We start from the raw sequence: 71,859 nt of genomic DNA, 5'->3' as shown, positions 1-71,859 counted from the left end.
GATAAATTAAGATAGGTCTTGTCGCTTAGACACCTCAGTTCCAATGCTTCCAATGCTAATCCAGCACAATAAGAGCAGGATAGCCAGTTAGCTCATGAGCTCACAGCAACTATCAGTAGCTTACATAACATTAATGGTAGCGGTCAGTGGCTAAAGCAGTTACACTGATGATTCCTATAACATTACCTATTTTGCTGCAATTGGTTCAACTTCTGTTTCTGGACAAAGGTAAGGGATAAACCCAGATAACACAAGCTACCGGACCTACAGCGGGTCCCCGATGGATGAGTTGGCGGACCTCCGGCGGGTCCCCAATGGATGCTCCACCACCATTCCACCGGTAGTTTATTGTCTATATCCTAGGCCCGTTGGCCCTAGGCTTATGGATTTCTATTGCTAAATTAATTTACTCTGAAAAATTTTTTGGTAACCCTTCCTTTCATAGTCCCCCAATTACTATACATTTACCTGGTAAATACATGCAAAGTATAGCCTAATATATAATAGGTAATTACCGAGACACCTGAACTGTAGGTATAATTTCAAAACAGGAGTATTTCAAATGTTCAATTGCTGCACATAAATTCAATAACTGACATAGCACCACCAGGTAACCACATTTTTACATAGCTTATAACATCCAGTGACAAACCAGGTACACAGTCTATCTAAGCCTGTTGCTGCCCCCCCGTGGCCGAAAACGGTAAATGCAGTCTATCTGCCTCTTGTGGTAGCAACAGAACCGCAGGTCAACAACACGACAGAGGAAGCCAGGGCGACGGAGGAAGCCAGGGAGGGAGGGAGTGACAACCGGACATTTGCTGTCATTGGTGTGCTGGTTTACAGCCAGGCACAAAAAGCAGAGAGCTCTGGTAAAGAAATCAAAGACAACAGTTCCGCCTCAGTCTCTGCCCTTAGCTGCCCTCAAGCGTCACACACAGTTACCAGAGGCTCAGACTATTCTACAGAGAATAGATAAATGTATTGTAATGCCATCTTGTGTGTCTGAGGGATCTGGCTTGATCCACATTCAACTTTGCTTTATCCTTGACCTGTGAACACCTATTGATCGATTGTCACCAGTCATCTGATCTTTGAGCTTGAGTAACACACCACTCTGTGCGTGTGCGTGTGCGTGCCTGTGTGTGTGTGTGTGTGTGTGTGTGTGTGGTGGGGGGGTAATCATTCGTTCCCTCATTGTTGTTTCTCTCCCTGTCATCAGTCTTGCAGTGGAAAGGTTCCAAGCTCGGTAAGACTGGAATCAATAGGGCTCTTCTGCGCTGCCTCTGAGTCAACGCACACAACACGCAATTACTTTCAACCAGCTATAATGATCCCGGCTTTTAAAATGTGTGTGTGTGTGTGTGTGTGTGTGTGTGTGTGTGTGTGTGTGTGTGTGTGTGTTACACAACACCAGGCTCATACCTTATTGTTGGGAGAAGTAGGCATATAGAAATCATATTGAATGTACAGTAGTAAGAATATTACAGTAATTGCAGGTGTGTTTTGATATTGGAAAAGCTTGATAAGGAGTTTTCATTGTCTGACACAGGTTCCTCTGAATGGGCTTAATAGACAGTACGCAATAAAACAGTATAGATACTAATCTGCTATTAAGTTATAGATCAACAGGTTAGTGACTTGTGCTTAGCTTTCTAGGAGAGAGAGCAAGCGGAGGAAGGAGGGAGATCTTGTCTGAAAACAAAATGTGTGTGTGAGTGTGTGTCACTTTCTCTCTACACCTTCTACCTTCTCTAACTCTTCCAGGCTATTTCTCTTACTTGATATCTCCCCCACCCCCAACACACAGGCACGCACGTACAAACACACACACACACACAGGTTTTGGGAAGGGCAGAAGGGAATAGAATCTGCTCTAAAAGTGGGTAGCAAACGCCAGAGTCTCAGACTATTGAATATTAGAATAAGACCTACATTGCCCAAGGCCTCATAAATTATTCATTCACGCACACACACACACACACACACACACACACACACACACACATACTGTACACAATTCCCCTAAAAACAAATCTGTATCTAACAGAAGCAGACTATGCATACAGTTCTTTGACAGTTTATTTGTCACATGCCGCGGTGTGGATTTGATTTTTGAGTGACACATCGACCAGCAGGAGGAATCGTTGATTGGTCTTGTGTTATTGCAACACCTTGTTCTTTATACCTCCATGCATACTGCTATATGGATACACACAGCTGTGAGAGTGTGGGACTAGGTGTGTGTGTGTGTTATTGTTGTGCACCTGTGAGAGTTTGGGACTAGGTGTATGTGTGTGTATGTTATTGTTGTGCACCTGTGAGAGTGTGGGACTACAGGTGTGTGTGTGTGCGCGTGTTAGTGTGTGTGTGTGTGTGGGTCGGTGTGTTATTGTTGTGCACCTGTAAGAGTATGGGACTAGGTGTTTGTGTTATTTTTGTGCACCTGTGAGAGTGTGGGACTAGGTGTGTGTGCGTGTGTGTGTGCGCGTGTGTGTTATTGTTGTGCACCTGTGAGAGTGTGGGACTAGGTGTGTGTGTGTGTGTGCGTGTGTTATTGTTGTGCACCTGTGAGAGTATGGGACTACAGGTGTGTGTTATCGTTGTGCCCTTGCAGTTTGACATGCAGCAGCTGTCCCTGGATCAGCTGAAGCAGGTTCTGTTCCACGCCTTCCAGGACCATCTGACGATGAAGGACATTGAGAGCATCATCATCATGGAGGAGGAGAGCCTCAAGGAAAACTCGAGGAACTGCCCAGAGTACGAAGGAGGTTAGAGCGGGAGTCAGAGGGGGAGTCAAAGATGTGTGGAGAGCCCTAAGCAGCAATGATCAGGGTCCTACAAGTATTTTAACCATCAGGAGGTCTTGGCTTGGTGGGGCTGCATTATCAGCTCTTGTTTTTTGCTGTCTGGAACCATCAGGAGTCGACTTCTATTGTTGATGGCTCTATTGAACACGGAGATCAAAGCCTCTCCTGGATGAATGTTGAACGACATGTTGAAGTGTCCTTGGGCAAAATACTGAACTCCAAATTGCTCCTAATGAGCAGGCTAGCGCCTTGCATGGCAGCTGCCGCCATTGGTGTGTGAATGTGTGTTTGAATAGGTAAATGAGAGGTCTTCATTGTAAAGTGCTTTGTATAAAAAGGCTATATAAGTGCAGACCATTTACCATTCCTGAATGCAGCTGATTCATTGCACAACTAGATATACACAATAGGGCCTACAACCTAGATAGGGCAGTAATTACTGAGTAAAAACACAATTGGAAAGAGCAGACTTTCTTTCAGTACCAATATTATCTCTCTACACCAGATACAAAGGTTCATACTGTATGAGATGAAAATGCCCCATCTTGCAGTGTCAGACAGTGAAAAATAATTAGTGGATCCGCCCCGTGATTCCAACATTGAATGGCTTGTTCCTTGGCCCATGCTACACCTCTCCACCGGGTTTCATAGAAATTAATCTGTTAGTTTTCTAGTTTTCAAGAACTCTTACGGTCTGAAAAGGTTTCTGAACAGTGGCAAAGATACCAGCACTCACGGGAATGTCCAATTCAGGATAATTTAATACCTGTATATGGCACAGGCAGACAGGCAGGACTACGGACATTTCAGCTGCAAGTCTTTCGTGTACAAAGCTGTTAGTGTCAGAAAGGAAACTACAATTCTCAACTTGTTTTGTCATCTCTTCTCTTTACTTTTCATCTTTTTCTCTTCAGTCCATCCTAAGAAGAAGAACCGGCAGACGTGCGTGAGGAAGAGTCTGATCTGTGCCTTCGCTGTGGCCTTCATCATCAGCGTCATGCTCATCGCAGCCAATCAGATGCTGCGGAATGGCATGGAGTAACCAAAAGCACTGTGAGCCTGTATGGTTGGCGGAACGGCTATAACCTTGCATCCTGTCTCAGTAGACATCCAGGGTAACTTGACAAGCTACAGACCAGCCGCCAAAAAACACCTGTGAGAGACAACAATCTGTTTTTTTATTAACTTTAATCTTGTTATTACCAAACAATGCAATAGGATGTAAGTAAAGCACGACCCATACAGAATTATTTTTATGTTGATTGGAATGTTAAAAAGCAAAAATACTGGTATTTTGGTTTAATATCTTAAACTGGATGTGATACAAAGTTACTTTTTTCTAATAATTTAGGGATGAGAGGATTCCCTTAATTTCTGAATCAAGACTGCCCTTGGTCACACTTTACAATAAGTGTCACAAAAAATAACTGTTAACTAATGCTTATTTAGGGTTAGGTTAGGTTACTAATGTTAATTAATACCTTAGTGTTAGGTGAGTTAACCTTAGTTAACATAAATAACATTAGTAAATGGTTAATAGAGACATTAGTTAACTGTTACTTAATGCTTAATAATACATTAACTAATGCTTATTAATGTACCCTTATTGTAAAGTGTTACCCTGCCCTTTATGTTTGATTTTTCCAATTAGTTAGAAACATGCATCAGGTGCTTCGAGCTGTTCTCCATGTTGTGCATGGTGGTTATTTTTGTCCTTTTGTATTTACAATGGCATCACCCTTAAACCCTGCCTAGATGCATCCCCTACCCACTCCCTTCCCCAAACATCAGCACGTTATGTGTGTTCATACTATAGTATAGTTAACAATTATCCCATTGGTTCTAGTTGTCTGTCTGTTTGTCTAGTATGTAATGTATGTGCTGGATTTAAAGGTGCAGTGTGTAGCATTGTGTGGCAGAAATGGAATATAATATTCATAAGTATATTTTAATTAGCGTATAATCCCATGAAAACAAGAAACATTCATTTTGTGTTGCCTTAGAATGAGGTCTTTATATCTACATAGGGAGCAGGTCCTTCCCACGGAGGCCGCCATATTGCACCATGTAATTGTATTCAGTTGGTTGCAGTCAGCAACCTCACCACTAGATGCCGCCAGAAATCACACACTACACCTTTTACTACGGAAATGTACAGACACTGTAAAGTATGTACTATATACGGTTAATCTCGGGACAGTGTTGTCTCCATGTGTGTAAGCTCAGGCGTTCTAAAGGTGTGCAACATGTGGAAGAGCTGGAATTGTAGCAGAAGACACACCAAAGATTCAATGCCAGGACTGGATGTATTATGCTTATTGTCAAGGTCAATAGTTGTTTTCGACAGCAGTTAATGGTCTAGGTTAGAGGTTCAGTGTTAAGAAGACAGGTTATATTCATATCTTTATTCTCCTAACCCTTCCATCTGTTTGTACATTCCGCAGACAAACTAACCTCACAAAACCATTCAGTATTGATAGTATATGGTATTGATATGTACAATGCCACATCAAAGAGTAGTCTGATCACATATTTATCTGACCATGAACACATCATCTACAACATCCCCTCTCATTGGGGGAATGTGTGAAAGGTAGAAAGAGATATCAGGGATATTTGTGAGTAGCTGTCTTTAGTTAGACAAGGTTGCCTTCTAATGGTTGCATTGAGAACTACACCCAAAATGCATTGGACAGACATGGATATTAGATGGTCTGAATGTTGTTTCACCAGAAATAGGTACCCATACTCTATATACCTTCCTGTTGTTAAACCTCATACACCAAGATGAAAGCAGTATGGTGGAAACTCTTCCTTCTAACCTGACTAGCTAACCTGACTAGCTCCAGATGGCTTGGAGTCCTGCCAGATCAAATGTTAGGACAGATATGCATGTATATTCAGTATGCATGTTGTACTTTTCCTTTCTTTTTCTTTTTTTTCAGCAAGACATCAAATTAATTCAACCTTTCTCTGTGGCACTTAAATGGAATGTATGTACTGTCACATTTAACTTTCTGATTCATACTGAAATCGCTCCTTGCCAGTTTATACCCGCTTTTAATCAAATCCGAATGCAAGAGGGGATCATTCCATGAATGCAAATACAAGGTCACATCTTCTGTCTCATATTGTACGTCTACACTGGTGTCTGTAGGATTCACTGTATAAGGTTAAAATCTGCATAAACTGTGTTGGTGTGTTGTAGTCACAGTGGATTTTTATTCACTGACTCATATTCTATGTAATCTACAGTGGTGGATGTATTGATATTTTAGTCTATAATTCAGCTCACGTTAAAAAAAGAAAGCACCCAATTGTTTTTATATCCTCTTTAAATTTACAGTATATTTATATTTGACTGCAAAGGACCACTTTTGTCTATAAGCCACTGAAACCAGCATCTCAGTAACTGTATAGTCAAGATGGTCTTGAAGGACCTCCTTTGATGTTCTGACAAAAAAACCTCCACAAAGTAGGCTTCCGATCTAATCGGCGACGGGCGACTATATCTCGAGAGTGCACCGTTTGATGAAACTTTGATATTGGACATTGTATATTATCGTAAATAACCTTATAACATGGCTTAATGCTTAATTCCAAACATGTCCTTTAATGTTTGTGTCATGTATTTTTAATCTTGTAGTGGGAATGTAAGGAATGATCTTTAAGAGTGTTTTATATCATTGTACCATTTTAAGAACAGGGTAAGTTTCTCCTCTACTTACCTGACTTGTGGTTCTTGTTAAATACACATGGATTGATTGTACAGAGAGAAATATAAACACAAAGTCATATATAATCTTGGCATGCTGCTTATATGAGGAGAGAGACAAGAAAACAGCAATATAATTGATTTAAATGGGTGTTAAAATGCAAATAAAGTATTCAATTGAATTTAATAGTTATGGAAAATAATCAGCCTGTGTTTACAGTATGCAATAAAAACTTGTTTTGATATATACTACAAGTAATTATGTTTTTGTGTGGCCAGAGATAATGAGCATGTTGATAGAATTTTCCTTGCTGTGCCATATTTCAGGTAAGCAGACTCAGGTTTGATTTAGCATTTAAAGGTATTTATTTGCCACATGTAAGCATTTCATCTTTGGGTTTGTTTGTGGGTATTAGCTAGTCCTTGTATTTCATAGAATAGATTAGATGGGTCTTGTTTAGGTAGTTTTTCGACAATAGTGGATGGATTAGAAAAGACAGTTTTATGGCTAGGCCATTAAGTGTCCAAACGTTAACTCTTTTGTCATGCCCAGAGCTAGAGTGTCTGTGGTGAATGTTGTAATGTTGTTCTACATCATCAATCAATATCCTTTATTTAACCAGGTAAAAAAAACAAATTGAGATGACTAGAAATTGTGCTCAGAGAGCACAGACCTCCGCCCCTGAATGTATTTCGTAACCCTGTGCATGCCAAAATTGAATGGTTTCTAAATTGGCCCATGCTACACCCCTCCATGAGTTTCATGAAAAGCAGTCTGGTAGTTTTTGTGTAATCCTAGTCCAAAAAATGGTGAATGGGTGGCTGTAGGCCTATTTGGCTGGCTCCCTGGTGCCCCCCCCACACACCCCGGCCCAAACCCTGTGTCTCTAGCACCCCCACACAGGGAGCTGGCTTCGTTCTAAGTTTTGTTTTCATTTGTGGATCTGGCCGTGATTTGGATCTGCTCCAGAATTGAATGGGTTCTAAGGTGGCCCATGATTCACCAAGTATAGTCATGGTCCAATAAATTAATGGAAGTGAATGGGCAGTCCGGCTGTGCTTGGGCGGCCCATGGACCCAATCCGTGATTTGGATCCACTCTGAAATTTAAGAGGTTGTAAGTTGGCCTATGCTATACCCTTTCACCAAGTTTCGTGAAAATCGGTCCAGTAGTTTTTGTGTAATCCAGCAAAAAAATGAACCAACCGATGAACACACGCCACCGAAAACATACAATAACCCAGGCACGGCACCAGGATTTCAGTTTTGGATGGGCAAGGCAAATTGTGGGTGGGCCTTAAATTCCAAACTAGATCACTGTTTTAACTTAATAAAAACGACTGACTGATATGCTATATTACCTTTGCTGAATCCTCCACTCGCAACGAGTAGGAGACACTAGCATCGGCGCTGCTGCTATTAGCATCCTGCGGTGGCGGAGAAGAGGAGCGAGGAGTTGTGGATACCAGCTCAACCTCTCTTGGTTGCAGCGACGATTCTGAGGCCGCTCGTGTACGTTTAAGGCATGGTTTAAGGTATCTTAACAAAGATTGTTGCGGCATCGCAGCAGTTGATATTTCAGTGCATGAAGTGGCACTTGGAGCTAGCCTAGAATAGCCTAGCCTACTGGTAAAATTCATTCATCCCGCCGGCGCTGAACCCCACGTCACGTACGTGTCTCATGAACTTGCTTGCACAGAAGCATAAACATATTGTAACGCTGTGTCTAATTATGGGTAGTGGGTTTAGTTAGGTTTGTTGTGGGGGGGGTGTCCACTAGGGGGGGGGTGGTGGTTTAGAGGGGGGGGGGAGAGGGTGAGCGCGTGAGACGCGAGGGAGTTTTTGGTTTTGGCTGGAGCCGGGGGAAGCAGAGCGACGGAGGAGCTAGTTTTTGGGGAGCGAGGGGAATGCTTTTTGGAGAACTAAGTTAGTGTAGCTGTGGACATATCTCAACCCCGGTTAGTTGTGAGCCCAGGAGGCAGGGAAATGGTTGGCTATTTTCCTACTATCGTCTATTCGTCTATTTTTTTGTCTGCTAGCACACCGCAACGCCACAATATTGTTGAATATGGTTGATTTTCAGAGAAATGCCTTTTAATATGATCCTGTTAGCTATTTCCTAATTATGATGATTGACCTATATTGAGTATGGCTGTCGGCTTGAGTTTTCGGTAAGAAACGGTGTCCCTCTTCCATAGACTTATGAGATAAAGACATTCCATGGCTGTTACACTCTGTGCTAAACACCATTGTTGTGGTTAGAGATAAAGGCCTGGGCGCCGAGGCGGCGTAGGTTAACGTGACCAAACAAGGCCACAGAAGAGACCAGAGAGACAGTCTTATCGGAGAAGAGAAGAGGGAGGGGGGACACTCAAACCACATAAGAATGTTGCAACGAGACCAATGCTTTGATTTGGGTCCAGACAGCATACCGAGAGGTCAACTGTACATACTATAGACTATATGCCATCGTCTTTTGTATGTTAAACCTTCTGTAATAAACCGCTTTTGCTTGAGGCTCAAATCCCGTGTTGGAGAGATTCATTTGGAATACACCTGAAAAGGAGACACTGGACTGTGTGGTATTGTGCGAGATTTGGGGCCGTCTTTTATTGTCATCAAAACACAACACAGCTTAATAAGGACAATGACAAAAGACAACGAAAGTCATCAATATAAAATCGTGTTTAAAAAGCAATCTTACCACAGAATCGTGTGATTATTGGCTGATTTTTAATCATTCATGACAAAATGAAAATATGTTAAAAAAGGAACGGAAAAGTTTAGGCTGGGTTTGTCGAAAAGTGGGTGGGCCTAGGACCATCAGGCCCACCCATAATGCTGTGCCTGCAATAACCTCTCACCCTGCGCTGTCGCTGGGGCAGAGGTAATAACAACACACACAACCAGCCAGTCACATACTGAGGGAGGTACCAGTACGTACAGGGTTAAGTAGCAACACACACAACCAGACAGTCGCACACTGAGGGAGGTACCAGTACTGTATAACTACCGAGTTAAATAACACACACAACCAGACAGTCACACACTGAGGGAGGTAGGATCATGCATATTTTCATTAACTTTTATTTTTTCATTATTAGTCTTCATCGTATAGGGGAGAGCGGGGTGAGTTGATCCAGTTTTTACTTGAGGCATCTTTAAAGTGAAAGCATGACAGTAATGTCTCCAACTACAAAATGTACATAATATTTCAGGATGTGGTGCATCGCTGGGAATAATCACTTTGGATTTAGAATTAACAAATTTTAAAATATGACTTCCCAAAAAAACAGTGGTCTCTCGGCTCAAACTGCCGATAAAACAGTTTTTTGAACTTAAATGGCCTTACCACTTATTCCTTATAGTTGACTATAAGCGAGGGGTGGCTCAACTTCCTTGCAGGCTCAAATCACCCCGCTCTCTATCGTCATACAAAGACATTCCCAACATAGTATTCATCATATATCTTCATATCATTAAAGGAGCAAAAATGTCAAATACATCTAGCATGACTGCCTGAGAGAGAGGTGTACTTAAAACAAAGATCACAGTGCTGTATCATCTGCCTCCGTTAACATCAGATCTCTCTCTCACAGATCCAGTACATACCGGCGTAAGCACATGGCAAGTCATTCCATCTGTTCACAGGATCTGGATAGTACAAGTAGATCTCAGCACAGTGCTCCTCCCCAATGTCTGGGTCATCACCACCATTATTAGGCTGATTAATGTTCCAGTACCTACAGGGTTAAACAACAACAACAGACGACCAGACAGTCACACACTGAGGGAGGCAGGATCATGACAACACCAGGTGGTTCCTAGCATAACCATGAATATGAAGAATTGTGTCAATGAAAGAACTGGAGTCTCACATATTTATGATTACCAAAAAGGTAACCTTGCTGCGCAATCACACAAGCTCTTTCGCAATAACTGTAACCATGAATGTGTATGTGCAGCCAGATTGTACACGCATGTGCAGCCAGACCAATTTTTTGTCAACTGTGGTGTGGGTGGGGAGTTATTGGTGTGCATATTTTTGTCATGTAAAGCATACATGGTTTCTACAGTTTGTTGTTTTGTCATGAATCTAGAGCCCGAAGAAGGAGTAGTTTTCTCTTACGCTGTGGTCAGTGGTGTTCCGTCTACCCAGGTCCAGATCCCCTCTTCATCCCTGTCAGTCAGACCGATCCATACTCTCTTGTTGAAGGTAAACAGAAAGTTCTGTCATTGGGAAATGTTGTTTACAACACAGAGCATGGTTATAGGCTTTACAGTAGTTTGTTTTAGTCCAGCCCCGCCCCCTCTCCCTTTCTCTGTCTCCCTCTACAGTACCTCGTTCATTCTCACGCTCTCGCACCCCTCTTTCCCTCTGTTGCTCTCAATTCAATTTAGTGTGCTTTATTGGCATGTACAGAATGTTCAATTTAAACAACAATGTTGCCATTGCAGTACACAGCAAAGGGATATTCTCTCTCTCTCTCTCTCTCTCTCTCTCTCTCTCCCTCCCTCCATCTCTCACCTGTTCCTCTCGGCTGCTTACGACCACCAGGTCTGCTTCTCTCCCTCTACAGTCCTGTCTGCTCTCCTCCCAGGTTTTCTGCTCAGTGGAGACGTAGTAACAGCTGGAACCAAACCTCGTCCATCCATCATTACTCTCTATAACACAACCCGACCACCACAACACAGCACAACATGACAAAACAGCACAGCACAACACAAAACAACACAACAAAACACAACACCACACAACACGACAGAACACAACACAACAACACAGGACACAACACAGAGACACAGCTTATTCGATTTGAGTCCAACACTTCTTTCAACCATCGTCACAGCGAGTTTCCTCTGTTGACAACACAAGACAGGTCGCTTACAGAACAGCTTTACATTTTTCATCCCTGTTATGATTGACCTCCTGTACATAATATTCTAAACCAAGAGATAACATACCACAAAATCTCCTCTGAAGGTCATCTCTCTCTTTGGTCAGGTTCTTGTTACTGGACTTTAGCTGGTCTCTCTCTCTGGTCAGGTCCTTGTTATTGGACAGAAGCTGGTCTCTCTCTCTGGTCAGGTCCTTGCTACTGGTCTCTAGCTGGTCTCTCTCTCTGGTCAGGTTGTTGTTACTGGTCTTAAGCTGGTCCCTCTCACGAGTCAAGTTGTTGTAACTGGTCTCTAACTGGTCTCTCTGGTGGTCAGCATTGGCTGAAACAAAAGAGAAGTTGGGTTTACTTTCACAGAGAAAAGGATGTGGTTCTAGTAACGTGAAGATAAAACGGCCCTCTGGTCTATGAATAATGAGATGCAAGTTTGGGTTCTCACAGTCTGATGATACTGTATGATACAGAATTTATTGTTACAGAATGTGTTATCTATTGGAATGGAAATCACTGTGATGAAATTGAGCTTATTAGAAATTCTTTAACATAATAACTTGTTTCTCCTACTAGTTGAGACAATGCTGTGACCAGTTTATTATTCTCTAAATGTAGAATTTCAACTGCAATAAAAATTCTGTAATAAACATTGTTTCAAATGATTCTCATGATAGGATTTTTTTGTTGCATTTTCCATAGTTTGATTTGAACTTGAACCTGAACTGAAACTATGTTGAGCCCAACCCTGGCTGTGACATATCATTCCTTCGGTCTGGGATCCTACTGTAATGATTCGAAATCAGACTCACAGAAGACGAGACGGAGCGAGATGTTCAGAGTGGCTTGTAGGACACACAGCAGCCCAAAGCTCACAACAACCAGCCAGAAGAATCTTAATACTGTGGGACAGAAACACACACAGACACATGTGGACATGCACACAGTACACACAAACAGACAACAAAGTGTTTGAAATGACTTGTTTCTCTTGGCATAAGGATTGGAGGTGGGCCAAATCAGCTTGATCTAGATTACCTGACTTTGGGGTCTTCTCTGGGGTCTTTGTTTGAACATCCTTGGTTGGATCATCAGAGAGGTTTATATCCCCCACCTCCATCTCTTCATGGCCTCTAAACACCGCCATACTACACCTGCACCAAGTCTACTGGTTATCGTAGAACAGATATCAGCTCTTAACGACAGTGTGGCACGCTGACTCCTCCTTCCACATCTTGTTTTCACTAGCTGTCAGCAGTGGGACCCACATAGATATACCATTGCGGTGCGTTGTGAGATATGTAGATAGACCCGATGGAGAGATGGGCACAGATACATCTTGTTGTTATGTCTAGGCTCTTGAGATGACACCTCTCCACACACCCTGGTCCAGCACGCCAGTGTTCATCAGTACTGACGTCTCTCAGTGTCCTTCTTCAGTAGGCTATGTCCACGTATGTTATCTTCCGAGCACCGCGGGTGGCTACATCAAAATGTATCTTGTTACAAAATACAAAATACCACTCAAATGTATCAAAAAATACTGGTGCCAGAAAAAGTATTAAGATGAAATACATGTATTTTTTATTTTCAAAATGCAGGAAAATACATTTGTAACATTAGGCATTATGATTATGTACAAAATGGCAGAACATGTATAAAGAAGACACGGGACAGTGTACTTTAGTGAGAACCGTTTACTCTCTAACTCCGTAAGCCGTAACCCAGCCCTTCATACATCCGTGGGGCCCCGAGCATCAAGGGAACAACAGAGCATTATGGGAACAGTAGTCCTACTACTACATCTCCTCCTTTTAGCTAAAGTCATAGGCCTACTCCTTTTAATTACCCCTATAACATAATCAATGACTAAAATAAACATAAATGTGCTGTTCTCTTTTTTAACATTAGCTGCTCTGTTTCTCAACAATACCCTCACAGTATATAGGCTACATCTAAACTTCAACTTTGCCTTTTCTTTGCACGAACAATATTCTTTCCCTCATTATCTACAAGTCCATTCTCTCAGGTGGCTTTGAAACTCGACCAGACCTAGTAACAGTCCCTGTTGGCCTAAGATGACTCCTGTTCCTCCTCAGAAAACCCCGATCAGTCTCTACAACATACGATCTGGGAGTGTCGGCAGGCCTAACGACTGTCCCGGCAGATCTCTCTGTGGTAATCCAGACTTTCTGTCCAGATGGGAGCTCTGGGAGCGGTCTAGAGCGGTGTCTCCGGTTGTAGTGTTTCGCCTGCCTCCTCCTTCCCTCCTCATCCTTCTCGCGAAAAGCCTGCAGATCCGGCCACTTAGGATCTAACTTGGCTGTAGGTTGTGGTAGGGAGGTCCTCAGGTTCCTCCCCATCAGCAGCTGAGCTGGTGAGAACCCGTGCTCCAGCGGAGTGGCTCTGTATGCCTGCAGCGCTCTGCCGTGATCGTCGTCCTTTTTCCACAAGTCCTTGATGGTCCGAACTGCTCGTTCAGCTTCCCCGTTCGCCTGGGGGTAACGCGGGCTGCTTGTAACGTGTGCGAACTGGTGTTCCTTTGCAAACTGCCTGAACAGTTCTGAAGAAAACTGAGGGCCGTTATCTGATACAACAGTCTCTGCAGTTCCATGCCTCGCAAAGGCCTCCTTGATAGCTCTAACAGTAACCTCAGCCGAAGTGTACCTAAGCTCTGCTACCTCAATATACCTTGAGAAAAAATCTATGATCAAAAGGTAGTGTTTGTTAGACCACTCAAACAAATCCATACCGACCTTCTGCCACGGACGGTCTGGGACTGGGGTGGGCAACAGCGGTTCACAGTTTTGTGTTCTGTGCTTCTGACATAGTTCGCACCTCTCCACAATCTGACCTATCTGAGCGGAGATTCCAGGCCACCATACAGACTCCCTAGCTCTGGCTCTGCATTTTGAAATCCCACTTCTGACACCATGTATAAAGAAGACACGGGACAGTGTACTTTAGTGAGAACCGTTTACTCTCTAACTCCGTAAGCCGTAACCCAGCCCTTCATACATCCGTGGGGCCCCGAGCATCAAGGGAACAACAGAGCATTATGGGAACAGTAGTCCTACTACTACAGAACATTCCGATTTTTATAAGGTACACAAGGCTCTGGTGAGAGTAGCCTACTTTGAACCCTACAGGAAGGAAGTAGAATGATATTGATCGTACTGTGACCCGCTCTTTCTGCTGCTGCCCACAAGCCTGCCAAGCTCCTCACCGACCGCTGTGTAGCACATCAGCAACAGAGAGATGACAACTGAGATGGAATATGGGGTTCAGAACTTATCCGTTTGGCTCTGGTAGAATCTGACCCTCTCCTCTCCAAACAGGACATCTCCTCCAGCGAAGACTCATGAAAAATCTCACAAAATCTGCAGATGGTTGTTTACATCTTTTGAAAACCACTCACCATGTAAAAGATAAAAAACAATCCAAAGTAAACCTATTATCCACTGTGGATCAAAAACAACTAGACCAATCTGATCTATAGGCTACACAATTATTAAGCAATAGCCCATACATTACTTGTATCTTCATTTGCTTTTTGTTTATTTATTTATATAATTCTTATTTCTAACATCTGCCCTTTCCAATTATTGTTTTTAATGTAACGTTTGTACTGTCCACTATTTTGTATGACCCTGTCTTAGGTCATGTTTGCCATAATGGTTTGCGAAAAAATAATTAATAAATAAATAAATAAATAAATAAATAAATAAATAAATAAATAAATAAATAAATAAATAAATAAATAAATAAATAAATAAAAACGCGCTATCTTGTAGTACGGATGTTGGCGTAATTCATGTGCGACTGTCTCATAGCCATGGATGTGCTCATAGCCAATCAAAAGTCAAACGCCCTGCTGAAGAACCTCTTCCTTTGGGACTGCATGATTTATTCTCCAGCGCAGCACGGCGGGCGGGGGACCGGCGGTTGGTCTTTTACAAAATGCCATTTTGGAATTAAGCCCCAAACTCCTCCTACCATTGTGATCCATAGTCCCAAAACGTTCTAACCTCTTGGAGTAGCTAGCTACACAGGAGCAGTCGTTTAGGTCCTCACTCAGCTAGCAGTAGTTAGCCAATAGCCAGTTTGGTACGATCTAAACACAAGGAGGTATTAGCGATCTAACCGCGCGACATCATTCAGCTCCCACAGTTTGTTGTTAGCTAGCTAGCCCTAGTTTGCCATTAGTTGAGAAAGGCTAGCGTTAGCGTAGCTATAGCTATTCTGAAATCAACGATTAGCTGTAATGAGTAACGACGTCGTATATTATATAGCTAGCTAACTAAATTTCGAGAATCTACAAATTACTAGGCATAATACTAATTACCAAGGTAGAAATTAGCCAAGACTCAGTGGAACGTTATAGTTTAAGAGCGTATAGCTAGTGCTAGATTGCAAAAAATTGAGCCACGTAGCTATCTAGTGGTAGCCTGTTAGCCGGTTAGCTATCCTGTGAACAACCAACCATCTGGCGCTGAGTTGCTTGTCTAGCCGACGTGACTTAGGTTTCCAAGCTAGAAGTAATGACACATTTTCGGCCCTGCTGAAAAAGTGCATGTTCTAGCTCCATCCTCGGCGTGAGCTGACGACAAATTAACTAGCTAACGTTAGCTATAAGCTAGCTACACCATCATGACTTCCAGGCGGAGTAACGTTAATTGTAGCGGGGACATGGAACCCTCTCCCTCAGGTAGTAATAGTTCAACCAGTGGTAGTAATCGTAAACAAAGTATAATCAACCCCCCTAACAGGGCTGGTTCTGGTTCTTATTACGAACGCAAAGTAGAAAAGCCTGGGTACGCTAATTCCTTGGCATCACAGGGAAAGAGCGTGACAATGTCTTCGTTAAAAACACGTTTGGCCCCGACCATCCGTTCTGCGTTATCTGTCGCAGTAGACACCCTCTTGGGCGAGGTAGTGCTTGTGTTGAACGAGACGCAACAGGATTTGATAACCAAGGAGCAAGAGAACGAAAGACTCAAAGTGCGTCTCGAGGTCTCGGAGAGGGAAATGAGGACCTTGCAGGAATGTCTGAGCAGTGCGCAAAAACTGATCGATCAGCTTCAAATTCCGTACTCGGGCTCTCAGACTGTCAACCAATCGGTCTTCGCACCCTCGGTGTCCTCCATGGGTTCTATGAACACTAGTATGGACAGGGACCATCAGACCCCCCAGAATGTGAACGGTGCTGACGCCCGGTGTGTAGCTGGGGTCAACCTAGGGCTGGGCGGCCCGTTGGACGAGTCTCTTCACGGATATGACAACAGAGATGACTACAAAATGTGTCAGCTCTCTATCCAACCAGACGGCTCGGTTACCAATCACACAATGGATTCCTTCAATACCAACCCGTCTGTGTGCTCTGACTCTACCAGGCCAGGTAACTGTCTGCTATAAGCCATTGTGTGTCGTATTGTCAAACGAATCATACAGTTGTGCTCCTATTTCTTCCCTTTGATGATCACAGATGATAGACCGCCTCAGGGAGCAGGTGGAGGGCCAAGGTTCGAGGTGAAGCAGGAGCAGGGCCCCGGTCCGGGGCAGAGCCAGCCCTGCCGGAGGGGGACGGGGCCAAGGGGTGACGGCAGAGTGGGTGAGCCGGAGCATCAGACGGCCCAGAGCGTGGGGGAGCTAGGCCACATCCACGTGGTAGAGGAGGAGGCGGCGGCACGCTCCCTCAGCTACCCCCTCCGCCACCCGAGAAGCATGCGGCCGCGCACGGCTTCCGGCACCGACGGACAGAAGGCAGCGGCCGCCAGGCCCTCGGCGGGAGCGGCCAGGGGTGACAACGTGTCCCCGGGGAGGGGCGAGGAATCGGCCGGACCCTCGACCTCAGACCTGGCGGCGGTGGACCCGGACGTGGACCGTCCCCACCACTGCCTGGAGTGCGGGAAGACCTTCCGCCTGATCTCCAGCCTGAAGAAGCACATCCGCATCCACACGGGGGAGAAGCCCTACCCGTGCGGCGTCTGCGGCCGGCGCTTCCGCGAGTCGGGGGCCCTGAAGACCCACCTCCGGATCCACACCGGGGAGAAGCCCTACTCCTGCTCCGAGTGCGGCAACAGCTTCCGCCACCTGGACGGCCTGCGCAAGCACCGGCGCACCCACACCGGCGAGAAGCCCTACGTGTGCGCCATCTGTGGCAAGCGTCTGAGCAGGCTGCAGCACCTCAAGCACCACCAGCTCATCCACACCGGAGAGAGGCCGTGCTCCTGCCCCTTCTGCCACCGCAGCTTCAAGGAGCCGGCAGCGCTGCGCAAGCACGTACGCACCCACCGGGACGAGCCGGGCCAAATGGACGGAGCCATGGGCGCCGGGGACGACATAGACCCAGACGCCATGGACGACATGAACAACCTCCACCCGGCAGCGCCCTCCCCTCAGATGAGGTTTGGCGAGTGGGGAGCTGAGGGGGAAGACGGCTCGGTGGTGGACTGTGTGTGAGGAGGGTCAGAGTAAGGGGAGCTCTGGTCGTACTTGTGCATACTACATTACGGCGGAACAATAAGCATAGAACTGTCTTCCTATTCCATTACCTTGTTAAACATTTTCTTTAGTGCAGACCCAGGCTATGTATATCTACCACAACCAGCGTTAAGAGTGTTGTATTGTAATCAGGGTAGCTTATGTCAGACATTCTTCCATGTCCCAGAGTCCCTCGGGCTCTCTTTGAGCTTTATAATCTTTTAGATGTGAAAGTAGCTTAGACTATATCAAATGTACAACTTCTACCATGTTCTTTTCAGTAATTCCTTGTAGTCTGACTCTCCATCCTTAAAAGTAAAAAAACAAACAAAAAAGAATTGCCGATGTCTATTGAAAACCTCCATCATGGTGCTCATTTTTGTTAATGTTGAGATGGAATGGCGTTATATGCAACCATGTCCAAAGATAATTTTATGGAAATGTATCAGTTCCTTTGCAAACTATTAATGCTAGTGTTTACTGTAAATATATATGTATCACCATATTTTCCTGTATTTGTAAGAAGGGCAAAACATCTATTTCTTTGTTATAGACGGATTATCTAATCAGTGCAGCAGAGCACAGTTCCAGTCTCAGCCTCTTATATCACTGTTATAGTATGTGATTATTATAAATGATATTGATTCTTATACAACTATTGAAAAAGTACATCTACCAATAAAAACTCTTGTAAAATGATGATAATGATATTGAAATTAGTTGAGTTAATCCTAGTATAGTTTGTGAGCTCTCTTGACCCATGGTAACAGGGTACTGCATTGTGTTTGTTTTTGCACGTTGAATTGAAATGTTTAATATTTTACTTCTAAGAATTTGGTATGAAATGTCAAATGATTTGCCTTTTGACATAAACCTGTCTTGTACATTTTTCAGTCATCTGATGCATCCGGTTAACTTGTCTTAATGTTATACTATTAAAGGACCTTTGTTCATACTGTTTTGCAAGCATTATTGGCCTGCTTATTAAAGGTCAGCATTACTAAATCATAATCACAAATACTGTATTGATTTTTACACTAGCACGTAGCTTGGGGAGGTAGAACGGCCGGCCTTGCGATCTCCAGTTCGATCCCAGCTTCCGGCAGTGCCGAAGTGTCCTTGAGCAAGACACTGGACCCCAAAATCACTCGTGCAACATGGTGGCACAGTACCTAGTACTGTCACCTCACAGCAAGGAGGTCTCTTCATGTTGCATGTTCTCCCCTTGTTTGCAAGGGTTTCCTTCCAAAGGACCCAATACGAAAAACGTGCAGAAGAGCAGATGCTCTTCAGTCTGGTCTCTGTCCAGGACCTGGACTGAGCACTTGGGACTTGGTCCCCGGGCGCGCTATGGCTGCCCACTGCCCCTGGAAGAGGACAGCTTGGATGGGAGAAATGCAGGGAACAATTTCCACCAGCGACCACCGAAGACGTGTGTGTGCTGTGTTGTCCTCATGTGTGTTTGTGTGTAACATATAAAGACCCCTCGAGGTCCAGAAATGTACGTAAGCCACGTTTTTAGGTGCCAGGCAGCCCCAGCTGCCGGTACTTCTTGTATTTTATATCTATAGCTTGAGATTTATTCCGCATAAAATCCGATGACAGGGAAAGATAGATGGATGGTGGAATGTCATAGGTATAGCTGAGTTCTGCTCATCTTTGTGGTTGCAGTGATGAGCGGTGGTGCACGTTGGTATGATGGGAAGCAGCAGATTCTCATGGTGTGGCTGAGGTGAGAACTGTCTCCTGAACTTCACTGTGACTGACTGTACGTATTCAAATCAATAAATAAGGATAAACATAAATTTCTCCCTGAGGAGAAATCGATAAACAATTCTGTTTCAACTCCATAGAGATTCCCCTAGTTATCAGATGGAGAGTTGGAAACCACAGTGCTCTCTCTGGTGTGGTCAGACTGGTGTTGAGGAGACAGCCCCTTGCCTGTGATCCACTCATTTTCCACAGACGCGACCAGCGGTTCTGCCCAGCTGTCCACAACGGATATGACACTGAACACACCCATGCCCACAGACGACGCACAAACATATGATACATATGGTAAGGTTACTCCGTCCATCTGTCTTGATTATAGTGGAAGTTGTAGGGAGCATGCACAAACACACACTGACGTTGTCCTCGTCATAGAAATGTTAATAATGTGTTACCCTGGGTCAGCGGGTGTAACTGGAAGCAAAGCTGGTCCGTTTGTGAGGCTGGAATGAGACGAACGCAGACCAGGGGCACAGCAGCACAAACGCTGCCAGAGCCAGATGGAACACATTGTGGGTAGTGTGGCTTATGTGTGGAAACCAGCAGCACTTACTGTTGTTAATCACAGAGGCACCATATCCTTTTTTCATATCTAACACATAAATTTCAGTACCCTTGGCCTGTCTGTCTGTCCATCCGTCTGTCTGGACTTTCCTCCGGCACTGTCAGCCTGACAGCATTCATATTTGGCAGGGGTCACGGTGGACAGACCATGATGGGGTCAGATTTGTAATTAATTTAAGTTTTGGGTAATTTTAACATAATATTCTGCCAGCCAATAGACATACTGTATAGAATAGAACCCCGCCCCCAGCGTTCCAGCTGCCAACTCTACAATTATTTTTGCCTGCTCATCAGCTGCAGGAGCTGCAGCTTTGCCCAAAATTAGTTCAGCTGCCCTGATACAAACACTGAACTATTACCTCGCACCAGACTGGACTTGCCAAACACAACATGTCCACTACATTCTGGGGGGGAGACAGGTAAATAATGGACTAAATGGCCAATTACTGATTGCTCCAACGGGTATCAAGACTAGCAGATACGTAAGTTACTTAAGCTGGAGTGACGGCAGATGTACAGTATTTAGTTGGTGTCCATAGTGCTCCAACGGGCATCAGTCTCAATAAGTACCAGAGGGCCCCCTTCGTCCCTCAGACGTACGCCGTTCCAGAGGGCCTCCTTCAACCCTATGCTGGCTGCCTTGTTTTCTCTTTCCCACAAATGTCAGTACTGACCTCAGAGCCACAGACTCCACCCTTCCTGTGGTCTGTACAGTCTGACACAGCACTACTGCCCCAGACTGGAGCGGCTTTGCCCCACTATGCTGGATTTGGATATAGATCTACTGTGTGGCGGTCATACTTTGGATATGAGAGAAAGCAGTTACAGTAGATTTACAAACAAGAGACACAATTATGTTAACAAACAAGAGACAGTTATGTTTCCCGTGTTGCTTGCAAAGCCATGACACTGCTGCAATTTGGCAATGACTTGCAACCCTGTCTCTAACAAACACCCTTATACTAAAATAAATGGCAGTAGATAAACATTTCCTCATCTACTTTCTTCTGTCAGGCGTGTACAAGTGATTGTATACAGCCACAGTTCAGTGCTATTCCCCGTTTATCATCCATTGAGACTTGTATAGTAGGCTAGCTGGGCAGGAAGGCAGTGGGCTACAGCAGGCCTTACTTTTATATTCTAGTTTGAGGAGAAAAGTTTCTTGAGCAGGTGTTTTCATGTGTTAAGCGTAGGCCTAACAGCTCGAACAGGGTTCTATTTCTGTGTAATGTTTGTTTGATTGTGACTGTGAGTTTCCTGTGAGCATGTTGTGTGTAGATGTGTGTCTTGGCTGTGGATGTCGCTGTGAGGGAACGGCAGAGGCAGAGAAATGTGAGAGCAGCCTGTGAACTCTCTCCAGGCCCATGCAGTCATTTCCTTAGCGACTAAAAAGCAAACATTCTCACTTTTCGGAGAGGAAGTGACTCAACCCACTCTCAACTCTCTCCTCGTGCCCAATCATACGACCCCACTGGATAAAGATCCTTGGCCCTTCTCACCTTGACGTATTGGTTGTTGGTTTAATTAACATGGTGTGTGGTCTGATCGCCTCTTGAATGATGTGGCTCTTTGATATTATCCTCATCCTGATTTGAATACGACTGTAGCCTACAACATCACTGAATTCAGTATTGTATTTTCATTCTTCATCAATTGGGTAGGCTAAAGGTCAGCCATTGGCATTCAATAACTTTGTTTCAGAACACTCTTGCCTCTTAGATATCCGACTTCCACTGGAAAGGTTGTTGCGCAGATTTTAGCATTTCGCGTTTTAGGTTGAATAGTTTCCTAGTTGCCAACATTGTTTTCCAGAGCGACGCGCACAGCTGTGTCGTTATGGTCGGCCGGATTGGGGGGAAGGATGGAGGGTGTTAGAAGAAATGAGAGAGAATGAGAAACTAACAACGAAACCACTTTCAACCTCAACCTAGCTCCTGCACTGCCTGGCTCGCAGCCAGGTCGCTCTGGAAGGGATTGGTTCCCTCTCCCTCTCTCCTCCCTTCTTTCCTAACCCAGATACGCACACTCCAGCCAGCCGAGCAACAGCAGGGAGAGGAGCGAGAAAACGGGACAGGAAAGGGAGAAAGTTATTTCGGTAACTTTTTGGGTTTAGCTTTCGGTATTTTGGTATAGATGGGCTAAAATATGACATACAATGTAGTCATTTTATTCCAAATGAATCATTTTACATGAGAGGAGGCTAACGTGCGATTTTTGAAGGAAAGGGGGCAAAAGCTATAGCCTACACTGGAGTTTTCTCCGCACTTTTCCGTTGCATGAGCCACAATCACAATCAAACAAATTTGGGATTATCTCTGGAAGTCGGGTCTGCTGTTTTCAGGCATCGGGTGGGAAAAGTAACAGGGCAGCCCAACTGCCGGAGTCGAAACCGTCGGTTTGCCAGTGTTATCGTCCCCATCTCCGCAGAACAGAGCAGTGAAGGATGCCAGGATGCCGCGTCTGATATTTTCCCATCTGCTCGTCGTTTGGCTGGCTGTCCAGAGGCTGGACTGGCGCGCAGAGTGCGCATCCACACGGGAGCGCTTCAAAGTGGTCATCGCCCCTCTGATCTGCAAAAGGATTTGTTTGAAAGGTCAATGCCAGGACACCTGTGAACAAGGCAACAACACCACGCTCATAGGCGAGAATGGACAGTCAGCGGATACTCTCACAGGTCCTGGCTTCAGAGTGGGTGAGTGATGATATTAGATGCTTAAGGCTACACTAAAGATATTAAGGCCCAATACAAAAGATCATATTACCTCTCTTGGCTCTCTCTACAAAGGTTGAGTCATCTTACCACTGGAAATGATACCTAATAGGCCAGCTGTGTGATTTCGCTTCACAGTGCATACAAAACCAGATTTTTTAGGAAGGGCCCTCGAGGTGATCAGCATCCCCTCTATTCTAAATATTTGCTTATCCAGCTCACACAGTGCAGTTGTGTTATAAATACAAGGTCATGGGTCATTGACATATTTCATCTTTCAACTCCTCTAATCTCGTCTCATTGTTGTCTGTCTGATGACTTGAGTCGCTCTGCACTGTATCAGATAAACGCTGTTAAGGCTGGGAGCCATGCAGTCTACACTCGCTTCAGGCAGGCCCTCCACCAGAAGTTCACACTGGAGTGCTCTGTTCCCTCACGGCCCATTATAGAGATGGCAAACAGCAACACGCTCACAATGAAAACAAGGCCAGTCCACTATGTACTATCAGTTTTGGCTTTAAAACAGCATTTGCCAGTTTTAAATTTGAATCCACTGGTATCCATGGACCCACATTATACCTACTTCTTTAAACATAACTAATGTAAAAACTGTAACATTTCTACCACGGTATACACATTTCTTTAATTAGAGTATACCCACCAGTCACCACCACTACACTCCTGTTTGAATCACAAGATCATAGCAGTATTGCCTCTGTTTTGAGAAAGCAGTGTCATATGTTCTCGGCTTATTCATTAGCTGTGATTAAGTGGTGTCCAATTTTCTATTGAACTGTCAGGGGCCTCAATTTTATTTTAAAAGGATACTCCCCACTTAACCCCTAATTAAGTTGTAACTTGTACAGACTTAAATTTTATTTTGAATGTGAACAGGATGCAAAAATAAATGGTGGTGGTCAAATTAAATGAGGAAACTGATTCAGTCACTGTGAAAGCTACATTATGGAAATGCATGCATCGCCGTCCTTGAAGGGTCGACTGTGGGGCCCTGTGGTCAGGGGTGGTTGAGAAACGTTCACATTCACTTAGGCATAATATACCTAGACACATATTTCATACACATTTACACCCTCTTTTACCCATGTTATTATTTTTCTACAACAGATGATTGTTGATTGTAATTGTAGCATAACTTTCAATGGTAGCCTACTCTTTTTGTTTAGGAATGTGTTTAAAGACTGTCTATAATCCATTTATAGGCTTAAGCTTTTCACTTCTTCCTGCCTCCCACCAAATGTTGAGCTTTTTTTCTCTGCATTGGGAATGAACTGTCTATAATTTATTACAAAACCATTCCAAAAGACCCTGCTTTTGTGAGTACAGCGAAGCACAGAATTGCTATTTAATGTAATTTGCTGGTCTAGATAATCAAACTTCTGTACAGATACGCTCCTGTGTCTGGCATTGTGCGGGTGCTGTAACCAGGCTCAGTATGTATGTACGGGGTTGTCTGGCAGAGGCCATAGACTGCAACCTGAGCCAGTGTCAGCCTCTGGCAGACCAAACGCGTGTGTTTGTGTGTGCGCGGACTGGACTGTGGACTCTTTTAGACAAGTGGAATTTTTTAACATGGTAAAATGGCTGCAGTCAGTGACAACAATATGAACACTTTTCCATATCTGAGTGGTCATGACGTCAGCAGTGGCCAGCCGGCCACAGCTCCCCACAGAGGCTGAGTTCCAGACAGAGTAGACCTGCCAGGTCCTCAGCAGATGACGACTTGGTGTTTAACATTGCCTGAATTAAAGTATTGTGTTGAAATAACTTTAAATTAACATATCCTCCTAATAACTTTTAAGTTAACATATCCTCTTTTACTGTATATCTGAATTCTAAACCTATCTGTGGTATTGGTAATGGGCCTTAAATGAAGTTCTGTAGGCCATTTTATTTGAAAAGTCCTGATTTTGCCAGAAGAGATTATATTTTCCTGAATTTCCTCCCAGTTCTCTCTCTCTCCGCCCCCCTCTCTCTCTCTGTCTCTTTCTCTCTCGCTAAGCTAGCCTGCTATGACTGTTTCATTTTCTTAGGGATTCTGTGTGTCACCGGAGCTCTATACTGTTAGATAGACTGTTGTGTAGATTGGAGAGAATTTGTGCTGTTTTTTCCTCCATTAATAACTGGTGACTAGGCAGGGGTTTTCCTGCACAGAAGATTTTTTGGCGCCTCCCAAAGAGATTTTAGCCAGAGCCAAAGGAAAATCATCAGTGCCAAAATGCTAAAAATGTAGAATAAAAATAGCAATTCAGATCCTCTCCAAATGTGTTTGATAGCTTGTTTCAAGTGCAGCCCATCCCTCTTTGTCCATGGTTTGGACCACTAGTAATCAAGATCATTAATAGACATGTTATCAGTCTCTTAAACATTTTGGCTTCATATCCATTTTGTGTCATGTCAGGAGATTTCCTGTGATTGTGAAAAGTGAGCTCAGTCAGACAAAGAATATAGGCCTAAGGCCTATAGGCTACTCGGTATAAAACCGAGGTTTCCCCAAAACATTGCGTGTGCATCACCTCCCAAAGACCCATTCTGAGCCAGGAAAAACCCTGCTAGGTGATGTGAGTTGTTGGTGTGTGTGATATGAGAGAGAAAGCCTGGAGTAGGAGACCACCCAGACCTCAAAACTGTGTGGAATCCAGAGGAGTTTGACACATATTAGCTACTGTACAGAAGAGACAGGCCACACTGACTGTAGTCCTATGCCATCTACCAACTGTCTTCTGGAAGAAACCTCAGTTCAGTTTGACCAGAAGAGATGGTGTCTGTGTGAGCTGGAGGGGGAAAGAGCTCTGGCTGCGTGACAAGCAAAGTGGAAGGGAATCCAGTGAGGTCACCGGTGGGCATACATTCAACCCCGACCCCCCACCAGCGTTGAATCACAGCAGCTCAGAGTGTACGACCCCGGTTTCACTGCACACAGACAGCACTCGCACCTCCTCTGAGGCTGTTAGCACTCAGGCATGCCATCTGTCAGCTGCCACTCGTCACCTAGAGCAGACCTGCTCCTCTCTCTCTCCTCTCTGTACCTGCTGAACCTATAGACCTGCTCCTCTCTGTCTCCTCCCTGTACCTGCTACACCTATAGACCTGCTCCTCTCTGTCTCCTCCCTGTACCTGCTGAACCTATAGACCAGCTCCTCCCACACTAACCCAAACTAGACACGCTCCTCCTACTCTCCCCTAAACTAGACCTGCTCCTCCTACTCTCCCCTAAACTAGACATGCTCCTCTTTCTCTTCTCCCTGTACCTGCTGAACCTATAGACCTGCTCCTCTCATCCTCCTCCCTGTACCTGCCTAGCCTAAATTAGACCTGCTCTTCTCTCCTCCTCTCAATTAGACTTGCTCCTCCCACTCTCCCCTAAACTAGACCTGCTCCTCTCTCTCCTCTCCCTGTACCTGCCAAGTCTAAACTAGACCTGCTCCTCTCTCTCCTCTCCCTGTACCTGCCAAGTTTAAACTAGACCTGCTCCTTTCACTCTCCTCTAAACTAGACCGGCTCCTCTCACTCTCCTCCCTGTACCTTTTGAGCCTCTCTGTATCCTGCCCTCACTGTCCTATAGTCTCCTATCTCCACACTGTGTTTACACTGTGCCAGCGCTGGAGAAAGCTCTGACTACACTCATTACCATTTGGGGATAAGGGGGAAAACGCTGTACATTTCTTTAAATCAATCACAATCCTCTTGGGCGGGGCAGTTGTTGTTTCACGTACAGTAGTCTGGATTGAATCTGACTGAGGCGGGAGAATATCCCATCACCACTGATTGGGCAGTAATAAACTAATGACAAAACTTATCCCCAAAACCTACATCTGGTGAGTCACAGACTACTCGTCATCTAAACTAGACCTGCTCCTCTCACCCTCCTCCCTGTACCTGCTGAGCCTCTCTCTATCCATCACTCACGCTGTCCTCCAGCTCACCATGGTAGTCCCTTCTACATCAATAGTTAAGGCTGAGCTGATCTTAGCATCTCTATACACGATTCTCTCATCATGAAAGGCATGGAACCTAATAGTCTCGCATAGCCAGATCTATCTCCACACTTCATTTACGCTGTGCCAGCGCTGGAGAAAGGTCTGTCTGCACTCATGCCCAATTCGTTAGCATACATTCGAATGACAAGGCTTATCTCCAAAACCAACATCCGGTGAGTCAGACCTTATGTAACATACAGACATGGCAGGTTTGAAAACATGTCTGTGTGGTCAGGCACGAACAGCTATTTTGGACTTGTTTAATAAGTGATTGGAAAGGCAGCTGAGCCAATACCCACATAGCAGTGGTTTTGGTCTGGTCCTCCCTGGGTCTGGGGTCAGCCGAGGATCATGGGAGAATGAAAGGTAAAAGAGAAGTCAGAATAACAAGCAGAGAGCTGGATCTGCCCTATCCTTCCCCTGTCTGGACTTTATTTTTTCTCTAAACCCCCCCCCTTCTCCTCCCCACACCCACTTCCTACCCCGATGCCAGCGTTCTGGGTGCTGTGGTCTGATGCCGGCGACCAGGTGTGCCACAGGCCAGGTGTGCCACAGAGCCAGTGCCCAGAGGTGAAGCTAGGCAGGCACAGCTCCGCTGCTCACACGCCTCTCTGTCCGTCTGTCTTTCTGGCTGTCTGTCTATCTGGCTGTCAGTCTGTCTGACTAGCTGTCTGTCCATCTGTCCATCTGTCCGACCATCTGTCTGTCCATCCGTACTGTCTGTCTGTCTGTCTGTCTGTCTGTCTGTCTGTCTGTCTGTCTGTCTGTCTGTCTGTCTGTCTGTCTGTCTGTCTGTCTGTCTGTTTGTCTGTCTGTCTGTCTGTGTGCCTCTCTCCGGCCTATATTCACTGCAAGACTCTGTGTGTGTGTGTGTGTGTGTGTGTGTGTGTGTGTGTGTGTGTGTGTGTGTGTGTGTGTGTGTGTGCGTGTAAGTGAGAGAGAGAGAGAGAGAGAGAGAGGGTGAGAGTTCAGAGACTGGGTTAGGGTGTAATTTTTAATTTTCCCCATGAGCTTCACTGTTTGTGAACTCTACATTTATGGAGTGTGTGTGTGTCTTGTGCCGTGTCATCAGCCATCCCACAAGACTCCTGTAATTTTTCTGGGTGCATGCATGGTTGGCTCCCCCCTCTCTCTCTCTTTCTCTCTCTCTCTCCCTCCCCCCTCTCTCTCTCTTTCTCTCTCTCAGACATCCTGGGTTATTTGGGGTCACACTCTTTCTCTCAGTCCAATCCTGGTATTTGTTTATCTGTAGGAGCTTTTGCAGATCCAGGGCAGCCTTACAAGTCAAATACAAACATCTCTGTGTTTATTTGTGATTTTAATGGGGATTTCTCGTGGAATCAAATTCCTCTTGGGCTATTCCGGTCACTGAGCAAGTAGGATTTGGCAGCAGAAGGTCTACAAAACAAAACCAGTTAGAGAGAACACAAGTGTCAGGGAGGAGGTTGCCTCACATTTGAGGGCAATATTTAGACCAGTACAAACAAACAGTCTGATTTGCCATCCTCAACACAACGTTCCTCCGATGTGCTTAGCCGGGGGGGGGGGGGGGGGGGGAGAAAGGGAGTAGTTATTTAAAGCTGGGGCAGAGGAATGTGAGCGCTGTGAGACTCTGTGACTGCCCTCCCACAAGTTCTGTGGAGCTGCAGTGTGATTAGCCAGGGTAAATACAGAGAAACAGAGCGGCTGCCAACGGGAGAGGGCCTCCGCAGTCCACAGACCCCCGTAGCCTCGGAGCCCAGCAGTCCCATCACCAGGCCTATCCCCCCCCCCCAGCCTCAGACCCAGCCCCGTCCCAAACTCCAGCAGCCCCCCAGCCTCACCAGCTTCTGCCCCCCCTTCCCCCGCCCGCCCCGCTGTGTCTGTGACATCAACTCCGCCGCGCTCTGTCAGGGCTGCTCTCCTCTACCTGATGTTGCTGCTGCAGTGGCGGGATTAGACCGGCGATTACATTACATCACTCCCGGGGAGACCGTGCCAAGGTTCCACCTGACGGTCTCTCTCTGCCAGAGGTGTGTGTGTGTGTGGGGGGGGGGGGGGCTGGGGGGGGGGCTGGCTTGGCAGACAGGGCTGCTCTCTCTGGATTCATGGCCCCCAGGGCCGTGGAAACCACCTTGCGTAACTCCCTGACATTTTGAAAATTGCACATGTGCAATCAGGGATTGGGATAATTACAAACTCGGGACAGACTCTGAGCAGGTAGGGACTCACAGGTGTTTGATGATGATCGTTCTGTACGTGGTCGTAGATTTACTTAGGATTTTCCCTTCAGATCACGGCGTACTCTTTAGACATTTTCAGTGTTCAAGTCCACATTATGTTGAGGTGACTCACTGTGGCGGATGTAGCTCAGGAGGTAGAGTGGGTCGTCCAATGATTGTAGGATCGGTGGTTCGAATCCTGGCTCCTCCTGACGACCTATCGATGTGTCCTTGGGCAAGACACTGAACCCCAAATTGCTCCCAATGAGCAGGCTAGCACCTTGCATGGCAGCTGCCACCATTGGTGTGAATGTGTGTGTGAATGGGTGAATGAGAAGCCTTTATTGTAAAGCACTTTGGATAAAAGCTCTATATAAGTGCAGTCCATTTACTGTCAAAGGCTAGTATGATTTTGTGACTTTTAAAACATTAAGTGGGTTCTGGGTATTAGAACACACACTGTTTGGATTGCTGAGGGCCGCTCATCTCCCTGTTAAGCAGTGTAGGGCGGAGGGACGGACGACTGGAGCTCAGCGGCTGCAGGGGTACCGTATGGCTATTCTCAGTGGTGTAGTGGAGGGTATGGAGGTATGCCCACTTCTTTATCCATGGACATACAGTATACCCACTTCTTTATCCATGGACACACAGTATACCCACTTCTTTATCCATGGACACACAGTATACCCACTTCTCTAACAGAACAGAGGTCAAGGGTCAGGGATGCTTTATTTGTACCCCAAAGGTAAAACTGTTGTGACAGACGGAAGACTCAGCAATCCAGAGTTAAAAACAAGACAACACGTGGCCTTAGTCCCCGGTGGCCTGCTGGTCTGCGGGGAGAAACTGGGGTAGGCCTATATTTTTAAAAAGCCAGTGATTATATTATTTACCCTGGGCTGCAGATGTCTGGCCTGGTCCACAGGCTACTCACTGCGTGGGGATGTGGTCTCCCAGCTAAAGTTTAAAGAAGGCGTATTTATTTGGGGATGTGGTTTCTTGTTTCTCTACTGACCGTCAAGGCAAAAACACAACATGAATTGTTGTTGTGCTTGGCGTTATTGTAATCAACAATGATGGTGGTGGTGGGAGTTGTTTATTGTGAGTGTGGTGGTGCAGTGATGCTGTTGCCATTGTCCTCTTGATTATAATCTGTCAGTGGGTGTGAGAAAATGAATGTGTTGGGTCTTCGATGGCTTGTGGTGAAGCTTATTGAATCATATATTACTACTGTCTGACGCACAGCATCATTCTTTAGTCACCACTTTCTCTCTTTGGCTCCAGTTGAGGTTCTGGTACTATCTGTAGGTACTGGGATGGAAGCGGGATTCTGGTACTGTCTGTAGGTACTGGGATTGAGGGGGGGGGGGGTACTGGTACTGTCAGAAGATACTGGGATGGGGGGGGCTGGTACTGGAAGGTACTGGGATGGGGGTGGGGGTTCTGGTACTGGAAGGTACTGGGATGAGGAGGGGGTTCTGGTACTGGAAAGTACTGGGATGGGGAGAGGGCGGTTCTGGTACTGGAAAGTACTGGGATGGGGAGGGGGGGGTTCTGGTACTGGAAGGTACTGGGATGGGGAGGAGGGGGGGATGTCTAGGCTTCACTTGTTTCAGAGAGGGACCGGTGCCGGACATTGGCCTCCTTCTATAATTCAACTATCCATTATTCAACCTGTACTGTACCTTCACTCACCTACGGACATATTTAAGATGGTCGTATAATGTCCTAGTTATTCAGATGCTCATGCCTCCCTCAGTTACCCATGTGGTAGCTGTTGAACTGGAACATTAAGAACTATCATTTGATCCTCCTCAGTGGGAAAATATGTGAGCTGGGTGGGTGAGGCTCAGCCTGCGGTCGGAGGGCGGAGAGGATGCTGTCGGGGGCTCCTCTGCGTCATCTCCAGACAGACAGACAGACAGACAGTGGGTGGGTGGCAAGAGGCACAACAAAACCCCGGGGGCCTTGAGAGAGCCCGTCCTCCCTCCCTCTTTCACTTTTCATCTCTCAGCTCTCTCCCTGGCTTTTTTTTTTCTCTCTCTCTGTCACTTTCTGTTTCTTTTGTTCTCTCTCTCCCTCTCTCCCCCCTCTCTCTCTCCCTCTCTCTCTCCCCCTCTCTCTCCCACTCTCTCTCCTCCATAAGAGATTTGCACATCTACATACTGGTTGTAGGTGTATTTTATTTGGTGTTGTTAGAGCACTGTGTGTGCGTGTCCGTGTGCGTGTGTGTGTGTGTGTGTGTGTGTGGGTGGGTGGGTGGGTGTGTGTGTGTGTGCGTGTGCGTGTGTGTATTGTTGTGTTTAGTTGCCTGAGCTTGTTCACAAAACAGTTGAAGAATGAGAGGTATGTATTTCTAAGAATAGTAGCTATGTATCTAGAGCAGCAAAACAACTTTTGATTTATTTGGATCGCTATGGCTGGTCGTCCATCGTAGCCCTCCCCCTGTCTCTCTCTGCTTCTCCTGCTGTTCCACCACTACCCCTTCTCTCCTTCTCATAACTAGAGCTGCAGTCATTACAGTAAACCGACTCACATCAGCGAAGTCTCACAACTGTCAGCACTCCACCAACTTGATAACTCACTGGCAATCTGTGGGAAACACTGTAAGGATTATGGGTAAGTATAAAAGGGTCAAGTCTCTGATTCCGAAACGCTGGCGTGCTATCTAAAAAAAAAGCTAAGCCGGCATAATGAGGGGTCTTCTTAGCAGTAGTATAGCAGGATCTCTGTTTAAAAGGGGTTTGTGTATGTCTCTCCCTCCTTCTTTCTCTCTCTCTGTTTCCTGCAGCGCCCCCTGTGGAGAAGAGAGGCGTATACTCCTCCTCACGCGGTCTCAGGCTAAATCATGGCATTATGAGCAAGGAGCTCTCACTCCTCTGTCACATAAAGCACTCTGTCGAGAAGAGCTTTGAAACAAACATTTTTTACTTCCTCCCTCCTTCTCTCCCCCCTCTCTCCTCCCTGTTTTGCGTCCAGGGTATGTGGGATGGGAAAAAGATCTGCCTTTTTTGGGCCGTGGATTGGAACATACCTATGAGTCAATTTGGGGTATGAAATCATGGTGACATTAAAACGATGTGATATTTTTGCATTCATTGAAATTATTATTATTATTATTATTATTAAGAGTACTCAAAATTGTTTGTCCTTATTGGGGAAATTAATTCCATCCATACTGTAGCTTTGCTGTGTTGTGATATCGCCGTCCCTAGTACAATTGTTGTCCTGAAAACTTTGAAATATTGAAAGATTAAAGAACTAGGTCTATATGGCAGCACACACACACACACACACACACACACATACACGCACACACACACACACACAAACACACACACACGCACACACACACACACACACACACACACACACACACACACACACACACACTCAGTCTGCAGAAAGCATTAGTCCATGTGTTTTACACCCAGGTCCTGCAGACAGCCCAGGGTTTAGATGGAGGCAACAGATGTGGAGGGGAATACCGTCACTCAGGGCTCTGGTCTCTACTGGGCTCTGCTCTCAGAACTGTACTCTCTACTGGGCTCTGCTCTCAGAACTGTACTCTCTACTGGGCTCTGCTCTCAGAACTGTACTCTCTACTGGGCTCTGCTCTCAGAACTGTACTCTCTACTGGGCTCTGCTCTCAGAACTGTACTCTCTACTGGGCTCACCTCCATGCTGGGCTTATTTCACAACATCAAAAGGACTCATTCACCTCAGATTTTTCTCACCCCTCAACTGTGGAGTCTGCTCCGTGGCATGTGCTCAACGTTTTCTTGGAGACGAGGTATAATTTGGAGTTCCACGTTACCTAAGGGCTGTTGCTTTTTTTTCATATAACCCCTTCCTGTTGTTTGTGATGGAAGGGGCTAACATTATTATAAGTGTTGTGTGTGTGTGTGTGTGTGTGTGTGTGTGTGTGTGTGTGTGTGTGTGTGTGTGTGTGTGTGTGTGTTTGCATGTGTCCGTGCGTGCGCCTGTGTCTGACTGCTGCGAGTCTCAGCTCCCTGCTAGAGGGGTATACTCTCCGTGACCCTTTTTGCCTGCCAGACAGACAGGATCTCTCTCTCTCTCTCTCCCTCTCTCTCTCTCTCTCTCTCTCTCCCTCTCTCTCTCTCTCTCCCTCTCTCTCTCTCTCTCTCTCTCCTCCTCCTCCACTCCAGCATTACCAGACTTTTCCTATGTTGTCTCTCCAGTCTCTGTGGGTTTAAGTTGTATAATCGCTCCTGGAAGGAGTTACGCCCCTCGCTCTTGTTCTCTCTATCTTTCTATGTCTGTCTCTCTCTCTCTCTCTCTCTCCCTCTCTCTCTCTCTCTCTCTCTCTCTATCACTGTCTGTAACCTCCCAGTTGTCTGCTCCCTGGAGCTGTCCTGTTTTTTTCTACCCTTCCAGCGTACGACACTGAGGCCAATTTCAGAGCTGTTGTAACTCAGTTTGGAGGAATAGATGTCATGTCATTTTTATGCTGTCTACAGTAGTCTTGCGAAACCAGACTTTGGAGATCTTCACCTCCGAAAAGACTGGAGACATCTCCATCAAAAATCATCACTGGAATGCCGAAAAGCGATGCTACCAATCAGAGCCACTGCCTACATCTCCATTAGGGTGAAAGACCTGCCTTACTGGAAATGATGTCCTGGACAAATGTCTTCAGTCTCTAGTTGAGCGCAGCGTTTAGAGGCTATATCCACAGTAACTGCGCCGGCCGACCAGCCTGTGCGTGTCGCTGCCTGCCCGAGTCCTGCGGTTGAGGACCACTGTCACGTGTAATTGCCATGCAGGCGGCGCAGGCTGCGTCAGAACAGCCCGTGCTGCTACGCATTTAAACACTAGCTGCACACACAGCCTCCTGTCAGGATTCCATTACGGCCTGGCTGTGATTTCTCCAGTAGCTTTTTTGACTGGTTCTCATTAGGTAAAGATGTCCCTGCTGCGTTTGAGGTAATCTAGTCCCATCTTTACCACAGCGCGGCCGGCGTAGACTTTCAGGCAGTCACGGCCTAATTGCTTCATTGTGTGAGCAGGGCTCAGTAATATGAATAGTTCTCTCCTATCCTCGCCTGCTGCTCTCATGGTCTCAACCACAGGGTGGGTCTCAGACAGAGCTGTCTGCCAGCCTGCCCGGGGGTTCACTCTCCAAGCCTGGGGTAGACTGCAGCGTGAGCCATGGAAAACTATAGGCAAGGAGTCTGGAATCTTTCAAGCTCTTAAAGGACTTGTTTGGTATTTAGCATCATAAGCCCTTTTATGAGGTTATTTACGATCATACACAACGGGCCATATAAACATTTTGACGAATTGTGCAGTCTTAAGATTTTGTGCTCATTGCTCATGTCATAGCTAAGTACACAAGATATCTGAACTGTGACATGAGCAATGAGCACTAACATCTCAAGAGTGCACAGTCTGTCAAAACTTTGATATGGACCACTGAATATGATCATACATAATCTTATAACAGGGCTTCTGATGCTAAATACCAAACTAGTCCTCATAATAGGGATTCAGTCATTAAACCCTATACTGTATGATGCAGTTATGGTACCATTGTGGGCATGTTTATGTACAGTATACTACAGTATCAGTCTTTTTGCCTTATCATGGGACCTCTGGTATTCACTCCCAGCTCCCCTGATCTCTGCTGCCACTGTTTCTTCTAATTGTCCTTCTAGGGAGAAACAGGGCCGCTGTAGCAGTCCCAGAGAGAGGCACACACTGTCTGCCATGAAGCTTTTTCTCTTCAGTTCCCATTGTTTATTTCCATTATTCCAGTAAAACGACGCCATTTGTATCACTGCTCTAGCCTTACACTCAGACTGAATTGTCATTTCGTTTCACTTCATTATTCATTCTGAAAGTGCTCCTCTTTCAGCTGTTTTCCGAGATGGGAGTTGCTGAAAGAGTCCTGAGCAATTAGTTCATCGCCTAACCAATAATTTTTGTGCAGTTTAATTCTGTAATCACATTCAAAGGACGCTGATTGGCCTTGTTGGAATTCCAACCAAGAAATTACTGGACGCAGAGAGCACAAATCTCCACCCATGAATGCATTTCATGGCTCTGCGAGCACATATGTGCGTGCAAGCAGGACATGTTTGGTAACTGCATTCGTTAGGGTGAGAGCTTTATGCCAGTCCAAACCCTGTGTCTCTGTGACCTTCCCATGTCGAGATAAGGCTGCTTCAATTCCCCTCATTGACAATGAATGTGAAGTCTCCAAAAATAAATGGTGGTGAATGGCCGGCCATATTTGCGCAGCTCGTGGACCAACCCTGTGGTTCGGATCCACTTCAAAATGTAATGTGTTCTAAGTTGCCCCATGCTACACTCCTCCACCAAGTTCGGTGAAAATTGGTTTGGTAGTTTTTGCGTAATCCTGCTAACAAACCAACCAACACGCCACCGAAAGGGAGGTAATTAAAGTGTGCATGAAAAATTAAAGCGCAGTTCGGGGGCTGAAGCCAGGCTGTCACCGCTCTGGCCTGCTACTGTCCATGGTCAGTACTCAGCACCTCCAATGGCTGCTGGTTAGCAAGGCGTGTTTGTGCGCCGTCTAGCTGATGCGATTTGACCAAGGCACTAAGGCCTTAAATCCAAAGGGACTTTGTAAGGGAATGACTCACTCTGAGAGCTGCTGAAACAGCATTGTATTAGTCCAGGCAGAGCAGAAACCATTACTAGTGAACATGGTTAAGTACTGTCCTGGGCTGAGTAATGGTGAGAGACTGGAAAAGGGGAGCCTGCTAGTTTACTGACCCAGCTTCTTTCTGCTTAGTAACTGATGATTCAGTGCCAGTAGAAGACGCATTGGTATTCTTAGCTTTCAGATTTTCCCAGAATCCCTTTGATGCACAACTCCTTGGCCAAGCTTCCATAATGGTATTTGAGAACTGATGAAGCTGAGGTGATTTTCAGACTTTGGGCCTGTCCGTGTATAGTGCAAAATGACGATCTTTTTCCCTCGTGCTATGGGTAAAGATCGCTCAAAGTTTGCCTCAGAGTAGGTGGAGCTGTTCACGGGAGTGTTGGGAGCCAACGCTCATCCTTTCTTCACCACAGAGGATGAGCAGGGACTTGGGAACAGTTTTTTCACAGGAGGTGTGGGAAAATAAAGAAAGAAATCAATCAACATTCGCATTGGGCACCGTGAGGACTGCTGTGATGATTTCCCAAAACATTTGACCATTGTGACTACAGCGCTTGCCTATATATATCCAATAGCATTTCATTATAGAGCCTTCTGTCGAACTGCACTGCCATGATGGCGGCCTTTGCCTTATGTGCAATGATGACAGAAGGAGAGGAATGATTTAGTACTATCATGGTTTGGTGATATTGTTGTCTATGACTTGTGAGACGACCCCTCTCTCTCTCTCTCCCTCTCGTCTGCTACAGTCGTGTGCCCGCTGACCTGCATGAACGGCGGCGTGTGCAGCTCGCGGACCCACTGCCTGTGTCCACCCGGCTTCACCGGTCGGCTGTGCCAGTCCCCGCTGCGGCAGATGCACGAGGCCCAGGCGGCGCGCGGCAACAAGCAGCCCGTCTACCCCATGGCCGTGCTGCCGGACGTGCAGAGCCAGGGAGGGGAGAAGCAGGCCCTGGGCCGCGCACAGCTGACGCAGACCCACTCGGTGTTCACCCTGCCCCTGTCGCAGGGGACCGGCCACCACTCGTCAGAAGGTACCCATCAATCATGTACCTACCCACTGTCACTGTACACTCAACCCCCCCCCCCCCCACGCCACACTGGCTTGTTGGGAGTGATGTTATGAGGAGCTGTAGTCATATCTGTATGATTTGTGCTCTTTCTGTGCCCGCCTCTCTCTCTGCCTCTACCTGTGTCCGTCTCTCTCTCTCTCTCTCTTCAGTGCAGGTTAAAGTGCGTGTCCACCATGCATCAGACACATCCGTTGTCATTCATCCTCTCGACCAATCAGACGGCAAGCCACCTCACAAGTTGGTCACACGGCTGACCCCTCCCACGCTCAAACCAAGGGGGAGGTGCTTCCAGGAGACGACGCCCAAACAAGCTGTGAGTTAAGATGTTGGTCATGGTATTGCCATTTTAGACATTTGTTATGGTTTTACAGTGGCTGTTTTATACATTTTTGTCATTTTCTCTCTGTCTCTCCCGCACCATGTGCTTCAGTGTAGCAGTAACCCCCTTCCAGTGCTGACCAATCAGGAGGACTGCTGTGGCAGTGTGGGTAATTCCTGGGGACAGAATAAATGCTATCAATGCCCCAAGCTTCAATGTGAGTAGCCTAGTGATACTAAACTCTTTGTCATCCTTGATTGTTTGTTATGTGTTGTATACAACTATCCCAGTTATTATAGCTTCTTTTTCTTTTCTTATCTCCTGTCTGGCAGAGCTTTTTGAAATTGTATTACTGTTGTTGTTTGATGCTGTAGGCTATGTTGTATACATTTGACATTTTTGCAACTATCTTGGCCAGGACTCCTTCGAAAAAGAGATCTAATCTCAAAAGGACCTAGCTGGTTAAATAAAGGTTAAATAAATAAAATCAATGATCCCCAGCTTACAAATCAGTAGGTGTTAGAAGAAAAGCAAGATGGAGATATGGAGAGAAAGAGAAGGCAGAGGCCCTGAACATGGTTTTCATTTTTGTTCCACTTGGTGCATTGGCCAAGATCGCACAAACTTTGTGTGAAAGTAGGCAGAACTGTTCATGAGAGTGTCTTCCACCACTACAGTATACTGGACACACCTCCACTGACCTCTAAATACAGTGGGCCTACTTTGCTCGAGCAATATACCAACATTCAACAATTTTGCCTATAGCGCTTGCAATCATATATTATAGGACACGGTTGTTCACAGCGGATAAAGCGTATCCATGCACACGTTGATTTGTGACGTTAAAATGCATGGAGGCACGCGGGTAGTGAGCATTGAGTCATTCCCCGGAGCACCCACTCAGCGACATCCCTGTTATTTCTCCCCTGGGTAATAAATCTGCCTTACTGTTGAGTCCTTGTGTTCACAGTGAATAGCTACCTAGTAGGATACGCTAGCTAGCTAGTAAGAACACTACAGTAGCTAGCTAGTAAGAACACTACAGTAGCTAGCTAGTAAGAACACTAGCTAGCTAGTAGGAACAATAGCTAGCTAGTAAAAACACTACAGTAGCTAGCTAGTAGGAACACTAGCGATCTAATAAGAACACTACAGTTGCTAGTAAGAACATTAGCTAGTACACTAGCTAGCTAGTAGCTGCTAAGTAAGCCGCTAGAAAGGTAGGCTATTTTTGCACTCGGTGTCCACATTGGGGTTGTTTGATCCACCCATCACCCTCAAAAGTGCTCGCAAATATATACCCTTCTTGGATCACAAGCCTGCTCTTCTTGAATCACGTGACTACCTTGTCGCAAATCAAGTGACAGAAATGTATGAATGCACACGTTAACCTGCTGAAAACAAGCATGTCCTGTTACACATAATGTACTGCATGACTAACAGTAGTCTGGTTTGCCTGTAGTTTCTACAAGAGCGCTACTGTGTTGACTGACAGACAGACAGACAGACAGACAGACAGACAGACAGACAGACAGACAGACAGACAGACAGACAGACAGACTGTCAGACGGACAGACGGACGGACGGACGGACGGACGGACGGACGGACAGGCAGACAGACACAGACAGACAGACAGCCTCAGGAAGAGATGGAGAGAGATCCTCCAGTTCGGCATGTTCCTGTGTGCCTTGCCAGTGGACGAGATCCTCCAGTTACGCGCGTGTGTGCTGCCCAGTGGGAGATCGTCATCGCATTGCAGAAGATTAAATTTCAAGCTGCGCCCCACAAAAATCTTGGCCACTCACCTTTTTCCATTTTTCTATTACTCCATTCCTTAGTTCTGACTTAGACAATGCAACCTTTGTGAGGAGACGGTGGATCTGGCCAGTCTTTTACGATTCTTTTCTGGCATTCTCATCTGTTCTGAAGCAAAGTCAAATCTTTCTTTGCCTTCTGTGAATGTGCAGAAAATAAGAACTTAGAATGTGATTCCAAATTATTTTGGATGTAAGTATTCACTTTAAACTTACAGTAGGCCCCTAAACATTTAAAGTTGCCTTTCACAATACCTTCCATCACATCAAACGTGCCTCATCTTTACACGTCACCCTCCCAGATAATTACACACACACACACACACACACACACACACACACACTCAGTTGTCTATGACGGGAGTAATCTCGCATAGCCAGACACACACACACACACACACAAACACACACACACACTCAGTTGTCTATGACAGGAGTAGTCTCGCATAGCCAGACCTATCTCCACTTTTTTACGTTATGCTGTGCCAGCGCTGGAGAAAGGTCTGGCTGGACTCATTACCATTCAGGGATAGGGGGAAGGGGGTAAACTGTAGTTCTTAAAACCAATCACACTTGTCTTCGGCGGAGCGGTTACTACGTTGTTGTTTCATGTAGTCTGGATTGAATCTGATTGGGCTGACAAAATATTCCGTCGCCACTGATTGGGCAGTAATAATCTAATGACAAGGCTTATCCCCAAAAAATCTGGTGAGTCAGACTATGACAGTAGGGTCTCTAAACAAGGTCCACTTGAGTAGGCTAGACAGCTCTAACTGGAGGAGGAGGATATTTACAGTAATTCTACTGCCAGTAGAAATAAGTGCCTAACCAGGACAGTGGTATTAGTAATTGGTTAGACTGCCTTTTATAAAACCTTCCATGGTGTTTCCATCATGTTCACCACAGTCTCTTATGACACATCTTCTCTCTTTTGATGAGCTGCCAGCTTCCTGTCTCTGAGAGTACTTAGACAGGATATACAGTAAATCAGACTACTGTTATCTCTGTGCCTCCCACTCTTACATTCCCCTAACTCTTCCTCACTCTCCTCCCTCCTTTTACATGACCCTGTCCCATCCTCCCCCTTCTTCTCCTTCCTCCTCCCTCTCTCTCTCTCCTATTCTCTTCCATACCTCATCTGTCAATCCCTTCTCTCTCAGATCTGGAGGGAGTCAAACTTCAACACATCATGGAAGACCACGGCTCTTCTTGCCCTCACGGCTACAAGAGACTCAACAGCTCTCACTGTCAAGGTAGCTTCACGCCACCTCTCCACTATCTCCACACCTCGTTCACAGTGTGGCAGTGCAGCGCTGGAGAAAGGTCTGGCTGGACTCATTGCCATTTGGAGATAGAGAGGGGGGGGGCAGTTATTATATATTTTTTTAAACCAATCACAATCAGATAGGTTGTTGTTATTTCACGTAGTCTGGATTGAGTCTGATTGGGCCGACAACATACAGTACAGTATTCTGTCGCCACTGATTGGGCAGTAATAAACGAATGACAAGGCTTATCCCCAAAACTTACATCTGTTGAGTCAGACTACCTATCTACTGACTCACCTCACATAGCAATTCATTCAGGGGTAACGCCGACGGTGAAGTTGAATAATGTATTATTTTCATTGTGTGTTGATGAAATAATTTCTGCCACAAGTGTGCTAAAATACTGTGAACTATTTCTTCTCTCTGTATCTCTCGCCTTGAAGACATCAACGAGTGCAGCATGCAGGGGCTGTGTCAGAACGGCCAGTGTCTGAATACACTCGGCAGCTTCCTGTGTGCCTGTAAGCCTGGCTTTGTCCTGGACAGGACCAGATGTGTGGGTGAGTAACGCTGAAATTCCACTGACTTCCGGTTGCGGTGCGTTCCGGTTACCGTACGGCAGCCGGGGCTGACCGTGGCCACTCCAGACAATGGTTGTGATTCCACCACATGCGCTGTGGCACGTTTCAGAAGCTCCCCAGGACAGCTATCCGCGGAGCTCCGGTAGAAATAGACACCAGGTCTATTTTTGACGGATGCTGCATCTGGGACGCATCAAATAGTAGTAGGAGAAAACGCTCGCTCCTGAAATGCACCCGGTGGGAGTTGAAGCCACGTGGAGGACGGAATAAAAGCCGACAGCATTCGGAACGCCGCACAAACGGAGTCAGGGGAATCGAGGCGTAAGAAAGAGCTCCTCCAGGACCAGGCGTATGTACAGTACCTGTAGCTCCCCAGCCATCTCACTCAGGACAGGCCCGGGTCTGCGTTCACTCAACCTAGACCCAGTCTGCAGGCTCTCAAAGCTGTCCTCTGCTCCCCCCCGCCTGCCTGTCTAGTCCCATCTGGGGCCGATCTGGAGGAGGATGGAAAGGGGAATCATGGGTTGTTATCTTGAGGTCAAATGATGTGACCTCGGCAGCTTCAGATCTGTCACTTGTCGTCAAAGTTAAGACACAGCAGTTTCAGATGCATTTATGCCCCATGTAAATCGCAGGTAGTTTTGACTGAAATCAAACCCAGTCGCATCATCAGTTGCATCAACATTTTTGGTGGGGGGATTTCCCCCCTCAGGAAATAGTACAGATTTCACAGTCCTTCTCTGTCATCTCAGTTTATCTAACATGAGCTTCTTTGTCCTCTCTTGTTGGTCGTCGCCACATTCAGAGTTTGTTTGTTGATTGTTGTTTTGTTTGTTTGTTTGTTCATTCAGAGTCTCCATTGGAGCAGGGTCAGTGTTTCCTCATGGTGTCGGAGGCGGGGCGCTGCGAACACGCCCTGTCCACGCCGCTGTCCCAGGAGATGTGCTGCTGTACTGTGGGCAAGGCCTGGGGCAGCAACTGTGAGAGGTGCCCTCAGGATGGCACAGGTGAGCAGCAGACGGCTTAGAGAGAGAAGGGGTGCAGGGGCGTGTCCAGTTAGCCTGGCTTCGGCAGCTTCGCAAAAATGCGACGGGCCTGGAGCCGCTGTGTTTATTTTTTTTGATTTCCAAGGGGCGTTATCAACGGTCACAGACCAAAATGCCTCTGGACGCAATCTGATAGACCTATAACCAGTCAGAGCAACGAAATGTGGGTTAGTATCATCGCATCAAATGAGTACAGCCGTCGTATCAAACCCGCACCATATTAGAACGGTTGTGATTGGCCCGGCAAATATCTGCCAGGTGGAACTCAGCCATATGGGAGCGTGGCCAGACTGAGTAACAGATTGTGAGCTCACTTGATCAGGATGGAGAAGCCAGGCTAATGTCCAGTATCCTGCCGATCAGCTCTCAGTTGGGTAAAGGCAGGTTAGTGCTGCAGGTCAATGTGTCTCAGCTGGTGAGAGGTGCTCACTGGGATAGTGGCATGACATGACAAGCTCTGTGGAGATGTTAGAAACTAAAGATGATTGTGACCATCTCCTTGTGTCCATTGGTCTCCAGCTTCCTTCAGTAAGATATGTCCTGCTGGGAAGGGCTACTTCCTGCACAGTGTGAGGGAGACAGTGGCCTTCCCTCCCCAGATCCATACCATTCTCGGCAGCCGCAAGCTTGACAAGACCCAGGAGCGGGAGGGTGAGTCCTCACAAAGGCTCTTATATATAACTAGAATTGGTTCTCCTCTTGACTAAGACACTGTTTAAACTTGGTTTTAGAATGGGTTTCAGATCAGAAGTGGACAGTGCTAAATACAAGTGTAAACGACCACCAAGACAAATTGTGAAACGTTTACTCAAACCACTTGCCGAGGTGGTCTGAGTCTAAACGCTAATGCGTCCTGATGCATCCCCGACAAGGACGTAACAGGAAAACACGTCATCAATGCAGGATGATATTTCTTTTTTTTTTGCCTTATCCTGTGCTCTTTTGCAAGTCGTAAATGATTTGTCCTATCAATCGAAACAGTTGGTATAGCCCTATTATGTACATTAGTTCTTCAAATATCTTTGGTTGCTTTCATGCACTTTTTTAGAATCTGATCGAAGTGAAACCAACTGATTATTGATTTGTGTGACACGCACGCAGGGAGGAGTGAGTGAGTTACTATGGTTACTATATGAACACAAGATGTCAGTTTGACACATGACTCTACAGCGGTGTAAATGGCGATGTGTTTCGCTGTCCACTTGTGATCTGATTGCCCAAAACGCATTTTAAAACCAAGTTTAAACAGGGTCTAAGATTAAGGCCGGGACATTCTGACACTCTTTGACAAACGCTATTGTAGGCACAGTGTTCAAATGTTGCTATTTTTCTCAAATTTCTTAAACTCTGAGCAAACTGCGCATGACCATTTGATGATGCTATGGGAAGTGTAGTGTGGTAAAATGTGAAAGATGGCAAACAGTAAAACAAGACCAGGTGTCTTATAATGTGGTATTCATGTTATGGGTGTGTGCTATACAGTATTGTAATATGTTTTGATATAGTTTACATTTTCCAGGAGCCTGCTCGATCATCTCGTTGAGAGGGGTCAGGGAAGAATCTTTACAGTTCTCCCATATTGGCTCAAATGGGTGTAGCCTACTGTGGGCGGGAGGGGGGGGGGTTGATTCCTTTTGTGAAGCACATTGTGTTGCCTCTGTGTATGAAAAGTGCTTTAAATTTAAATTAAGTTTAATTTGATTTGATTTATTTGACAGGATTTAGAAATTGTTCCACAGGAAATCAGTGATTACAAAATGGAGGCTATTTTCTCATCATCATGCCGTTAATACATTCATCTGTGAATGTAAAATAAATGTGTTTAAACTATTGTTTATAAGTAAATTGTGTGGGGCATTGCCAATGTAAAATGATAGTGTGGACATATGCAAATTCTCAATCTTGTAGGTGCTGAGTAGTAGTGGGTGTATGATCAAAAATAAAGAATACTCGCACACTGAAGCTCCAAGGAATGTACCTTTACTAGGGATAGATAGGAAAACGTTTCGACTGATGTGCAGTCTTTGTCTGGTCTCATGGTAAGGTAAAGATTTAAAAGGTTTTTTATAGTGCTCTGTTGATTGACATCAGGTGCTCCATCCTGTCACTTCCTGTCTCCGCTCACCGGAGCAGGTGGACTGGCAAATAGCAAAGGTGATTCCACAACCCAAGTGCAGGGGCAATAATAGCCTTATTGTACCATAGGAGAAATAATATTGCAAATATATACTGAGGCAGTCATTCAATGTCTATATTAGTCAAAAAATAATAAAAAACAAAAAAACAGGTCCAATGCAAAGGGTCAGAAACAAAACATAATAGAAATGGATGTATACTAAAAAACTGTTTCAGTGTACGTTCCGTTTTGCTTTGATGCTTATAGCATCAAAGATCATATCACATGTCAGACCAAGAATCATCTACCTGCTCAAGTGCCCCTGCTCATTCGTTTAGGTTGGTAAAACGGAACATACATTGAAAACAAAAATATCTGAACACAGAAGCACGATCAGGAACGGAGATCAGAAGAGCCCAGTGGCAGTCCACTTCCAACAAACCCTTAGGTTTATAGACATCGAGCAGGTGCAGACACCGAGAAGAGGGGGTGACATCAAAAAACTTCTCCTACAAAGAGAGACGAAATGGATCTACGAGCTCAACACTCTAGCCCCTAATGGACTCAATGAATATTTTAGTATACATCCATTTCTTTCTTTCTGACCCCTTGCATTGGACCTGTTTTTTGTTTTTTTTATTATTTTTTGACTAATATATACATTGAATGACTGCCTCAGTATATATTTGCAATATTATTTCTCCTTTGGTACAATAAGGCTATTATTGCCCCTGCACTTGGGTTGTGGAATCACCTTTGCTATTTACCAGTCCACCTGCTCCGGTGAGCGGAGACAGGAAGTGACAGGATGGAGCACCTGATGTCAATGAACAGAGCACTATAAAAAAAACTTTTAAATGTTTACCTTACCATGAGACCAGACGAAGACTGCACATCAGTCGAAACGTTGTCCTATCTATCCCTAGTAAAGGTACATTCCTTGGAGCTTCAGTGTGCGAGTATTCTTTAGTTTTGGGCATTGCCATTGTGCCATATATATAAATTGAAATGCCGCAGCACACAATAATAAACAGCTCCACCTACCATGAGCCTTTGCTAGATCCATGCAAACACACCAGTTTCTTTGCCTGTAGCTTAACTATCAGAGGGCCAGCGTGTGCGCAGCCTACAGAAGGTCTATTACAGTACATGCTTGTGTTTGATCAGTCTTTTTCTGTCTGTGTACCCTTTCAGAAATCAAGTTAGTGGTAAGTGTGCACTATTTTCCTTTAAGAGTCTATGATTATACAGCCTACTATAGACCAGAATGGTACATTTTGCAGGGTATTACAACTGTGCCTCTACACCAATCCAATAAATATCTCTCCCCAACACGTCCATGAACTACTCTGCTCAACTTTAAGTAAAGTTTACTTAAATCTTGGCTTGTTACTGTAAAGCCCTGTCACTGTAAATTGCCTCTCATGGTCAAGGGAGACCAGGGTTTAGGGCCAGTCACAGTGTTTGGTTTTCTGTGGTTGAGGGGGTGATCATCTAGGATTGGCCTGTGTCACTGTCCAATAGGAGCGTCCACCCGAAGTGACAACTCCCGTGCAGCTCGCTCCCATCAGTACCCACGGTCCCCGTGTGCCTGGTAGGCTGATACGCCCTCCCCTCCTCTCTGCTCACCCACCCTCCCCTCCCGTGTGCCTGGTAGGCTGATCCACCTCCCTTCCGCTCTCTCCTCACCCACCCTCCCCTCCCGTGTGCCTGGTAGGCTGATACGCCCTCCCCTCCCCTCTCTGCTCACCCACCCTCCCCTCCCGTGTGCCTGGTAGGCTGATCCACCTCCCTTCCTCTCTCTCCTCCCCTCCCCTCCCATGGTACCGCTGTTTCACTCCCTTCACTGTCCATTCATTCTCTCATTGGTGCCGTCATGCCAAAATGTCTCTGGTCACCAAATTCTGTCCGGGGTGATGTTATGGTCAGTCGTTGCTATACCAACTTGACGTGCTCACATTCCTTCCTGAGTAGAGTTTGCACGTTTGGTTACCTCAGAATCGCTATTGATTACTGGGCTACCGATAAAAATGCATGTGAAATTCACATTCGTAGTAGGAAAATAGAATAGAATCTTTTTTCAGCAGATATCTTAACAATAGCAATAACAAGATTGAGCTATCAAGGCAGTTTTGTGTTTATATATGTAGCATTTATTCAGTTTGGGAATCCCACAACATTACAAAGCATTACTAACGTTAGTGCTAACATTAGCTCAGGCTGAAGCTAATGCTTTGTTGATTCTGAGGTAAACAAACTTGCGAACTCTACTCAGGAATGTCAGGAATGCGAGCGCGTCATGTTGGTATACTGTAGCAGCGACAGACCATTACATCACCCGGACAGGATTTGGCAGCCCGGACACAAATTGGCATGACGGCACCGCACTCAACTCTCAGTGATCTTGAGTCTTATTGCTTGTATTGAATCGAGAACCGCTTTAAACATCCACCCATTCCCATTACCTCTTTGGAAATCTATACAGTCTCTTCTGTGATGTAAGTGAATCGCATCTCTCTGGTTGGTCCCGCAGTGATCGTGGCCAAGCCCACCCTTCAGCCCATCATCAGGCTGAACCCAGACAGAGGCCCCCTGGAGTTCGCTCAGACGCAGGTCTCACGTGAGTTCTACTGTCTCTGACAAGCTACACCTCTACCTGGGCCTGATACAGCAGCACAAATCAGTGGTGGTGTGGATCAGGGTCGGGCTCAATTCTGTTTCAATTCCCACAACTCACAATTTAAACTGAAATGACAAATGTGATAATTGTCGTAAGTTAGATTAAGTTGATCCTAAGTCCTAGAAGATTCATTAATTAGAAGAAGCTGTTAAATTCAGACTCGTTTCCTGAACTGACTGAATAGTACTGGGATTGTCCCTGGTGAGGATCGCCAGTCTGAGGTAGATTTCTGCTCCCAGCAGCAGTGACAGATGAGTGCCGGCTGAACAGGAACATCTGTGGCCACGGCGACTGCGTCAACGGACAGGCGGGCTACAACTGTCACTGCTACACCGGCTACAGGCTCCACCCCCAGAGGAACAGCTGTGTGGGTAAGGGTCCGGGGGGGGGGGGGGCGTGGCCTGAGGTTGGAAGGAGGTCGACTGATCCACAAAATGTCACTGACCATAGTAGTGGTCCTGGCCATAATGCAAAGTTGAGCGATGCTGGTTCTGTTGAATACGAAGCATTCTTGACCCATGGTCTTCCCTGCGTTCTGTCAGATGATGATGAGTGCGACGGAGAGCCCTGTGGCCACGGCAGAGGCATCTGCATCAACACTGAGGGCTCTTACCGATGCCGCTGTCACCACGGCTACAAGCTGCTGGTGCATCATGGGAGGCTAAGATGTGTAGGTAGGTGGGTGATGTTGAGCGGCAGAAGCTCAAAATGTTTTACAGCTTTGTGGTTTCATCGCTTTTAGACATCAGATTCTGCAGATCTTGTTTGTACTCATGCACGTTCTGGACGTTTGTTTTGCAGATGTGAATGAGTGCTCCAAGCAGGACATCTGTGGCACAGGGGGTCAGTGTGTGAACCTGCCAGGGTCCTATAAGTGCGAATGCCACAAAGGCTTCAGAGGGAAGTCCCACCGTCTGCCCACATGTGAAGGTAAGTGTGTGTGTGTGTGTGTGTGTGTGTGTGTGTGTGTGTGTGTGTGTGTGTGTGTGTGTGTGTGTGTGTGTGTGTGTGCGTGTGTGTGTATGCGTGTGTGTGTGTGTGCGTGTGTGTATGTGTGTGTGTTAGGGTGTGTGTGTGCATGTGTGGATGTGCGGGTCTCACCGTGTGTGAGAGAGAGAGAGAGAGAGAGAGAGAAAACATGTTCATAGTTTGTAGTAGCTCTTCATCTCTGATTTGGTGCTGAGTCAAACTGTTGAAAACCGGCATTCAAATCATGAAACAGGGCTCGCTACTCAAGTGTAATGCTCCCGGTACTTTATTTAAACAACGTTTTGATCAGTCAGATCCTCAGATGTGAGATAAACCATTCCTGCCATCGTCAGCGTGTGTTTGTGACTCGTCCTCTCGTGTCTCAGATATAAACGAGTGTTTGGACCCGAGCTCCTGTCCTAACGAGCAGTGTGAGAACACGCCGGGCTCCTACGAGTGTGTGCCCTGCCTGCCCGGCCACCAGGGCCAGGGGGGCGTCTGCTACGGTGAGACCCGCACATCCACACATGCGCACACACATACACACCCTAACACACACACACACACACACATACACACACGCACAGACACACGCATACACACGCACACACACACACCCTAACACACATACACACACACACACGCATATACACACACACATACACACACGCACACATACACATGGCAACCATCTATTTCCCTGAGACTGGAAAATTAGGGGTAGGATCAGTAGGTCCATCCCCCTTTCCCTCTGTTAAGCTCATTGTGTTGCCTTTGTGTATGAAATGCGCTATATAAATAAAGTTTAATTTGATTTTGATTTGACTGGAAACCTAGCCATGCTTGAGCCAGCACAATAGAGTTCTGTTATAGGACTCTGGGAGACAGTAAATTCTGGTGATGTAGTGCCATCTGGTGGGCACGTGTAAACTGTTGTTAGCTGGCAGTATTTCATTACAGTAACTACATCCTTATTGGAACCGTATGGCTGCAAACCAAATGTTCCAGAGTTGAATGCAGTGACCCTGAACATGTTATATATGTGTTTCTCCCTGACTTCACCAGCATGCTTTGTCTGATCTATCAAGATGGAACGTATGACTGGACAGTGTGTATGAGGTAGAGAATGGACTGGATCAGTCATAGTCGTAAATCTGCCAGACAGAGAACTGACCCACACACTGACTGCACACATGGCACTGGTTCAGCCTTCCAGTACTGCTGCTGTACACTGCTGTCTTTCTCCCCTCAACCCCCCTCTCTCTCTTTCTCTCTCTCTTTGTCTAGATATCAACGAGTGCCAGAAACGCGGTGTGTGTCCCAATGGTCGCTGTGAAAATCTGCCTGGTACCTACCGCTGCCTCTGTAACGAGGGCTTCCTCCCGACCGCAGACAGCAAAGGCTGCAGAGGTAAGAGTGGGTAAGAATGGATCAACGTGGGTAAGAGTGGGTGAGAGTGGGTAAGAGTGAGTGAGAGTGGGTAAGAGTGGGTGAGAGCGAGTAAGATTGGGTGAGAGTGAGTGAGAGTCGGAAAGAGTCGGTGAGAGTGAGTGAGAGTGGGTACGATTGGGTGAGAGTGGGTAAGAATGGGTAAGAGTGAGTGAGAGTGGGTAAGAGTGAGTGAGAGAGGGTAAGAATGAGTGAGAGTGGATAAGAGTGAGTGAGAGTGGGTGAGAGTAGGTAAGAGTGGGTGAGAATGTCCAGTCCACACTCTGGAATATACAGTAGACTCTGTTTTTATTCACAGCCTTGATAAAGATCAACAAAACCATGTAAAATAAAGCAGAATTTCAGTCTTAGTATTACTGGATCTCAGCGCTGCATTCGAGAAGGTTGACCACAACATATTACTAGGCCGACTGGAAAACTGGCTGGGAATTTCTGGCACAGTGCTACACTGGTTTGAATCCTACTTGAAGGACAGATACTACTTTGTGTTTATAGGCAATTACAAATCTGAGTGGCCAAAAGTTCCCCAAGGCTCCATTCTGGGGCCTCTTCTGTTCAATATTTACATGCTCCCACTAACTAAAATTATGGAAAACAACAAAATATGTTACCATAGCTATGCAGAGGACACACAAATGTATATCACCATATCACCAGGGGACTGTAATCCCATACAAGTGCTGAGTGCATTGAACAAATCAACTATTGGATGTGCCAGAACTTTCTTCAACTAAACAAAAATAAAACGTAACTGGCTTTGGACCAAAAGAAGAACGATTAAAAGGCAGCACTCAGCTCCAATCAGTAATGTTACAAACCACAAACGAAGCCAGAAATCTTGGTGTAATCATGGACTCTGAACTGAATTTGAACAATCACATTAAGACAATTACAAAGTCAGCCTACTATCACCTGAAGAATATATCAAGGATTAAAGGATTTATGTCACAGCAGGATCTGGAAAAACTTGTCCATGCGTTTATCTTCAGTAGACTCGACTACTGTAACGGTGTGTTAACAGGTCTCTCTAAAAAATCGATTAGACAGCTGCAGCTGATTCAGAACGCTGCTGCTCGAGTACTCACTAAGACTAAGAAAGTGGATCACATCACTCCAGTTCTGAGGTCCTTACATGTGCTTCCTGTCTGTCAAATAATTGACTTTAAAATACTGCTATTGGTTTATAAAGCACTGAATGGTTTAAGGCCAAAATATATTTTGGATCTGCTGCTACGCTATGAACCATCCAGACCTCTCAGGTCATCTGGCACAGGCCTGCTTTCTGTCCTCAGAGTTAAAACAAAACATGGAGAAGCAGTATTCAGTTCCAGAAAACTGCAGGTCTGCTGCAACTCTCAGTTCTTTTAAATCAAGACTGAAGACCTTTCTTTTCGCCGCTGCTTTTTATTAAATCAAATAATTATTCATTTGTACACTGCACTGTAACTTTTATTCCTGTATTTTATTTTTCCTGCATTTTGTTTTGAATGTAATTTTTTTGCATTACGTTTTTATTACCTTTTATGTGTTTCTTGTACTTTGTCTTGATGCTTTTAATGTCTCATGTAAAGCACTTTGAATACCCTTGTTGCTGAAATGTGCTATACAAATAAACTTGCCTTGCCTAAAGTATACAAGTACTCAGGTATATTTTACAATTCCAAATCTAGAATACTAATACATTTATTCAGAACCAGGCCAGGTCCACCTGGCTTATGTGCGTGGCTGGCTTGTTTCTGTTCAGGACTGGTAGGATGGAAGCTAGTCATGCCACTGAAATAGCTGTGAATTGAAATTACATTAAATAATGTCTGATAAATTATTATAGGTCTTGTCTGGACACATCAGTTCCAATGCTTCCAATGCTAATCCAGCACAATAAGAGCGGGAAAGCCAGTTAGCTCATGAGCTCACAACAACTAGCAGCAGCTTCCATAATATTAATGGTAGCGGTCAGTGGCTAAAGCAGTTACACTGATGATTCCTGTAACGTTAGCTATTTTGCTGCAATTGGTTCAACTTCTTTTTATGGACAAAGGTAAGGGATAAACCCAGAAAACCAGGGGCGGAGAGCTCGTTGGGGACAGTACAGTGACCTCCGAGCAATCTCCATGCACCCACCGGTGAAGACCATATGTCTCTAGCCCACTCAAGGGCTGAGTTTTGGGATCCATGGCGTGGATAGTGGCATGGTGGTGATACTCAGCCCCCTTTGGTCAGAGCTGGTCAGGGACAGTACAGTGACCTCCAGGCAATCTCCATGCACCCGAGGGTGAAGACTGTGGGTCTCTAGCCCACTCAGGAGCTGAGTTGTTTGTGGCGTGGTGGCAAGACTCCGCCCCCTCGAACCTGAGTTGGTCGGCGACACTGCATTGACCTCCGGACAATCTCTATGCACCCCCCAGTGAAGACTGTGTGTCTCTAGCTCATTCAGGGGCTTAGTTGTAGGGTCTGTGGCGTGGTAGTGGCGTGGTGGCGAGACTCCGCCTCCTCGTGTCTGAGTTGGTCGGGTACACGTCACTGACCTCCGGGCAATCATTGCACCCACCGGTGATGACTGTGTGTCTCTAGCTCACTCAAGGGCTGAGTTGTGGGGTCCGTAGCTTGGATAGTGGCATGGTGGCGAGACTCCGCCCCCTAAGGTCAGAGCAGGGCGGGAGCAGTGCAGTGACCTCCCGACAATCTCCATGCACCCACCATTGAAGACCGTGTGCCTCTAGCCCACTCAAGGACTGAGTTGTGGATTCCGTGGCGTGAATAGTGGCGTGGTGGCGAGGCTCCACCCCCTTGGGTTATAGCCCGTTCGGGACAGTGTATCCCTCTCCAGGCTACCCACCGGAGAAAACCGTGTGTCTCTAGCCTACTTGGGCTGAGTTCTGTGGTCCATGGCGTGGATAGTGGCGTGGTGGCAAGACTCTGCCCCCTCAGATCTGAGTTGGTCGGCGACACTGCATTGACCTTCGGACAATCTCTATGCACCCCCCAGTGAAGACTGTGTGTCTCTAGCTCATTCAGGGGCTTAGTTGTAGGGTCTGTGGCGTGGATAGTGGCGTGGTGGTGAGACTCCGCCCCCTCGTGTCTGAGTTATTCGCGGACAGTACAGTGACCTCCGGGCAATCTCCATTCACCCACCAGTGAAGATCGTGTGTCTCTAGCTTACTCAGGGGCTTAGTTGTGGGGTCTTTGGCGTGGATATTGGCGAGGTTTCCCCTGTCCCCTCGAGGACAGTGTACTGCTCTCCGGGCCACCCACATGCACCCAATCGTGAAAACTGTGTCTTAAGCCAACTCAGGGGCTGAGATGTGGGGACCGTGGCGTGGATAGTGGCGTGGTGGCGAGACTCTGCCCCCTCAGGTCAGAGGTTGTGGGGGGCACATCAGTGATTGCCAGGCCATCCCCATGCACCCCTCATTGGAGACCGTGTGTCTATAGCCCACTCCGGGGCCGAGCAGTAGCTGTGGAGGTGTTGTATGGAAGTTGAGGTGAGAAGCAGTAGCAGTGACAAGCGGTAGGTGTTTGTTATAAGTACTACTAGAACTACACTCAACAAGGAACACAGTCTATCTAAGCCTGGTGCTGCCCTCCCATGGCCAAAAATGGTAAATGCAGTCTATCTTCCTCTTGTGGTAGCAACATACAACTGCATGTTCTGGGACCACTGCCTCTTGTGGGAGCAACATAGAACTGCAGGTCAACAACGGGACGGAGGAAGCCAGGGAGGGAGGGAGGGAGGGAGTGACAACCGGACATTTGCTATCATTGGTGCGCTGGCTTACAGCCACGCACAAAAACATATTTGGTTTCATTCATATTTTTCTTCCAGAAAACACCCGGATCACAGTTATTCACACCCCTAACCCTTTAAATAAAATCCAACAAAAACAAACCTTCATAAATATACAACTTATTTGAAGTACATTGGAAGGTTAGGGAACTATATAGTGGCTTACAATGATTTCCTGTTTCTCTAGGGTATAAAAGAGGGAGGAAGCACATGTTTGAAATACTGTGGTCGGTACTGTGGTACAATACAGTGGCAATCACTAGCTGTTAAAATGGCCAAGGGAGGAACCACAAAATAACAGGGGTGTGAATATATGATTCTTGATTTTTGGGGCGTGGGATAGGGTTGGGGGCGATAATTTGTGAACCATTCGATTGTGGTTCGTGCCAATGCATTGTTATTCAATAACATAAATTTCTGCATTTTTTTAGCATAACGGGTGTGAATAAAGAAATAAGTCTGCTGTACAACAACATCTGTTGGCCACAACAATACTGCTGCCGCATTACCTCCTAGTCAGGCATCGTCTTTTGACTTTGTCAGTGACAGATCAGTAGCAGCTAAATGATGATGATACTGATGATGATTGATGCAGACGGTCTGTGTGGTTGTGGCTCTCCCTTCCAGACATTGATGAATGTGAGGACGACCGGCTCTGTGCAAACGGGCACTGTGTCAACACCGACGGCTCCTTCCAGTGCCAGTGCTACACAGGATACCAGCGCACCCAGGAGGGCAGCCACTGTGAAGGCATGGGCCAATTCTCATTCCAGACGTCACATGCCAACATAATACCGTATTTTGAAAACACAAATTCTCAAAACTTACCTTGCTAACGTTATCCAAACCAATTTTCGCAAAGTTCTCCACCATTCACTAACAATGTTAGCAATCCGAACAGTAGTAGTTGTTGCATGAAAATGTCTTCTGGTCGATCTAGCGATCAGTAGGAATTAAGCCACCAAATATCAAGAGGTGGACATGATAGGATTTGTATCTCGGCCTACAGAATCTAGTTAGCAGTGTGCTTTTTAGTAGTTTGCAGGCAGATTCGTGTTGTTATAAGCACAAAGAATAACTGCCGTTTGACCACCATTCAGTTGCGACATGGGCTCAGGAGTAATCTCTATTCCTTCTGCGACAGCCATATATAATGGACTGGCCAATTACCGATTGTGTGTTCCAATGGGTATCAGAACTAGTTCATATTCATGAAGAAAATATCCTTTTGTTTTTATTTTCCATTGCCGCAAAGGAACATGCATCATGGGTGGGGGGGGGGGGGAGCAACATGTTTACTGTTGCATATGGCTTGTTGAGTTCAGTTTCCCCCCCTACAGACATAAACGAGTGCGAGAGGCCGTCTAACTGCCAGAGGGGGCGCTGTATCAACAACATGGGCTCCTACCGCTGTGAATGCCAGAAGGGCTACATGCTGGTTGGAGGGAGAAGGTGCCAAGGTCAGTCCCCACCTTCTCTGTGAGCTTTGCTTATTGGACATCACGTTACGGTCATTCACTCTTGTCAGAATTGCATGTAGATTGCAATTTAATTCATGAAGTCTGTCTAGTCTAAATAATGTTGGTGATAACTTTCTCATGCTCTCTTAGGGTGCATTCAGACCTAGCTTGTTGTTCCGATACCGGGAGCATTTCCCCCGTAGATCGAGTCGTTTGGGCATATGTGAACACAGCAATTGCTCGCGGTTCTGGAACAAATCAACCGGGCTGAGACCACCTAGAGAGGGTGGTCTCAGCCCGCTTGCAATCACCCCGTGGGGAGATTTGTTTGCAGTGAGAACGCACATTACCCACAAACTGATGCAACTCATTGTTGTACTGGAGTACTGGGCTTGAATTCCCTGATGGCTTATGAAAAATACTTTATTTGGCTTATAGCCTACAACCAAGCTTACCGGAACCTGATGCGTCTTTGGAAGAGAAATTGTTGGATGAACAGGTCATTGTATTCCTCCTGAGCGCGTCTTCTCCTACGGAGGTGTCTGTCAGCAGTGCATCTTCTCCTGATCATATACAATAGCACATTCTCTAGCCGTAGTGGTGATGCCTGCTCAAACTAGATAGGTTGTGCATATACCGAACACATGTATATGACCCAGAGAAGACCAATCAATGTCATTATACACACACGCCGCTGATGTTCCATTTTTGATTACGGGTCGATCCCCGGTGTCAGCGAAGAGAGGATTTCCAGAAATACAAACTTCCTGCAAAATTTGGACCAATCACAAAACTGTTTACAAGCGCTTGGTGTTGAGGGCGTATCCAGAACCAGATCAAACCCAGAGATCATTTGCTCTGTCCATATTGCTGTGTTGAACACAAATCGAGCTAAGGTCTTAGTGCAGCATTGTAACATATTATTCCCTGAATCTGAAAAAATTCAGGTATGAAAGTGGCCTCACTCTCTCTCTCTTCTCTCCCAGACATAGACGAGTGTTCGACAGACAGAGGTCTGTGTCAGCCCTACGGGGTGTGTGAGAACAGGCCAGGCTCCTACATGTGTATGTGCAACGAGGGATTCATGCAGTCTGAAGACAAGCACAGCTGTGAAGGTAAGACTGATGCCCACTCCTGTATCTCCTATAAGACTGATGCCCACTCCTGTATCTCCTATAAGACTGATGCCCACTCCTGTATCTCCTATAAGACTGATGCCCTCTCCTGTATCTCCTATAAGACTGATGCCCACTCCTGTATCTCCTATAAGACTGATGCCCACTCCTGTATCTCCTATAAGACTGATTACTCTACATATCTCTCGACTGTTCTGTCTTTGCGGGGCTCAAGGAATAGCTGTTTGTCATCTTTAACATTAGCTAGCTACAGTAGCTAATCTTGACAGTGATACCGTCGCAGCAAACCAGATGTTGAGCTGAGCTGGATGTTGAGCTGGAAGTGGTGTTATTGTTTTGAATATGAACGCTCCCTGAATTTGTCTGTAGAACCACCACTTTCATTCATACACTCCTGTGTTCTGTCTGCTTCCTTCCCTGACAGTGATCGTGCTGGAGATGGAGGATAAGAAGGAGTGCTACCTCAATCTGGACGACACGGTGTTCTGTGACAGCGTCCTGGCCACCAATATCACCAAGCAGGAGTGCTGCTGCTCCATCGGTGTGGGCTGGGGAGACCACTGTGAGATCTACCCCTGCCCCGTCTTCCACTCAGGTGCCTGTGTTCCCCCGACACACACACACACACACACACACACACACACACACACACACACACACAGTACACAGCCACACCACACACACAAACACATCACACGGCACGCCACATCACACAAGCACATACACACACACAAACACATAGAATAAGGTAGCTTAAATACGGTTTATTGTATGCGCCTGATTGGCTGATGACTGACACACAGACTGGTTTGCTCCATGCAGCTGAGTACCATTCCCTGTGTCCTGTGGGCCGAGGTTTCTATCACGAGGAGGGAATAACCGAGTATGGCCTCTCAATCCACCGGGGTGAGTGTGACCCATGGATGTGTGACCACACACAGGCACACTCAGGATTTCTCAGGAGCGTGACGTTGCTCTCTTGTTGGTTCACGCACCAGCAAGGATTTTAAACGGGGCGCGTCTTCAAAGTTTGTTCTCAACTGGTTTCCTGTCTCTGTGCACAGACATCGACGAGTGCGTGCTCTTCTCCAACGAGATCTGCAAGGAAGGCCGCTGCATGAACACGCAGCCGGGCTACGAGTGCTACTGCCAGCAGGGATTCTACTACGACAGCAACCTGCTGGAGTGCATCGGTAAGCACTTAGTACAGTGCGTACTATCACACTGTGGGCCGGTTGCGCAGACATGGATTAAACTTAGTCCTGGACTAAATAGAATTTCTAATGGAGATTGTCCATTGAAAGTACAATTTAGTCCATGACTAGGCTTGATCCATGTCTGTGCAACCAGCCCTAAATGTCCTCACGTCTGGTTTGAGACTTACTGCATCTTCTTGACCCCTCAGATGTGAACGAATGCCACGACGAGTCCCTGTGCACCAATGGTCAGTGTATGAACACCCGAGGATCCTTCTACTGCGTCTGCAACACCCCCTGGACCCCCGACTCCAGCAACAAGAAGTGTGTGATCCCCACAGTGGCAGGTGACCAAGCCTTCTGCGTCAACAGACTGGCCCCCCGGTATCTCTAACCTGGCTGGTCTCTAAATCTGTCTTTAAATCAAAGTAGAGAGCTGTCAGGGTCAGTGTTGAAAGAGGACTTGTGTTAAGGTGTCTGCACACTGCCCCGACCAACGCTAACCAACTCCCCACACCCAACATTCTAAAGTTGGCAGTTGTTGTTAGAATGTTGGAAATGTACATTTCAGCTGCAAAATCCATCCAACCGACGCCAACAGTCGCCGACAAACATAGCACCACATTACATTACATTACAGTCATTTAGCAGACAATAATTGCATTTAACGTAGGAAAAGCTAATGTACTACTACTTGCCAGAACTCACAAGTACATCTTCTTTCTAAAACAAGTGACTAAGAGCATAATCTAGTGCTGAAGGCAAAGTGCAAGAATAGCAATCTAAAGTACAGTGCAATACAATACAATAAAATACAATAAGTGCTTAGGAGGGAGGATTGTTGTAGTACTTCTTGAAGAGATGAGTTTTGAGCCTGCGACGAAAGATGGGCAATGACTCTGCTGTCCTGACATCAGTGGGCAGTTCATTCCACCACTGCGGGGGTGTAGGGTTTGACCATGGCCTGGAGGTAGGAGGGGGCTGTTCCTTTCATTGCCCTGTAGGAGTTTTAAACTGGATGCGAGCCAGTGTAGGGAACGGAGAAGGGAAGTTGTGTGGGAGAACTTGGGGTGGTTGAACACCAGGCGAGCAGCAGCTTTCTGGACAAGTTCCAGAGGTTTAATGGCTGATGCCGGGGCCCCAGCGAGGAGGGAGTTGCAGTAGTCCAGGCAGGAGATGACCAGGGCCTGGATGAGCACCTGCGTCGTTTCATCAGTGAGGAAAGGGCGAATCCTCCTCCACCGCCAATCCAATATTGGCGTTGGTCGGGGCAGTGCGCAGACACCTTTAGGTCATCGTGTTTGTCTGTTACAGGTGTGGACGAGTGCCAGGATCCGGCGAACTGCAAGAACGGGCATTGTGTGGACACCCCCGGGTCCTATTACTGCATCTGCTCGCCGCCCTGGATCCTGGCCACCAACCGCAACAGCTGTGTGACACCAGAGGAGCAGGCCGGTGAGTAGGGCATGGGCACAGGGAGGTGGGCTTACCAGGGGAGCTCAGGACTGGCTGTCTGGGAGAGGATGTGGCAGGCTGGGTAGTGTAGTTCAGATAGGGTTTCCCGCTGTGTTTTGTGTGGATGCATGTGGGTGGGAGGATGAACTGACCACTGATTTTATAGTTGTATAATTTCAGTGTTATGAACCAACACCTTAACTAAGTAATCCCTCACAACTTCCCCCTGCCTGCCCCTATCTGGTCCCACATAGCTCAGGTATCAACTCCATCTCCCGGTCAACAGCTACCTCCCGGCCATGAGAAGAGCTTGTTAAAGACCCTCAGCCCAGTTATGGGCTATGATTATGAGTTTCCCAAACTCTGCATGCCCTCAGGATATATAAACTTAGGTGATCTGCTTGGAGGCCTGTTCAACATCACACATATTCAGCTTGTGTGGGCCAAAGCGGAGAGCTGGCCCTGTAGGCTGGTGTCCATGTTGTAACCCGTGTCTGTGGTGCCCCCTTGCAGATGTGAATGAGTGCCAGGACCCGTCGTACTGTAAGAACGGGAGGTGTGTGAACACGCCCGGCTCCTTTCACTGTATTTGCACCCAGCCCCTCACCTTCAGCGCAGCGCTCAAACAGTGCGTCTATGACGGTGGGTATGACCAATTGGCCCTCAGCTCGCCTGAGCCTGTGACCAATTAGAGCTCAGCTAACCTGAGTTTTGGCTTAGCTTTACACCTGCCACTACTGCTGTTCTTTTTAACCCCTCCCCCCTGTGAGTCCCTCTGCGCAGTGACTCTGACATCATTCTAGACTATTATATTATATATTTTTAGTTTGCTACTCTTGCACTTTAGCTTTAGCACTAGATTATTGTAAGTCACTTTGGAGAAAAGCGTCTGCTAAAATGACTGTAATGTAATCACTCCCCTTCTGCTGGTTTCTATAAACACATCTGACGGTCAGTGTTTTGGCTATCTGTGAAGAAGGAGAAACATAGCTACAGTAGTTATTATGATCTCAGTTCATAGATTTTCCGGAATATCAGTTGCACAACACTCAGTATAATTTAATTTGGTTAACCCACTAAACTTACACGGTTGCAGGGAAAACACAACATACGTGTGTATGTTCATGTGTGTATGAGGAATGTATTCGGAAGACGTTTGATTGCTTGTGGCATTTTCTGCATCTTTCTTTCCAAGCATTTTTCCTCTAATGTATAACCTTACATTTCAGATTGTAATAGCTGGATGTTAGAATGCCTTAGAATAGGTTTTGACAGAAACAAAATGATGTGTATGCCTCCGCCAAAAGTCAGGTTGCTCTAAACATGTTTTGTGAACTTGACTTTAAGTCAAGTGATATTGACCTTTGACCACCAAAATCTAATCAGTTAATCCTTGAGTCCAACTGGACATTCTGGCCAAATTTGAAAAATTTCCCTCAAGCCGTTCCTGAGATATCTTGTTCATCAGGCCAAAAACGCCTTTTGTGACGTTACAGTGACCTTGACCTTTGACCACCAAAATCGAATCGGTTCATCCTTGAGTCCAACTGGACATTCTGGTCAAATTTGAAGAAATTACATAAAGCCTTTCTTGAGATATCGCGTTAACAGACGGACGTACGGACGTACAGACAACCCGGAAACGCAATGCCATCTGGCCACGGCTGCATCGGGCAGAGGCATGAAAACAGAAACTTTGTGTTACATACAGTACGTTGGTGGTAAAGCTGTTTCTGTGGTGTGGGTCCTTTTTGAAAGAGCTCTCTCTAGCTCCAGCATCCGTGTGTGAGGAGGTGAATCTGCAGAGGAGAGCTGTCTCACTGTGTTCATATTCATATCTATGTACAGTACCTGCTTACTCTTATCAAGGCCAGCAAGTACCTGGCTAATCAAACTGGTCAGAAAGATGTCAGGATCTTACAGCACTTCCTTTCAGAATGCCGGAACAACAATGATCTTTTTATGTTTGTCAGATTGGTCTTGAAGGTTGAGGGTTTGACTCTTTGAACAGAGGAAAAATTCCCTTGTGGCTGTGAACGGTGATTGTTTTACTGTTGTTCCCTTGGCCCCCTGTCTCCCTTTCCCAGATCGCACGGCGGCCCACAAGGACGTGTGTTTCCTGCAGGTGGACGAGGACCAGATCTGCAGCATGCCCAGGAACGGCCTGGTGGTCACTTACTCGGAGTGCTGCTGCCACTACGGCCGCGGCTGGGGGCCTGAGTGCAGGACCTGCCCCCAGAGAAACTCAGGTGGTAACACTAACAACTTCACTCACTGGTCCTGCTCTTCTGCATTCCTGTTTTTTTTCTTTCTAAATCATCATCTTGCATTAACAGCCATGTTTTAACCTGATTATATATTGTGTTATTAAAGTCCTTCATTTGACTGTCGTTCAGTAATCTTCAACCGGCTGTGTGAGATGCACCTGGAGACAGACTCTGAGGGCGAGGTCGACTTTCTGGCAGCTTTTGCCAACTACAACCCAGGTAAATGCCAGCAATGTGGCTGTTATAAATTCACACAATACTGTAATCATTTAATTTACCACAACAACTGGACAAATACGGTAGTGGACACCCTTCAATCTCTCTCTGTGTTGCTCTCTCTCTCCCTGTCTCTTGTGTTTTGGCTCAGAAGGGGACAGTTCAGAGGAGGACTCTGACGAGTGTAGTTGTGCCAATGGTCGCTGTGTGCGCTCCTACCTGGGCATTATGTGTGAGTGTAACACAGGCTTTAGACTGGACCACTCCCGCACCCGTTGTACAGGTACGTTTACATCCCACCTTAACCATAACCATACTCTGTCAAACAAACCATCGACTGTGATAATTGTGTCTGTTTTGGCCAGTTGAAAGGTCAAATAAAGGGCAATTGGAAGTTAATTAGTGCTGCTGTCATTTCACTTTTTCATTTTTAGATCGTCCTTTGTTTGAGGGTCTCACAATCATATCAGAGGAGAATCTAGTTGTTCTGGTTGATTTTGTATATGTATGAATGCGTGTACAGGGTGGCAGACCTCTTTCTCTCTCTCCCTCTCAGATATTGATGAGTGTGCTGAACCGGGGCTCCGAGTTAATCCTTGCAAGAATGCCCGTTGTGTCAACACTATAGGCTCGTTCAAGTGCTACTGCAAACATGGCTTTGTACCCGCACGAAGACCCAACATATGTGTCCGCCCCAGAGCTCTATAACATTCCTGTCAGACACACACAAACACATACACACACATGTGCATGTACACACACACACACACACACACACACAGGGCCACAGACATACACATACAGTACACACGCACATACATTTACACACATATACAGATACCTGTACAACCTCCCTGTGCATGTACCTGTACAGCCTCCCTGTCTTTTCATTGCATTCTTTAATGTGTTCCTGTTTGTTCTGGGACTGTTCCTCAAAACATTGCAATGTACAAACTATAGTATTGTATAATCCTTTTTCACTGACAATCCTCACCATTTACCCCTTTCTGCCCTCTTTATTGCCAATCTATAATGCTTTGGTCAAATAATTAAATACCGACAAAGATGTAGGTTTGTTTTTTTTATGTATTTGTTTAATTATTATTTTTCTAAAACTGTTTGTGAACATTGACTGTTGTACGTGCTTTGTTTATTTGTGTAGTTGTCTCCTTGTTGCGTTGATCTTATCATCCGAATCTTAAGTGTTCATGAGGATGCTGTGACCATGTTCAGTAAATGTCTGTCTGAACTCCAGTATGGTTTTGGGTTCCATCCATAGAGGGAGTGTCCTGTACTCATGGCCTTGTACTCATACTTCATATAATGATAACTTTGTACAGTACTGCTTGTGAAGAGATACCTTTGTTAGTGCCTATTCTGTCCCTGCAAGCAGTAGTTGTAAGGGATTGCTAATCACTCCAGCGGTACAAAGAAACTTGTGTTCATTTGAAAGCCTTTTAAAGTGTAAAATACTGACTTGCACATGGGTGCACTTTACGTAAGTTGGAGAGGGGTGATGTGCAGACCTCGCCTGTCCATCCAGTGGGTATCTTTGAAGGCAAGACAGTGGATTGTTATGGAAATAAATGAACTGACAGGATTAGTGACTTCTCCTGACAAAATGACAGCATTTTACAAGTGCATTGTAAAAAGAACCAAAGAGGCTCTTTATAAAGAGAAATAAAAGACAGAAGTCAACCACCCAGATCTGTTGTATTCTCTCTGTGTCTAATTATTGTCCCTTTATGTTGATTATGTATTTGTCAGACTAGGCTAAGTTGTTAGACTAGGCTAGGTTGTTAGACTATGCTAGGTTAGGCTGTTCGACTAGGCTACTGTAGGTTAGGTTATTAAACTAGGTTAGGTTAGGTTGTTAGACTAGGCTTGATTAGGCTGTTAGACTAGGTTAGGTTGCTAGACTAGGTTAGGTTAGACTAGGCTAGCTACTGTTCCTGTTCACTCTTGGTCAAGTACTACCACCAGAGATCAGACTCTGGCAGTGTGGAGCACCTCCATTACTGAAAGGAGAGCAGTCTCATTAGGGTGAGCAGCCTTGAAGCCTGATTGCGGTGGGTCAGCATTAGAGACATTTGCTGTTAATCTAACTTGATTATATACAACACAGAGCACACAACACCTATAATATTTTTTATATGTATCATACATGTTCATAACACTTATTACAGCAGCTATAGCCAAGGAAATCTTGTTTTGATATTTTAAATCCACTAGGGGGAACTCTTGCTTGATAAGATTCCAGGCTTGGTCTCTTAACAGAATATTAAAGGTGTGATACCATTATCATACCATTATAATCAAGAGATGTGTTATGAATGGAAATTCCAAGTTGTTAGTGAAGATATACAGTAATGTTAAATGTAGCAATATGTTTCCTTGTAGAACTGAGGGTAGACTCAAGTGATGGATTCCACATATTTTCGCTGTTATGCCCTACATAATATTTTACCCTTTGATATCTATCAGGTTTATTCACAAAACCTGGCTACAGGGAGCAGACTTTTCAATGTCCCTACATCAGTCTCAGTGGGCTAAGAGGCTGCGATTAGCTCCAACACCCTGGCATCAGAAAAGCGGTCACTGACAGGCAGCCTTCTAAATCTCCTCATGGAAATATACGAGTTGGGGTGACATAGTTCACCAAGGACTTGGCTGGCAGGACCACTGAACTACTATAGTAGTTACAAGTTTTAGTAAATGGAGATTGTGATCATCGGATGTCTCTATATCACATTTGATTTTAAAAGCTTCATGTTAACTTGGCAAACTGGTGAACACCAGAATGAGAGTAGGCTATAGGTGTATAGCAACAGGATCCATGTTTGATAGTGTTTCTCATTTAGATTGCAAAAGTGAAATAATAATATTGGAATTAATGAGTGGATGAAACCAGGGCTGTGGTAGATTTGACTGCATACTATGTCACTTCCTGTTTCCCATTTTACCGCTACTCTCATGGATTAGATGAAGAACATAGAGACTTTTTTGAAGTGGATACAGATACACCCTCCGCCACCCCCACCCCTAGCATTTCCAAGTGGCATTATTGTTTGCGCCACTGTCCCAAAGACAAAGGGATTAAATATTGAAGTGATTAAGGCCCCACAGGCCAGACGCTCATTAGGCTATCATTTGTGAGATTTTGCGAATGAGGGGGATGCAGCAGATCCCTATAGAGGGTTTTCACGGCCGGCCATGTTGGAGGTTTAAGATTAGGTTTAGCAGGTGTAAGCTCAGGTTTAGGCTAACGACTAGATAGATAGGTAGGTAGATAGATAGGTCTATCTACCTGTCTATTGATCTATCTATCTAGCTAGCTATCTACTGTACATTCAGTAGCTTCAATCTCCAACATGGCCGACTGATGACAGGCCGTGAAAACCCTCTATAGGCAAGGTTTAGCATAGGGAGATGGGGGTCGGTGTTAGATATCTTGGACAGTGTTGTGATAGGCTACTCTATTATAATTATTATAGGACCCTATGTGTGGGGGGGGGGGGTCTTTATTCGGCTACACGTGACACACACATTGCACAGTGAGCGGCGACGACACGGCACACATACAATTTTTCAGGCGTCGCAGGTGGAAATTGTTCCCTGAATTTCTTCCATCCTTCTCCAGGGGCAGCCAGGAGCAATGGGTACCAACCAACCAAGTCCAAGAGCCAGGACAAGACTGAAGAGCATCTGTTCTTCTACATGTTTTTCGTATTGGGTTCTTTGGGAGGAAACCCTTGCGAACATGGGTAGAACATGCAAACTCTGCACAGAAAGGCCTGGAGACCTTCTTGCTGTGAGGCGACAGTAGTGCCACACTTGAGCGATTTTGGGTTCAGTCTCTTGCTCAAGGAAACTACGGCACATTGCTGGGAGTGGGAGCTGGGATCGAACTTGCGATCCCCAGCCGGCCGCTCTACCTCCCAAGCTATATCCCGCCTCAGCTACGTGGGTGGGTATTTTTGACCGTGCATTATGATTGGTCGAGAGGCATTCTGAACCATGCTGATATTTATGATATATGAATGGTTAAATTACCTGTAAAAGTATCACTGCCCTAGTAAATGTTATTGTGAACCCAATATAAATGTTCTAAGTATAACTTGAGTCAGTTGTTTTCTTTCTATGAAAGGAGCTAGCTTTCTATCCATGGTTAAAAAGGTGGCTAGAGCTGATCCCCACAAATTCATCTGATTTTGTACTGCCATTCCAAGATGCCCCCTTGCTACAATGCTTCAAAAAAAACTTTCTGAACATTGCATCAGTGAGTGAAGCATACCGAGGCAGATGGCCAGTCATTAGTAGAATAATCTGCAATTGTTTTGAGGTTTTGTTGACAAAACTGGAAAAGTTGTTGATCTAATTAATTGCATCTTAATTGATGTCTTGAATTCTAATAAATTGTTTTTAAAAAGCTGTGTAAGTAGGACTGATATTAAACAGTCTGAATGTTATTATTCATATTTAAAATGTAACATTAAAAAATGGAAGGAGAAACACACAGGTTCCTGTTTGTGTTTGTAATTTTACCTCGGTCCCTAGCTGAATGTCTGTGGAATGTCCAATATGAAACCAACTTTACCTTGGTGTGATGCATTAGTATTTTCTGTGGTCTCTGCTTTCATGGTGCTGAAGTGCTGTGTCTCTGGCTTTGCTTGCAGTGCACCATAAACAAAACAAACTGCAAAATGAATTGCACATCACAATTAACATCACAATATCTTTAACTAGAGCTCTGAGTCACTCTGACTCGATGGTGACTGACTATAATACTGTGCCAGACAGACCAATATAACGAACCAAACAAGCATCACATTTATTTGGGAAATAAAGCTGGCTAGCAAAACCAGTTTGTTGGCAATTAGTTTTGATAACTGCACAATTGTAATGTTGTACAGTAAATACAGTACACTTTGGAAATCTCCACCCCTTACATTTTGTCAAGGACACGCCTTACTGGAAATGATACCCTCCCTCCATCCTTCTCCATAGTGAAGCAAACTGGATATAGCGAATCACTTTGTAACACAAACTTTGAAAATGGGTGTCCAGAGCAACGTTAGATGATTTGATTCCATTTTATCGAATGTGTGCTCAGTCCACAAGATTGCAATTAAGGATTTACAGCTTGCACGTAACAGTACCCCCCTCCCCCTTCTAGCCCAAATATACACAAAGAAGACACAACACCTACTGTACAGTACATACAGTATACCTTTTTTGTATTTTTTGTCAGACAAGTCCCAATCTTACTAGACAAGACAACAAAGCATGTCTAGATAATAAAACACAAAACACATCTATAGAAAAAAGGGCAGACACGTTTGATATGGTAGACCACCAGATCCTCGAGGAGAAAGGCATCACTGGCTCTGCACGCTCCCTGTTTGCATCCTACCTGACGGGCCGCTCCTACCAGGTGACATGGAGAGGGTCGATGTCGGAACCACGTAGTCTGACTATGGGGGTTTCACAAGGGTCTGTCCTGGGTCCTCTCCTTTTTTCCCACTACACTACATCTCTGGGCTCTGTCATTCGCTCGCATGGCTTCTCCTATCACTGCTATGCCGATGACACCCAACTGGTCCTGTCATTTCCCCCTTCTGATACACAAGTGGAGACACGCATAGGTGGGTGTTTGGCTGACATCTCGGAAGGGATGACGACACATCACCTCAAGCTCAATCTGGAAAAGACTGAGCTGCTGTTCCTCCCAGGGAAGGGCTGCCCGCACCGGGACCTGGCTGAAGATACAGTGGTGATGCCGACTCGGATTGTGAGGAATCTGGGTGTGACTCTGGATGACCAACTATCGTTCTCCGCACATATCACATCCGTCACACACTCCTGCAGATTCATGCTCTAAAACATCAGGAGGATTTGTTCTTTCCTCACATAAAACGGCGCAGGTGCTCATCCAGACCCTGGTCATCTCCAATCAGGACTACTGCAACTCCCTTCTTGCTGGGGCCCCGGCGTCAGCCATTAAACCACTGGAACTTGTCCAGAAAGCTGCTGCTCGTCTGGTGTTCAACCACCCCAAGTTCTCCCACACAACTTCCTACAGGGCACTAGCCTACAGGGCAATGAAAGGAACAGCCCGCTCCTACCTCCAGGCCATGGTCAAACCCTATACCCCCTCCCGACCGCTACACTCTGCTACCTCGGGGCGACTGGTTGCCCCGTCACTCTGAGACCCCTGCGGTCGATTGACACGGTCAGGGCTCTTCTCTGTCCTGGCCCCTGCGGTCGATTGACACGGTCAGGGCTCTTCTCTGTCCTGGCCCCGCAGTGGTGGAATGAACTGCCCACTGACACCAGGACAGCAGTCGCTGCCTATCTTTGATCGCAGGCTCAAAACTCATCTCTTCAAGAAGTACTACAACAAACCACCCTCTTAAGCACCTATTGTATTTTAGATTGCTATTCTTGCACTTTGCCTTCAGCACAAGATTATGCTCCTAGTCACTTGTTTTAGAAAAGAAATGCACTTGTGAGTTCTGGCAAGTAGTAGTACAGTACATTGACTTTTCCAACGTTAAATGCAATTATTGTTAGTCGCTTTGGATAAAAGCGTCTGCTAAATGACTGTAATGTAATGTAACACACCTTCTGCTAGCCAAGGTTATAATGGTTTTGCTTTTTTCATTATTTTTTATTTTTATATTGTTTTAACTTTTTGTTTTCAATTTCAGTTTAGTTTTAATTGTTTTTCAAAGCGGGTTGCAAGTTTATTTTTTATTTTTTGAAAAAGCTGTTTTAGTTAAGTTTTTATTAGTTTCAGTTTTTGTACTGAATTATATTATTCGTAAAGCCTAGTTTTTATTTTCATTTCAGTTCAGTAAAATGTTTTTTCCCACCTAGTTTTCATTTGAGTTTCCGTATAATAACCTTGCTACTACTGTAGTTTCATTCAGGCTTTCCCAGAGCAAGACACCTCTGGGATTCTGCGCCAGTCAGCGCAGACAAAACTCCCTGAACACGTGACCCTAGTTCATGGGACGGCTCACGCAGTTCACACCAGGGGTTTGGTAACCACCAGTGAGAGTCACAGCATCAACCTCCCTTTCACCTATACAGGAACCGTAGGTAACCCCTTCCTCAACCACCAAGACACTAGACAGCCCCCTTCTCTCGAGATGGGCCCAATAGCACTAATCTCAAAACTAGAGCCTCCTCTAAGCTGTCCAAGGACCTGCTTCTAGGGAGACAACCAATAAGAGTGTTGTTCAATTGGGACAGCTCTCCTGGTGTCTACATGGAGTAGTGCAGGCCCAGGTGGTTCACCAATCACCACAACACCAACAGGTTCACCTGGGAAAAGGGCGCTGCATCATGATCAGCCATCTTAGACTCCACCCCTACGTCATGTGTTACAGTAGGGCCAGGTGATTCTTGTAGTGGAAAAAGGAAGAGCCTTGTTTCTCAATCAAGCATTTATTCATAACCTCTGCAGAGGGAGAATGGTTTACAAGCAAGACGTGGGAGTATTCTCTGAAAAGTGACTCAGTAGGGTCGGACACACAACTTATACACAAGGCAGTGACTATTTTTTACTGCGGCCGGAAGAAACGATTTAGAGCATTTTCGCCATAAATACCTTATATTTGGGCTAGGGTTAGGGTTAGGGATAGGGTTAGAATTGGTTAGCTTTTGAAAGCAGAATTTCGCAAAACAAGATTCAGCGGCGTAAGAATAGCAGGTAACTCTATTCTTACGGCCGCCATAAGAATAGACTGCCTATACACAAACCCAGAATAGGATGGAGAAAGCTGTGAAATTAGGGGTGTGAGGACACTCCCCAACTCAAGCTGTGTCAGAGTAGGGGTCTCTCTGAGAAACCATGTCACTGTCAGGTAATTTTGTCTTGGGAAAATATACTTATAGCAAACAACTGACTAGACAAATGTACGGAAATAAAATTATTACCACATCCCCCCACTTTTTGGATCAATGGAAATACCAAAACTCATAAAATTCACCCCAACACCAACAATCTCTAAGGTGGACCAAAAAGTTGTCAGCCAGATCTACTGAGACTTCTCTTGCGTCTTGTTAAGAGGACCGTGAACATAGCTAGCACTGGCTCCTCCTTAACCCTCTCCAGGTGGACCATAAGTATCTCTGAGGTTTAACACAGGCCCCTCCTGTATCTCTTTCAGGGGAGCCACAGAGGCCTCTACCATCCTCACTAAGGGCTCCCGCTCACACTACAAGGCTCAGGGGAGATTACAGAGACCTCACCAGCCACTCACTTCTCACTCACCGGCACTCAGTGCAGTTCAGGGGAGAGAAGAGAACAGGATATTCTTTCACCCTCTCAACTGCATGGTCATTACCTGACAGGATGAAATTGGTACTACCTCCGAGTGCTCGCAGACCACTCTCATGGGACAAAACCCAAGCTCTGTGTCATGCACCCCAGCCCGGATTTCCTCCAACTCCAGCTGAAACTTTCTCTTTCTCTCTCTGTCCCTCTAGCTTCACCTGGCGGGCTCTCTCCTCCTTCTCTGCCCATAGCCATTTCTCCTAATCTGCCTTTTAACATCAGCCATAATGATGGTACTTGGTGAAACAAATATTTTCTGCTGTGGTACATGGTGTAAAAGGTTTGAGAACCACTGGGATAGACATTTCTTCCTCCTCTAGTCATTCATCCCAGGGATGATGCTGTCATCAACAAAGTGTTTTGTTACAAACAATTGCACAGTAGTCCATCTCAAAGTGAGCGGTGAATGTTGAGAAGGGCTTTTGAGGTGAAAGGGTATAAGGACAAATGGAAGGGCTCTGCATCTACAACCTGTTTATCCTCTGCTCCGCTGTAACCCAAGAGCGTGTCTTGCAATAGAAATATGAGATGCTCATTGTATGAGCTGTCCCTGAAACAGACCCTTGATCAGCTTATATGACGAGGAGTTAGACGGTCTCAGTGTTTCAGCTTCTGTTCCACAATGCGCTGATTCTCCGTGACCTGATTTCATCATTCTTTCCACCAACGTGTGTAACAATGGCTCTTAAATCAGGCCAAATCCAGGCGAGATCTCTGCTGTATTCGCATTCTGAAACTAGATCTGTCTTGGCCTTGCACTGCTGAGTCCAAAAGAAGAGGGCCATGTTAACTATATGCTGGCTGCATGAGCTGAAATAGGAGCATGTCTGATGCTCCATCTCTCTCTCAGTATTAGCTCTTGTTCAGGTGGAGTTACATGACACAACATTCTGACTTATGTTTTTTTGTTTCTCATGTACAATGTTGTTCTATATCTCTTAGTCATTTAGCTACACAGATTTATCCACCCTCTAAATGTGTGTGTGTGTGTGTGTGTGCGTGCGTGCGTGCGTGCGTGCGTGCGTGCGTGCGTGCGTGGGTGCGTGCGTGCGTGCGTGCGTGAGTGTGTGTACTGTATGTGCTCTAGCTCACTGAGCTATGTTCCTTGGGGATGTCAAGTCAAATTTATTTCTAAAGCACATTTAAAAACAACTCACATTGACTAAATTTCTGTACGAATCAGAGCAGGCATTAATCAATAAAGAATCACAATACATACATACATACATACATACATACATACATACATACATACATACATACATACATAAATAGACACAAAAAAACAAAGACACCCACACAGTCATATCAATACACACAGCACATACAGTACAGTATAAAACCAGGAGGATTCAGACAATTAAGAATAAAAGTATGTTTTGAGCCAATGTCAGAGATCTTCAGTCCTCATCCAGCCTTGATCTCACTGAGTCACGTTGCCGTGGCAGCAGCTCTCCTCACTGTCCTAGTTCCATTCTGTCTAATTATTCCCCAAGTTCAAACTGGAACAGCAAGGTGACCTTCAGCAACTACTTTAGGAAGGAAGAGAGATGTGTGGAGGGAGGTGGAGAGGGAGAATGAGCAAGAAAGACGCCACAAATAGGCTGGCTATCCCTAGGAGATGACTCAATAAAGCGATGGAAGGGATATAAATATCTTTTAGTAGGTCGTTTCAGCCAGAGAGCACCCCGTTGGATACTGACGCACGGTCGGCTTGGTGCTGCAACTTTAAAAGTTTCTTTTTTGTTGGTTATTTGTAAGGGGCACCAAGTGTAAGCTAGTAGTACTGCTGAGCACTGTAAGTTAGCAATACTGCTGAGAACAAGAATTGATTGATCTGATTCATCTAAGTAACCAGAACGTGCTTTAAATAGGGTGAATGAATGGCGTCCGAGGCATTCTAATGATGAAATATCTCCATGGTAAAACCTGTGTGGATCTTCCTGCTCACATCAACATGCTTGTAAACAACAATGATATATAATAATAACTTTATTTTATATAGCGCCTTTCATGGGACAAGGTCCAAGGTCCAAGGTCGCTTTACAAACATATCAGGAAATCAACAATCGACAAAGAAAGCACAGACAACAAATCAGACAGAAAAGTACTTTTTTTATTTTATTTTTTAATACAGTACACATTGGGAGTGCCGATTGCTACTGAACTCTGTCATACTACATACTACTCTGAGACTACTACTACTATAATATGTCCTTCAGTCTCTGGCTGCAGCAGTTAGGCCTGTGCGTGACTGAGAGTCTTTAACAAGGGGGCAGCATGGAGGGCCATGCACTGATGACTAGAGTCACATGCTTCAGTGCTAAAGGTGGGACTGTCAACTGCTTTCACACAAAGGCAAAAGAGCTGTGTGCACATCCAACCTTAGTAGGCCAGGTGCTGGATCTTGGAGTACATACGTGAGAAGAGAGGAAAGATCCGCACACTGATTTCTCCCGGTCCACTTTATTGAAAATATTGCATTTTCAATAAAGTGGACCAGAAGAAATCAGTGTGCAGATCTTTCCTTTTCTCAACTGCTATCACACAAACACAGACTTAGACACAGACATAATTTGTGTATTATCATCTAACTGTTCAATAAGGTTATTGAGGGCATTAATGTCCTGGTCAGGAGACCTAAATCACAGTTTTACAATAAAAAAACATCAACTAGCAAAACAAGGGAATATACAGTATGTCAGGGCAAGCCTGAATATTTGCATAGGTTCTTGATGACGGTGAAAGATACAAAACTGGTCAGTACTGTATAAAAGTAATAGACAGCGACTTGAAAATAGTAAGATAAACTATCACATGTAAGAAAGGATTGGCTTTAGCTACCCTACATACCACCCAACCCAACAGCACCCATCCCCTCGCTGTGATGACG

At 45.7% G+C, this 71,859-nt stretch overlaps 3 protein-coding genes across 4 annotated transcripts in view; all 3 read left to right on the top strand.

Annotated features, from left to right (window-relative positions):
• Positions 1-3,852, top strand: part of caln2 (calneuron 2) — a gene marked incomplete at its 3' end in the record, with an annotated part of 24,754 nt that extends 20,902 nt beyond the window's left edge. Inside the window, exons 4-5 of the mRNA XM_084449755.1 lie at positions 2,618-2,771; positions 3,725-3,852. Coding sequence (XP_084305881.1) covers positions 2,618-2,771; positions 3,725-3,852 — 282 coding nt within the window. The remainder of the gene's footprint in view (positions 1-2,617; positions 2,772-3,724) is intronic.
• An 11,660-nt stretch (positions 3,853-15,512) lies between these two features.
• Positions 15,513-18,803, top strand: LOC311318402 (uncharacterized protein). The gene is made up of 2 exons (XM_084449732.1): positions 15,513-16,812; positions 16,900-18,803. Exons 1-2 carry the CDS (start codon positions 16,065-16,067, stop codon positions 17,874-17,876), a joined length of 1,725 nt encoding a protein of 574 aa, XP_084305858.1. The 5' UTR covers positions 15,513-16,064; the 3' UTR covers positions 17,877-18,803.
• Positions 18,804-22,310: 3,507 nt separating this feature from the next.
• Positions 22,311-62,278, top strand: ltbp3 (latent transforming growth factor beta binding protein 3). Of its 2 annotated transcripts, none has more exons than XM_084449730.1 (29): positions 22,311-22,923; positions 36,542-36,826; positions 37,015-37,178; positions 37,296-37,401; positions 40,160-40,252; positions 40,711-40,827; positions 41,700-41,855; positions 42,414-42,545; positions 45,205-45,218; positions 45,535-45,604; positions 46,544-46,630; positions 46,933-47,061; positions 47,233-47,364; positions 47,492-47,620; positions 48,046-48,165; positions 48,947-49,069; positions 53,520-53,642; positions 54,233-54,352; positions 55,339-55,467; positions 55,913-56,083; positions 56,311-56,394; positions 56,553-56,681; positions 56,894-57,031; positions 57,999-58,139; positions 58,653-58,781; positions 60,227-60,388; positions 60,536-60,625; positions 60,777-60,905; positions 61,179-62,278. In XM_084449730.1, exons 1-29 carry the CDS (start codon positions 22,683-22,685, stop codon positions 61,328-61,330), a joined length of 3,795 nt encoding a protein of 1,264 aa, XP_084305856.1. In that variant the 5' UTR covers positions 22,311-22,682; the 3' UTR covers positions 61,331-62,278. The 2 variants fall into 2 exon arrangements, with proteins under 2 accessions (XP_084305856.1, XP_084305855.1); XM_084449729.1 differs by having other exon boundaries at positions 60,774-60,905.
• Positions 62,279-71,859: the final 9,581 nt, after the last annotated feature.

Source organism: Borostomias antarcticus (genome assembly GCF_949987555.1).
Source record: "Borostomias antarcticus genome assembly, chromosome: 15".
Taxonomy (NCBI): Eukaryota; Metazoa; Chordata; class Actinopteri; order Stomiiformes; family Stomiidae; genus Borostomias; species Borostomias antarcticus.
Note: the sequence above shows the minus strand (reverse complement) of the source record. Positions and strands in the feature narration are given on the sequence as shown.

Excerpts from the sequence above, each read along its gene's own strand:
- LOC311318402 (XM_084449732.1), top strand. The coding sequence starts at position 16,065 with ATGACTTCCAGGCGGAGTAACGTTAATTGTAGCGGGGACATGGAACCC. Across the intron at positions 16,813-16,899 it reads CTCTGACTCTACCAGGCCAG|ATGATAGACCGCCTCAGGGA; the intron begins GTAACTGTCTGC and ends TGATGATCACAG.
- ltbp3 (XM_084449729.1), top strand. The coding sequence starts at position 22,683 with ATGCCGCGTCTGATATTTTCCCATCTGCTCGTCGTTTGGCTGGCTGTC. Across the intron at positions 40,253-40,710 it reads CAACAGCTCTCACTGTCAAG|ACATCAACGAGTGCAGCATG; the intron begins GTAGCTTCACGC and ends CTCGCCTTGAAG. Across the intron at positions 58,782-60,226 it reads CAAACAGTGCGTCTATGACG|ATCGCACGGCGGCCCACAAG; the intron begins GTGGGTATGACC and ends TCCCTTTCCCAG.